Source organism: Cupressus sempervirens, chromosome 7 (assembly GCF_028749045.1).
Source record: "Cupressus sempervirens isolate cs-2001-9-10 chromosome 7, ASM2874904v1, whole genome shotgun sequence".
In the NCBI taxonomy this organism is placed as follows: Eukaryota; Viridiplantae; Streptophyta; class Pinopsida; order Cupressales; family Cupressaceae; genus Cupressus; species Cupressus sempervirens.
In genome coordinates, this window is record NC_143124.1 from 316,281,458 (window position 1) to 316,353,546 (window position 72,089).

The 72,089-nt window shown below is 32.6% G+C and overlaps 1 protein-coding gene and 1 pseudogene across 1 annotated transcript; one reads left to right on the forward strand and one right to left on the reverse strand.

Moving 5' to 3' along the window:
- Positions 1–930: 930 nt before the first annotated feature.
- On the reverse strand, positions 931–3,624 carry LOC149546690 (flavonoid 3',5'-hydroxylase 2-like; annotated as a pseudogene).
- Positions 3,625–28,029: 24,405 nt separating this feature from the next.
- Positions 28,030–49,077, forward strand: LOC149546691 (protein DETOXIFICATION 27-like). The gene is made up of 9 exons (XM_089794034.1): positions 28,030–28,060; positions 30,291–30,730; positions 30,817–30,896; positions 31,078–31,137; positions 31,242–31,480; positions 31,886–32,008; positions 32,147–32,232; positions 48,630–48,697; positions 48,849–49,077. Exons 1-9 carry the CDS (start codon positions 28,030–28,032, stop codon positions 49,075–49,077), a joined length of 1,356 nt encoding a protein of 451 aa, XP_089650160.1.
- The last annotated feature ends 23,012 nt before the right edge of the window (positions 49,078–72,089 follow it).

The window sequence follows — 72,089 nt, forward strand, 5'->3', positions numbered from 1 at the left end:
AAAAATCTACTTCAGTTTCCTTTAAATGTTAAAATGAAATATATTTGATCACATTGTTGTAATTTAATAGCTCAATATGTATGCATTAATAAAGGTTTTTGTTTAAGGATGAATATCCCCAATCCATTGAATACGTTTTGTATTATAGCTACTTGTATATGATTTGTATTTTTAATTCTAATTTTTTTATTTTAAATGGAAACTATTTTGTTGATCTTCAATTTTGTTTTTCTCTAAAAATTCTACTAGCCTAATATATTAATAATTTTTTTTTCAATAATTAAATCAATGTTCAAATGGTGGAATTTCTAGATAGTTTTCATTGGATTGTGTAATTTAATGGACATTTAACTTTTGTTTCCATCTACATAATACTAGACAAATGTAACCTTAAATGACTAAGAATGTAAACATTTTGGTCATAGTTTTCTTAAAATATACTAAAGCTATACATTAAACAAATTACATAACTTTAAGTTTGGTGGTTTTAGTTAGATTTTTACTAAACTGATATTTAACTAGAAAATCATATTGAAAAATTCAATAATACATACATATGATTTAAATTAACATAATTATTCAATGGATATTAATCAATCTAAAAGTAACAACAATGTAAGTACTAAAGGTAACTACTTAATTTACTTACTCTAAATATTTTTTGAGTTTTGTTTGATATGTTAAACTAGTTACCCACAAAATCAAGTTTAATATAATATATACACAACATAAACACATATTATTTTATTCATATGAAAAATAGAACATAGATGCTTTAAATAGGTCCAATCATAATTCAAGGACTTCCTCCTTAATAATTTATATTTATCAAAAGTTGAGTTCTTATTGGCATATAGCATTAAAAACTTAGGACAACACATTAAACAAAATTAATCTAAGAACATTCAAATAGAAGACTCTCATTTTTATCTAATATAAGTGGAGGGGAAGATGGGGGATAGCCTTGGCCAAAAGGGAAACATTCTTTTGTAGTGTCAATCCAAAAGCCTCCTCCATGTTTAGAATCTCGATTTCAGGTGGCATTTCCCAATTAAAGGCATGTATTAGTGATCCTAAAGTATACTTGACCATGGTTATACCCATCCTAGTACTAGCACAGATGCACTTCCCTGAACGAAAAGGTACGAGCTGGAAATGATTACCACGTGGATCAATCTTAGATCCTATGAACCTATCTGGATTGAATTCAAGGGGGTTGTCCCATATTTCAGGGTGTCTTGCAATGCCCCAAATGTTGATCATGAGATGAGTGCCGTTATGTATGTAGTAGCCATTAGCTTGACATGGTTTTAAGGAGACCTGTGGTAGGCTAAGTGGAGTGGAAGGGTGCTTGCGAAATCCTTCCTTGCAAATAACCACCAAATAGGGGAGATTTGGAATGTCTGATTCTTTGAGATGCCAATCTTGACCAACCACTTTATCCATTTTTGCATGTGCACAGTGGAGAATCTTAGGATTTGAAATGAGCTCTACAAGAGTTCATTCAATCAAGCTACTAGAAATATCAGTTCCTGCTATAAATAAATTCTACAATAAATATATAAAAAAATAAATTTATTAACAAAATTTTCTCAATGTCAAAAATGAGAGAAAACTGACATGATCTCTTATTTTAAAAGTAAAATACAAATAAATTAAAAGAATATATAATTTTTTTATCACAGCAATATAATAATAATTGGAAAATTGATAATATTAAATGAAACATACAATAACTTATAGTAAAAAATTAAATATATAATTTATCAAGATGTTAAGTAATAAGAATATTACTAAAAGAAGACTCTTGACGTGAACATCAGATAATTGTCCTCCCTCGCCATCACAATTGTCTCGTTCAGACGAGATAATGTCCAAAAGGTCTAGATTCTTTCTATTCTTAGCTGTGGCTTGGTGTTCTACAATCATCCTAGTTAGCATCTCATCAAATCTTTTGTGTAACTTTTTCATTCCTCTTTGTATCCCTTGCAAGTCCATCCATGCAATAGAAGGTATAAAATCACTAATGTTGAAATACCCTGCAGTTGTCATGAGCTCAACTACCATGTCCTTGAACTCATTTGCTTCATTCCCTTCCCTTTCAAACACTCTCTTGCTCAAAATAACCTGACCAAAAATATTAGCTGCATAAAGGTTAAGCTGTTCTGGTATGTTCACTGTAAAACTTCTTTTGGAACGAGCTAAGATGCATCTAAGCATATGGCCCATTTCAGAGACTCTCACTGGCTGCCAATCTTCTAGAGGCTTACCACCTAGCATATGGAGATTGCAAACCTGAACATAAATATGAAAAATAGATTAAAATTAATATCTCAACTGTATTATAGTAAAGTAAAAGCCAATCAGTTGCTATGTCATTATCGTGATGAACCATGAAATATAAAAACCTCACGTAGCCTATTCTTAGAAAATATTACAAATACTCATAATAAATATCTAAAGTTTTTAGCAGTCGATGTAGATTATTTCTTGATTGTTTATATATTTCACATTTCTATCACCTTCAACGATCTATAATCTTCTTTCTATCACGAATAATTGAGTATCATAAAAAAATGACAAATGATTCGTTAGAGGATAGTAGATCGTCTGAGTGGTTGAATCAGGCTCAGTAATCTATCACGAGAAAGAAAATCATTTGATTATTTAAATTATACTTTGTATAATCACAAAACATTCTGGTGACGACGTTATCAAAAACGTTGAAGAAATCCAAAAGCAGTTTTAAAATTAGAAGACTGAAATGACATATTTTATTAAAACAAAATTTTCACGCTTAGTTATGAAATCATACTTCACGATCTAATAGTACGAAAAGTAAAATTGCAAATAAGCTTTATATTCCAAGCGTCCAGACAAGAATAGTTCGAAACCTGCCTGACATATAATACAGTCTGCATATAACTCCTACATTCGGTTTCTGTAACCATTATTGCTTGCGTGCCTAGATTTTAGAGATGAAAGAAGACTATTAAAATAGCTTGATCTAAATTGATTATGTCTGCTGCATACTACACAAATGTGCTGAACTTTCTCTTACTTAAAATCTAACTATTTAAATAAACTTAAAAGCGGAAGAACAGATAAAAAAGAAAAACTGAGATTTGCTTGAGAGGTGCGCTGAACTTTTTGACATCAAACAATCTAAAGAGTTAGCAAAACTTATATCCCAGAAGCGAGAATGCATGATTAAGGAAAAATAAAGGCTGATTTACAAACCTTTCTGAGCATCTTCCATCTGGCACCATAAGGTGCCCACACCATATCTTGAGATTTGTAGGCCAGTTAAGTTGCTCCTGCATTGCCAGGCCTATTGGAGAAATTGATATCCAGAGTCTTCAAAAAGGCCTTTGCGGCAGCAGGCGTGTTAGCCACCACCATTTTACTGGTGCCCAATTTCAAATAGAGAATAGGGCCATATTTCTTTGACAGTTTCGTTAGAGTGACATGAGGCATTGGGCCAAGCAGATGTAAGCACCCGAAAAGAGGCCATCCAGAAGGTCCAGGAGGAAGATTTCTCTTCTTCTTCGTAAGATATCCGAACCCAATGAACAGACACAGCCATGAAAGTCCCTACAAAAGAACTTCTCTTAGAATCTCCATGCTTCTCTTTCGTGCAGGACAATGGCTGGCGTATTTTGTACAGACTCCTGGCGATGATATTTATAGGTAGTTTTTGTCTGCTAGCATAGAAACTGCTTAGACTGTTTGCGTTGGTAGGTGCAAACATGTGGGTAACCAATGGTTCAATTTATAAATGCCTTTGACTGAAAGGTGTTTTAATTTGACTGAAATCTGTCCCTCATCTTGATATTCTGAACCCATGATACCTTATCTATACTTTAGTGGTGTCTGGTTTTATGGAGGGAGTATACTGCTTTATGTGTGCGGTGGACATATGTAATCTTATCAGATAAAAATATAATTGGTTATGTCATTTTGTAGTTTTAAATGTCTGCTATTTTGTATAAAGATTCACTAATTTTGGGCAGTGGGTGTATAGAATAAGAAAACATGTCATATCAGATGGACAGTATTGAAGTCTAATTTTGTATATCAAATAAATTTTCTATATCGTGTAATTGAAATAATATCAAATAAATTTTCTATATGGTGCAATTAAAATAATATCAAATATACCAATATATATTTATTTTTTAGACATTTCAGTTTAATGTAGATAATTATTAATTTTATCAAATAAATTGAAATCTTATTAGATAGGGTCAGACTAATTATTTTTCTTCAAATATTTACAAAAATAATTTATAAGTACAATTAATTAGTTTTTTGTATCTAAATTTGACTAGTATGATTAGCAGTCATTATAATGGAGTCATACAAGGATGGATGTTAATTTTTTTTCTAGTTGAGGCTTGTTCGGTACAGTGAACAAGTTCAATGAATCTTTAGATTGAGATAGATCTTACCTCTCTCATACTAGATTCTTTTCCTTCCATTGAGGACATCTTGTCGAAGTTCAATCAATAGAGATCTTTATTGCAGGGTTGTGTGAAAACCAAGGTTGACACTGAGTGCATCTATCTCATTCTTTTTAAGCTTCATGGAAACTTTCAAACTTTTTCTTCTACCTTCAATTCCACCAAAGATGCTTTGGGTAATAGATTGGGCATACCATCCTTTGAGGTTTTTTGTGACCATTTGACTTGAGAGAAGCCTAAGCTCTCTCTGTTGAATTTTCTCATAGGCTCACAGACTTATGCATTGGTAGCATGGCCATCTTTAGGGATGAAGGAGAAGACAAAAAAATCTCATTCTATAAATAAAGTCTTAGACTAATTCTAGGACTCATAGGTCATTAGGGCCACCTCCTCCTAAGGGGGGTAAATAAAAGCCAAAAAGATCAAAGTGTTCTTATTGTAATAAGCCTAGTGATGATAAGTCACGTTGCTATGAGAAGAAGTTAGATGGTTATGCCAAATAGGTTTTAGATTTAACTGCTCTCCATCATAAAAGAAACATTGATATTCCTTCTACTTCTTAGAGATCATCTTGATCATCATCATTTCAGTTAGATGGTAAAGTTATACAAAAGGTTCATGACCTACGTGCAACTACTACTCCACCCTCTTCTAGATGGTTATTGGATTCAAGTGCTTCACACTATATGGAATCTTCTTAGGATTTGTTTTCTTTTTTTCAAGCTTCTCCTATTCCACACATGTTGATGGTGACCAACACTACTATGATTGTATGTGGTAAAGGTTCTATTGACATTGATGATGGTACATTTCATGATGTAATCTATGTTCCGTCTTTGTCATCTAGCATTCTCTCTATCTATCATATTACACATAGTGAGACAGCTAAGTTTTCACAAGATTCAGTGCACAATAGAGATAGTGAGATAGGCAATATTGTTGCTAAATGGATTATTGATCACTCTTCCTACCTATATTCTTTCTTATATTTTGGTCCACCATCAACACTATCGAACACTCACTCTCCTCCTTCATGAGAGACTACTGAGATGAAGTCAAGTTAGAACTTATGTGTTGTTCTTGAGACCAATGTTGTGACTTCTACCTCCATGTCCTATGTAGATCCCATCTCTCGCATAGGATTACTCTTCAAAATTGCCTACTATTGCAGCTCAATTCATTGAGCCACCTACTATAGTTGTTAAGGATATATCAAAGGATGCACATCTCCTCTTAGATTATAGGTTTAGGACACCTATTATCCCATCTTCATTTGAGATACCATTTTAGGATTCTCATGATTTCTCCTTGGAGCATCAACTAGGACTTCTAGCTCCACCTTATATACATGGGTTTTATCATTTGTGTCCATTGCCTTTGTTTCCTCCAGATTGGAGCCACATTGGTATGTTCATTGACACATAAGTCTTGCCATTTTGGGGGGGGGGGCTATGGAGTCTCATACTTTTATCATGGCAAATTTCATTATACTTATGGTCTTTAGATATTCTCTTAAGATGTTTCATTTGTGAATCCTTTTTTGTCTCTTTTTGGAGTAGGGTTTTTCCCACTGGGTTTTCTCTATTTATTTGTTTCATACAAATTTGATTGTGATTGGGTACCTTATCAATCCTTGTTGATGGGACCCAAGTTTTCTTTCAACATTGTAGTTTCCAAGCATTGTTTTTAGCTACATTGTTGCTCATCTTATCAGGGGGTGCTAGAGTAAAAGGTTAATTTAATTTAATTTATTAATTTACCTTTATTCCCTTTTTCAGATTTTACTTTATACACCTTGCATTTCTACTTAATAATTAATTAGTAATTATTAAATGTCATTTACTTCTTAGGGTTTCCTTTTTAGGCTTTTGATCTCCTTCATAATGATTTCTTGGTTTTAAATTCCTTCATTCCATTTTGTACAAGTAAATTCAATCTTTTAGCTTATCAAACAAACCCTTCTCTCTCTCTCTCTCTCTCTCTCTCTCTCTCTCTCTCTCTCTCTCTCTCTCTCTCTCTCTCTCTCTACCTTTATTTCTTCCTTGTAAAAAGTTATTTGCATGAAGGATATCTAGGGATCTATGAATTAGTTCATCATCAAATTCTACATGACTCAGAAGGGATTTTCAGAGGAAGTGGTCATTTGTGGACGATGTGAGTGATAGTGACTTCACATGCCTGCATGTGATTAGAGACATTTTCATCTCAAAGAGATTCCCCATGGGGGAGCTTCAAGACTTTTAGATTGAAGGATTCAAACTGTCACTATATTCGGTGTTCCTTGTTCCCTTTTACATGTTTCCTATTGCATGAAACCCTATTCCTTGACACCTTGTTTAGTGGGCAAAAAATAAATTAAGAAATATTCTTTTTCAAAAAAATGAAGAGAAGTTACTTCGGATGTGGCCTTGCCCTTGCATGTAAATTATGAAATAATAAAATTAGGTTAATTTAGTTAGTTGTTTTGAATATGTATGCTATGAATATGTACAATTTCAAATCTAATCAACAAGAAAATTATTTTTGGGGTTCTCAATTCATTGTTTGTGTAAATGTGTGAATAGTAATTCAATTTTATATTTACAAATTAAATTATTTGGTTGCAACTATGATTATTAGAGAGTGATACTTACAAATCATGATTTTATGAAATACACTATTAAAATGTTAGTCTATTAAAAAATCTGAACTCTTAGCCATTTAGAATCAAGAAAAGGGTTTCAACAATCTCTTTATGTTTTCATATTTGATTCATGAATTATAGTAAAATATTATTCAGTTGAAAATTATCTAATTAAAAATTATAATATGTGCATGTATGGCTTGAAAATGTCAAATATGGTAAATTTCAATAATAATTATTAATTACTCTAATTTATAGTTAATAGTTATAATGGTTTAAATTAGTAGTAATTTATTTTAAAATATTAAATAAATAAATAAATAAGTTTGTTAAAGATAAACTTATTGTACATGTAAACTAATACATCATGAAATTTAACTTGTACAAATTATATTGAATTTTGATTTAAAAATTTAAATTATAACTTATATTTAAATGTTCCTACAATATATTGAATATTAAATTATTAACTCGTTACTTCCTATTTCTAAATCTAAGTTTATTTAAATATTGTCATAAAATTTTAATAATATTTTCAACTAACTAAAAAATGCTACTGCTAATAAAATTTTAATTAAGTTATCATTATCAAGCAATTATTGAGTATAATATATATTTCTATAAATATCATCATAAAAAAATTAATCATATTTTGAATAAATTTCTTAATTAAGTAAAAATACTACAAGTATTAAATTAGGTTATCATTATCAAGAAATTATTGATCATTGATTATAATTATATAAATATTATAATTATCAAGCAATTATAATTTTATATTGATTTATGATTATAATTTTCTATGTATTATAATTATAAAAAAATTATAATTTTATATTTTATATTTTTCATTTTAAATTTTATTCTAATCCAAATGGGGGACTTTTGAAATTGTTTAAACTTTAAATTCTATTATATCTTGAAATAAATAAATAAAGTTTAGATGATATGTTTCAAGTTGGTAGTAAAATTTAGTATATTAATATAACTATTTTAATATTTATTTGGGCAATAACATCATCATTTGTCAAGAAATTCAAATAAATTATATGTTTTAACTATATATGTGCACTGTGTGATTTAAGAAGTAGTTATTATAGTAAATTTGTGAAATAATATATTACTTTATGCATTATGAAAATTTAGTTTGCAACAATAAGATGATTTAATATTTTTTATGTGAAAGGTTTAAGGAATTAAGCTAGATAGTTGGACAAAATACAGGTCAACAATGATGACTCTATTTTGGGCCTCATTTTAAAAATCCTAAGATAGATTCTATTTCTACTAGAAATCAAGACATATTTCCCAAAATCACTCAAGAGTTAGTGTGACATTTGTAGTCATTATCGTGTTTGCTCATTTATTAAAAGAAAGATCAATGCCCAAAGATGAATTTAGGATCGATATGGGGAATATTTTTGCTTGTGCCTAGATTACCTAGAATCATGACACATGTGCACTCATTGCTTGATTAAGTATCAAATAAACTTCATAAATTTCATGTTAAGAAGTGATGATATCGATAGTTGTACTCTCTTAACATGACTCTCTTTGGTCTTTTTAAATCCTAACCATTAATTGAAAGAAAGATTGACAACCCCATATGATTTTTGGGTCAAGTTTGGGAATGCTATCATTGTTGGAAAGAGTAATCCACAATTGTCACACGTTCCATGCAAATGTGTGTGTGACACTTCTTTTGATTATGGATGACTCCACCCAATAGGGATAACACTATACAAATCAACCCCAAAAATCATATGAGGCCATCAATTTTTAGGTTTTTAATTATTATTTAATTCATTTAAAGTATAGAAATCTAATAAATAAATAATTATTATCATTATGTACATTATTGTTACTATTAATATTAGTAACTTTAGTAACTCAATAGTTTTATCTTAGATGTAGATTGTAAAAACTACAATAATTTAAACCATTAATTACTTACCTTTAAGCTTTAAGAATTTTTCTTTTATGTTGTTAGACTATGAAGTTTTTGATAGTCCAAGAGTGTAGGGTCTTAAACTTTTCAAAGATTGTGATTGAATTCTAATTTCTATTTGGAAGACTAAAACCTAGGGATCAAAAGAAACCACCAATTATTTAACTATCTGCTAGCACTAATATTATCAAATTTGGATTTCGAGTATTTAAAGTTTTTAATTTTTTTATAGTACACTTACAACAATATAAGTCTTATGTTTACACCTTTACAAATTTTTTAATTAGAGCTTGAAGTTGGATTTTGTTTAATACCACCAGCATACATGGGAAAAATAATATCAAAAACCTCCAATATGAGTACAAGCCAAAAGAAAGACATTATAGAAGGTAGGCAAGTGCTGAAGACCCCAAATTTCACCAATGAATATCATGATAGCTTCCTATTATACATGGAGATTGGAGTATTTTGGAAATTGTACATTCATTGTTTAATAAGTGGACAAATCAACATTTAAGGGGAGAAAATATTTGAAATTTAAAAAAAGTATTAGCACACATACAAATAAACTAACTAGTTTTGTTAGCGGATTAGAAAACATGGTTGTACCTGAAGTATTGCCTTGCTAAGAAATTGTAATACTATATGCTCATAATTATGGTGAAAACAGAAAGAAAATTAAATAAACTAAAATACTTAGGACAAAATTCTATCCATAAGTGAGAGTGAATTTCACACTATATTATAGCTAGGGTTGGGGTTTAAAGAAGGAAGCTTTAATGAGCACACTGAGTTGGATAAAGAAGCATAGGCATATGAAGAACTAGAAAGAGTTTTTCAAGATTCATAGATTAACAATTTAATAAGCTTAGAGTCATCTACTAATCATACTAGTGATGATGAGTAGGAGATATTTTCCAAAGAAAGTCATTGTGATAATGCTATCAAGATTTAGCTATTCAATTTTTGAGTCAGACTCACTGACCCATTTATCATGAGTAGTGATTCACACATGAATCCATCTCTCATGATAATAAATGTAACACTTAGCACTCATTGAATCTAGGTGATTCTCATAGATGTGAAGCATCGTAACTTCCCAAGTGATCATCGATCCTAGTACTACTCTAGGTCAAGCACGAGTACCAATACTAGTCTTACTGTTACACTAGACAAATATCATAAGCCTCCTTATCATTATGTTAATATTGTTCCATGAGTTCTAACTACTATTTCTTTATTATAATTTTTTCTAGGACTGGATAGTAACAAGGAAGTGGGGGCCATGGCTATTGAAATGATTTATTATATCCATTATCAAGGTGACTCAGTTTACAAGGTAGAAGTAAAATATAATTTTTCATATCATGTTGTTGAATTTATGCAAGAAGAATTACTAATAATTAAACAAAGTACAACTATAGGAAGGATGAAGATATTTAGGCTCACAAGTTACTTGTGATACCTTATTTTAGTGAAGAATCACCCAATAATTGAGTTCTAGAACAACATGCCTGATATTGTGTTCTATAAGTTTGATGAGAAAACTAAAAAGAAATCAATGACTCCAAGTCTAGTACATGAGATGATAAAAAAGATCAGGATGACTAGTATCAACAATAACTACAACAATTTTGTAAACTCCTTTTTGGCATCTATTTACAAATAAATTATGGGCACTCTGATGGCTAGATTCTCTATATCCTATAAATATCTCATTCAACTAGGAAGTTAATTTCAAAAGGTTGACTAGTTCTTCATGGAAGACTACACTGTGTTCAAGTTTTATGATTCAGTGGTTGAACCATGCAAAATTCTAATGGATGTGACAAACAAGGATTTTGCACTAGAACATGTACACTAGATGGAGAGTGTAAATGAACTTTTGAGTGAGTATGAAAATTTAATGAAATCTCCTTCCTTGCCTTTTGCAATTAGAGGACTCACATTTGAGAAAAAAGCTTTCAAAGTGACAAATGAATTGGTGATTTTTTTAGCTTTGATCTTGTTAGTCTATGGAATTATGATCCCCTAAACATAATAAAAGGAAGACTTATTACAATGGGAAATCTAAAAGAAAATATCAACATCAGGAGATGCCATTGATAGAAAAGTATAAAGGCATGGATTTGTGGGATGAGGTTAAGAAAGAGATGGCGAAACATGCAATAGAGAATAATGTTCCAATGCAATAAATTTCATCCCAAATTATGGCATCACACATATCGTAGTCACAAAAATCAAATTCTATGACATACTTCAATTTCTACAAGAAAGCCACAAAACTTTCTAAGAGATCTATGCCATAAGCAATTAAAGATGCATGTAGATTTGAATAGTGGTCTCAAACCAAAATGAATGAGTTTTGTGAAATTAATAAAAATACAGGTAAGCCAAAGACCTTAGCACCTTTTGGGGAAAATGAGGAGGAAAAATATTTTAGTGATTATTAGAATAAAGAGCATCCATCTATAGTATATTGATTCAATATTGTTAGTGATATTGATAGTGAAAGATGGAATAACTCTAACTTTGATGAAGACATTCAAGGTACTCAAGATCTTGGGTCAACCAAGCCTTGAAGAAATATTGGTAAACTTTGAATGAGTTAATCTATTAAAAAAATGTATACTAAAGTGGTAACTATTATAAAAAAAGATGGGTTATGCAAGTATAGGGCCCACTGGTGCAAGTGGTGAAGGTATTTGGAATACAATTGCAATAACAAACCCACTAAAAATTAAAAGTCAACTAGTCACTAGACTTTCCAATGAGATTGGAGATGATTCATTTGGAAAGCGTAAAAAAATGTTATACTTTTGAAGGTCATTCCAATATAATATTTGTCAAATCTTGAAATCCAGTTGAAATTGATCCTACCGACAGTGTCATTGGCACTAGTAGTGGCATGGGTGAACATAGTGCAAAAAGGAAAAGAAAAATATGATTATTACGATAAAAGGAATGTCTATGATTACTTCAAGAATATATGCACTAGTAGCTTTTGGACAAAACCCTAAAAATAGACCTGAAATGCTAGGATTTGGAACAGGTGATCTTCAAGTTGTTGGCAATCCTAGAAATATAATTGTAGGTGGAGTAAGTGTAACTAGATTTGGAGGACCATACAAAAATACAAGTGATAATTCACCTTTCAAACACTTGATTGAGTTAGAAAAGCAATATTTTATTTTAAATGAATTTTTAACAAAATTTGAGTAGACAAATAGAAGAAATATGAAAATTATGAAGACATTGAAAAGTGATGCAATTTCTAAACATCTAGCATCTAATTCTAATAGTTTATTTCCAACATATGGCCCAAACACCAAAATGATGAATTGCATGACTATTATCCCCCTAGTTAGAGATAACAATTGACCAAAATTTTCTAATAAATCATAATGTTGTACAAGTTACAAGTCTTCAAATGGATTTCTCAAAAGTGAAAAATATTAATAAAATCAATATATCAAATCAGACCGACAAAATGGTATATTCTACAATTTTGAAAATGAAGATAGTAAATATAAGGCTTGAAAAGAAAATATAAATGTTACATACGAACCTTGATAATTAGAAGGCTAGAAAGAAAGCAACAAATAGTAGGTCCAAAGAATTACAAAATAAGATAAATAATTATTCTTCTATAGAGGCAGTTGTGCAACAAGGAAAGATGAATGAATAACTAAAAAATTTTCCTAAAGAATTGGATGAGTGCAAAAAAAAAAAAGTGTAACTAAAAAATCCTCTACTACACACTTGTTCAAGTCTATAGATAATAGTACATAGGTATACAATAAATTGAAAAATGAATTGGACTCTACTCTCAAGGAAAATAATAATTGGAAGATTGAATTAGAGAATGAAAAAAAAGGTACTCTACTCATAATTCAATTATTAATTTGTAGAAGTCATTGGAGAATGAAAAGAAAATTAATTAGTCTAATGCAAGGACAATTCATAATTTGAAGAAGGAATTAGAGAATGAGAAATAAAAAGAGGAATATATTAAAAAAATAATCCATAATTTGAAGAAGCAATTGGAGAATATGAAGAAAAAAGAGGAGTCCACTTCAAAGAGAAACTTTGATCTTAAGAAAGAATTGGAGAATAAAAAGACAAAAGAGTCTAGTGGAAACACAATCGATGATTTGAAGAAGGAATTGGAGAATGTGAAGAAAAAAATGGAGATGACTACAAACAAAATCCTAGATTTATAAAAGGAATTAGAAAATGCAAAGAAAGAGGAGTCTATTGCAAACATATCCCATGATCTAAAGAAAGAATTGAAGAATGTGAAGAAAAAGGTGGAGTCTACTATAAAAACAATCCATGATTTGAAAAGGGAATCAGAGGATAAGAAGAAGAAATAGGTAACTACTACAAAGACAATTGAAGATTTGAAGTAGGAATTGGAGGAAAAGGGGAAAAGAGCAACTAATTGGGAAGGGAAGGAAGAAGAAATATGGAAAAAAGACTGAAGTGTAAATATCTTAAAAGAAAAAAAAACCATGGAGAATATAGATACACAAAGTATAACTACATCATGTCAAGGATAGTATAGGAAATGTGGTTAAGCTTATCAAATAAATAAAATTTGGAGAAACTAATGTAGAACACTAATAGCTTGTTTGAATGGCTTGATTTAAATAGCAATATTAGAGGCATCTTTGAAAATGCTAAAAAAAAATATTGAGGATAAAAAAATTATCTTCCCTAGTTCCTTAGAAAATATTATAGTTTTTTTGATAAATTACAGAGGTCTAGTGATAAGGAATTGGCAAGATACAAAATAAACAATTGTTGTGATGCCTTTGTAATTGCCCTATTTCTTTATCAATATTATGCAAAAGTAATGGAAATGGATGAAGCTATGAAATCTAGTTCAAGGCACTTCATGAAGATGAATCAGAACATACTCTACTTGCTAAATATTGGATTACCAAATCTAGTTGACTCAAAAGCAAAATTCCTTGGAAGATAAGATTACATGAAATAGTGACAGAACTTCATGAAATCTGATTTAGGCAACTTGTCTATACAAAATACTCCAAAAAGAATTGTAATTTGCAGCAAATGACTATCAATATTGAATGTAGTTATAGATGAATTTCTCAATTTATATTAAAATATCTCTTTGAAGTATTCATTGTTAATGAGCTTATATCTATTTATGTACAACCTAAATAAAATAGCACTTCCAAATGATATAGAGTGGATTTCCCTAAAACATATCCTTGGGTCACCCACTCAATTTTCTAGCCATAAAACTAACAAGTAACAACTTAGTAAGTGATAGAAATATAAAATATTTGTCACTTGTTGATCTTTAATTTTAAATTTTTAATTTTATTTCAAATTTGTATAATGTTCATTGTTACAAGAATTAGGAACCCACCTATCAAGATAGCTAGATAGCCTACTACATAGAGAAGATGAAATATTTCCCCTAGTCCTACTTGTAAATATTATACAATTGGCAATGTGATTGTACATACATAATGTAGTAGTAATCATATTATATATAATTACAAATTGACACATAGTTATTGATGCTCTCTTGTATCTATAAAAGGGAATTCAAGGTCATTTGCAAAGGGTTTTAATATTCTAGTTCTCTATGCTCTAAATTCCTATAATTCTATTATTTAATATTTCTACACATAGACAATAATGTCAAATGTACATTGTATTATATTTATAATAGTTAAATGTATTGTGTATTATATTACACATTGATTTATAATACAAGGTTTTGAAAGAATGTTTGTTATGTAAAATGCATTATGTCACAATTTCTTTTAAGAAACTAGAATCAATTAAAATATAAACAAATATAAAAACTAGAATCATTGAAACTCTCAAAATTTATAAAAAAATAGAATCAATGAAAAACTCATCACGTCTAGACTCTAAAAACTAGTATCAATGAAAATCTTAGTATGTAATTTGTTTAAAAAACTAATAAATATCTACATGATCACAACTATGGGTATAAATTTGGATTCTACAAACATAGTTAATTAGTTGATATAGTCTTAGACATTGGTAAGACTAAACAACATAACTTAATCTGAATTTAAATTTGTAAGGGTAGAGCTACTAGCCTACTAATTGACTCACAAAGAAGCTTCTATTGTTGCCACTCTGACAGGACCGACTCAACATCACTATCATCAAAATATTCACCAACTATTTCATATAACATTTCATTTTTTGCCAACTTTTCTTCATATTCCTTGTTGTTATGTATGCTAAAGTCAACATCATAATCATTTCTTCAAGTATCAGGACAAGAACCACAACTAATGTCATTATTTGTGATACTACCAATACAAACAATTGAGTTTGAAATGTTCATCATCCCTCTTATTTGACTTTTCTTTCTCCAAATTCTTAGAGTGCTTTCATAAGGAAAATTATCTAAGTCATTACTAGAGTTATAGAGCCTCAAATAATTATCCAAATTTCTATCTAGTTTGCTTCTAATGTTTAACTTTAGGAAGTCCAAAGTACTAAAATTTCTCTCATCCTCCACTGAACCCAATATCATTATCAGAGACAAACTCTCATGCTTGAACTATTAAGGTATTGACTCTCTCAACTAATTTCTCTAACCAAGGTTTTTTCAAAGCTTTGTTACTGCTCCATTTTTATTTGGATTCTCCATAATGTCATATTGTTCCCTCAATATGTTTGCAAAATAATATGATTGATTTATCAATCAAGATTCATCTAAAATTCTATTTATAGTTACTCCATTGATTACTTTACTTATGCAAAAATGCTTAATCAAATTCATCATGCTAGTTTAAAAATAATTTACACTATTTAGAGACATATATTGAGAAAAAAATACACATTGCCTCAAGTAGTTCCTTTGGGGGGAATCTGTATCTAATTTATGAAAGAAATTTGTAGCAAATTCCCTTGATAGACTTGGATCTTCCTGAAGTCTTCAATTTTAACATGTGAAAGCACCTGCTCTCCTCTAACTTTACTTGTTGATTCATTGGGGTTGGACTTAAAGTCAACACATGCATAATACTGCATTGGTATGTCAACTCCATGTATCCTAGCACGCACCTTATTTTTTGCACCAATATGTAAAAATCTCCTAGTATTGTTCAAATCTATAATTTCTATTCAGTTTGCAAATGTTTATTCATGTAATGGTTGTAATCGATACACACTATCTAGGCTATTATATGTCATTTTACTTAGCTTGTTTTATAATGCAATGTACATAGCCCTTTGTTGAACCTTTTTTATAACATTTCTCATGTCCTATAGCATAGGGAGAATAGCTATTAAAGTTAAGAGAACCTTAACATTAGTTAAACTTGAATAGAATTGAGGAAATTTCTCTCATATAGAGTGGATTAGTCCATGAAATGACAATTATTCAAAGAATAGTCAATGTTCTAGTCCATCCAAAGAGATCCATTTGGTATCATTATCTTTAAGTATCCTCCTCTCATTAGTAAGTTCATGAGAAAAGTGTTGAAATTTTTGGACTAATTTTAGACTTCGACAAAAGTATTGGTAAATCTATTTGATTAAATATTCTACTTTACTAACATAACCAAAATTGTCAAAAATGTTGAAAGCTAGATCCATCTGCTCTGACACACACCAAAATTTTGGAAATCTTCATGTTATCCATACCTTCATTACTAATTAGAGAAATATTTAATAAATCATATAAATTTTCTACTGTCACACTACAATTCAATTCAACAATATATAGTGTTGATATCAGATTAAAAAGATCATTTGAAAAGAGATTGTTAAGAAGGAGATTCTTCAAGAAGACTATGTGTTTCAATCATTGATGTCAAACTTGCTATTTTCTAGTAAGACAATTACTTACAAGATTTAAGTACTATCACTTAGTTGATTGATGACGAGGATTTTATCAATAATATGTAACAAAAGCAACTAGAGGAAAGGTTGTGTTATGACTATGTAATGAAGTACAAGGATCAGTTAAGAAAGAGATGACATGATGTATTGATAATCTACTCAAGGTTACAAAATGGTTGGCTACACTTGGAAAGTTTAGAGGAATAAGTCAAATATAGTTTATTTTCCAAGCTTGATTGAGTGGATCTAGTAGGTTACAAGAAAGTTAGTGCAAGCTAAGAAAAAAGTTAGTTGAAGCCAAGTGAAAGAAAATTCTAGTAGATGCTAACCTAGACAATTGATACCGAGTAAATTTTAGTTGATGCTGAGTGATTTTATAGTTGATGTCGAGTAATGTAGTATGTGTCAAGCATCAAAACATTGATAATGTTGAATTGCTTCATTATATAAAGATCAAAGATTTGTCGACAAGTTTGTTTTTTTGGAACTTGTGAACTAGGAGGAAGAAAAGATTGATGAGATGGTGGCATAGAATTTGATATAAACTATTTCTAGGTGAATTCAAATGGATTCTAGGAGAAGTTTCTCGAATAGACAAGATATGGGGTAGATACATTGTATCCTACCTAATCCATCCAAAACCCTAATTTAGATGATGGATAATGAGCAAGAAAGTATTCTAATTTCTTTTGTATAGGAATTTCTGGTCATGAAGAAAAAGAGTTAGAGAGGTTGGTGTCATGTGTGAGAACTTAAGGAGGAGAAAGAATTAAGGGTTTTGCTTCATCAACTGACTCAAGAGAAGAGTTTGCAATGGCATACTAAGCAAGAAGGCTTAGGGAGATGAATGCTTGAAGGGTCAAGAAGCTATCAAAGCTACAAAGTATGAAAGCCAACTAGAATTGAGGATTGAATAGAGATCTATAATCTACAAGTGAAGTTTTAAGTTGTATTTGATAAAAGCTCCACTATTACTCTTTAACAATTGTATTAGTCTAGGGTAAATCCTTTGGATTAAGGTTAACCTAACAATCATTGGAAAATCCTTTAACAGGATGCCATTCCAAGTGAATGGCCTAAAGTCCTCTAACAAGGCTCACTTTTAATAAGGTGATTGAAATCCCTTAACTGGGTCACATTAATAGTGTGTATTGTAACCTTTAACAAGGTTGCCCTTTCATAGGGCATCACTTTAGAAGAGTGAAAAGGAGTAGCATGTTACTAGTGGTTTTTCCCAAATTGGGTTTATAAATAAATAATTTTTTCAAGTGTGCTAATGAATGTGTTGTGTTTCATTCTTTACATGTCTGCAAGTTGATTTGATAGTAACATATAATTTTTAGTAAATGCACAATGAATGAATGCATGGGTATGAATGTTTTATGGGTTCATTAAATTTTGAAAAGTTTTATTTTGTACATCTAGACCTTGAATAACTAATTTACCCACCCCCTGCCCCCCCCCCCCACCCAAGTTATTCTAAAAGAATTCTAACAAGTGGTATTAGAGCCATCTACTTAAGAGGACTAGTTTTATGGTACTAGAGGCACAACCATCAAGATGTCTACAAGAAAAGTACCCAAGATCAATAGATATAACTATCTTGCACGGAAAAATTTTGATGAAGCTACACCTTGGAGGACTTGGAGATCATGTGCAATCTACCATTATAGCGGAACATGTTGATCTAGTAGGAGCCCTAACTTCTTAAGATATGAAGAAGAAAAAAGAACACAACTAGACAATGTTGGACATTGCCTCTGCTCTAAGCTATGCTGAATTTGATGATATCAAAGGCTATGACATTGCAAAGAAGACGTGGCATAATCTAACCACCATTTATGGAGGAGACAAAAATGTTTAAAGAAAAAATTCTAAGAGCCTCAAAGGTATGTTTGATGACATGAGAATGGAAGAAGGTGAAAATATTTCTCAATATGTTACTAGGATAAAGGAAGTTGTTAGTGCAATAAGAGGAGCTATTGGTCATATAGATGATGAAACTATGTTAGGTAAAGTCTTGAGAACATTAATACCTTTCTATGTTATTAGAGTTTCTATAATCTAAGAGCTGAGATGTATTCCAGTAAATAAACTGACCATTGAAGGTCTGGTAGGCAGACTCACTACTTTTGAGCTATGTAACTTTGACAACTACAAACCAAAGAGTCTTGAATCTGCTTTCAAAGCTAAGTTGTTATTGAAGGATTCTGAGGAGGTAAAGCAGAAGAAGAAGATGAAAATAAAGATAAAATATGCATCTAGTGACATTAATACAGACGTGGAAGACATTGAAAAATTGGAAGTACTATTGGCAAAGAGATTTCATCGAGGTAAAGGCAAGTTCAAAGGCAAGTTACAATCATTTGTTTCAATTGCAATGAAGTTGGTCATGTTGCTACAAGATGGTACACAAAAGAAGAAATACAAAGAAGTAAACAAATAAAAAAATAGAAGAGAAGTTGATAGTAGATATTACAAAGACAAAGAGAAGAAGTCACACTGCATTGCTGATAAAAATGATTTTGATGAACATGATGATGAAGTTGTATATGTTGTAATGAAGGACAAATCTAATTAGGATGAGGCAACTGCACTTGTGACTTGTGTGAACAAGAATGATAGGTGGATTATTGATAGTGGATGCTCACATCACATGACTAGAGACAAAAGTAAGTTCATTAACTTAACTTGTTATGATGGAAATAGTGTAAGATTTGGTAATGATGCACCATGTTTAATAAAAGGCAAAGGGTCTATCAAACTCATAGACAAGATTTCATGTGAAAATGCTTACTATTTTGAAGGATTAAATTATAACTTGTTAAGTGTGTCACAGTTGAATAATCTAGTATGCAAGGTTGAATTTGAAAACAAAACTACCGAGAAACTGATTAGAGAAGGTGATCAAACTAGAAGTAATCTACTCTATCTAGATATAGAAGCTTCTACTTGTCTTATTGCAAAAGTTGATGATGTATGGCTTTGGCACAAGAGATTATGTCATGTTAATTTTGATAATTTGGTTAGTATCAATAACATGAAAAGAGTTAGAGGTTTACCTAAGTTGAAAAAACTTGATAATATAGTGTGCAAACAATGTTAGATAGGAAAAATGTCAAAGTCAAGCTTTAAGAGTAAAGCTTATACCTCTAAAGAAATACTAGAGATTGTTCATACTAACTTGTGTGGACCAATTGAAGCTGCAGAGGATATAAGTAAATAATGTTATTTGTTGATGATTAATCTAGGATGATAAAAGCCATGTTTTTGAAACAAAAATCTAATGCTTTTCAAATGTTTAAGTGTTACTTGGCAAGAGTAGAGAAAGAAATAGATAAGAGTCTAAAATTCTTGAGATCATACAGAGGAGGAGAACTCACTTCAAATTGGTTTGAAATGTTCTATAATGATAGAGGAATCAAAAGATACACATCTACACCTAGGACCCATCCACAAAATGGAACTATTGAAAGAAGAAATAGGTCTATAATAGACTATGCCAAAAAACTTATGATCGAGAAGAATGTTTCTTTGAAATATTGGAGAGAAACTATAAGTACTTCTATATATACCTTGGACCATGTGCAAGTGATGAAAGCTACTCATTCAACACCTTTTGAACTATGGTAATGGATATCCACCTAATGTGATATACATTAAGGCATTTGGAAGTAAGTGTTATATTCTTAAAGATGTTAGGAATGAAAAGTTTGATTCAAAAATTGAAGAAGGTATATTCCTTGGATACTCTATAAGAAGCAAAGCCTATAAGTGTTTAAATACTAACACCAACAAAATTGTGGAAAGTGCAAATGTGAATTTTAATGAATTTATAGTAGTTCATTAGGATGAATATATGAAAGAACCAAAAGAATAAAAATTAGTTGTATACTTCTATGAAGGAATGTATGCTAAAGAAGATGTTGAGAATCAAGTTACAAACCAATAGCAAGTCTCAATAACTGCCAAGTCATATCCTGTGAATGGTGAGTTACATTCAGGAACTGAGTTGTAAAATAAAGAAAATAAACATTCTAATTCTAAGATCAATACACATGAAAGAGATGTTAAGATACCTAACAATTATGTACATAGTGACACTAAATCTGGAAAAAATAAATGCAAAAACAAAAGCTGAACCAAGATTGTCTAAATATGTCAAAAGACATCATCTTGTTGATCAAATCATTGGAAACAAAGTTGCAAGGCCAATGAAAAGAAATATATTGAGAAGTGAATCATGTTTTTTAAATATGAAGGAGCCCAAAATAGTCAAAGATTCATTAGAAGATGTTGAATGGTGCAAGGCCGCGAAAGAAGATATTCAACACATAGAGAAGAACAAAACATGGAGTCTAGTTCCTAGATCAGTAGACAAGAATGTGATTGGCACCAAGTGGGTATTCAAAAAAAAGCTAGATCAGAATGCTGAAGTGAAAAGAAACAAAGCAAGATTGGTTTGTAATGAATATGCACAAGAAAAGGGAATTGACTATGGTGAGACATTTGTCCCTATTGCAAGAATGGAAGGAGTAAGAATTATACTTGCTTATGTTGCATACAAAGGTTTCAAAGTTTATTAGATGGATGTCATATCTACATTTTTGAATGACATAATAGAAGAGGAATTCTACATAGAACAACTAGAGGGATTTTTTGATGATAATAATAAGAACATGGTATGTAGATTGTACAATGCCCTATATGGATTGAATCAAGCACCAACAGCATGGTATGAGAGACTTCATACATATCTTGTGAAGATTGGATTTGAAAGGACTGATGACAACATCAATCTATACATAAAGGAAGAAAAGGACAAACATATTTTGCTATCTGAAATATTTATTGATGACATCATATTTGGAGGACAAGATTCTTTATGTAAAGATTTTGCAAATTAGATGAAGCAAGAATTTGAAATGTCTATGTTTGGAGAATTTTTTTTTTTGTGGGATTACAAGTATATCAGGTAAAGTATGGTATAAACATCAAGTATGTCAAAGAGATATTGAAGACATTTGGATTAGAGGATTTCAAACCAGTAAGTACACCTATGGTGATAAGACATAAGCTATCAAAGAATGATGATTTAGCTGAGCTGAATCAGACACTGTACAGGTCTATGATTGGAAAATTGCAATATGTAGTATATAATTGACCTAATATTGCATTAGCTATGGGGATAGTTGCAAGAAAAATGAAAGGTTTGAACTAAGAGCATACACTAATTTTGACTAGGTTGGAATCATTGATGATAGAAAGAGAACTAGTGAAGGAGTATTTTTCTTAGGCAAGAGATTGGTTACATGGATAAGCAAGAAACAAAGTTGTACTTCCCAATCTACTGCTAAAATAGAATATGTTGTTGCTACTATAAAGTGCACAAACATTGTATGGATCAAACAACTAATCAAAGGAATGAAGGAAGAAATCATAGAACCAGTGATATTTTATTGTGATAATATAAGTGCTACCAATATATTGAAGAATCTAGTAATGTACACAAAGAATAAGCACATTGCAACCAAGTATCACTATGTAAGAGAGTTAGTAGAAGGTAAAGAGGTGAAGATGGAATATGTTAAAGGAGAAAGCTGCTGATATCTTCATAAAACCATTACCTAAGGATTCTCATGAGCATCTAGGAGGTAAACTAGGGGTGATACCCCTATCTAAGGCTATGTAAGAAACAAAACTAGTACACTACATCAAACAAGATGATGTTCATATAATATAAATTGTTGTAGTGGATCTTACTTAGGAAGTACCTAAAGTAACCATAGAGCTGAAAACTTCAAATTAGTCATAAGAAAGGTGTTAGAGGGAGAAAATGAGGAAACTACAATGCTTATATCTGCATATTTTAAGGATGAAAAATGTTTTTTAAGTCTTTGGCATTGTTGTCAAAGAGGGAGAAAGTACATTAAACTGATCATGATCAAAAGAAGAGTTTTACTAATCAAGTCCAAGAGAAAAGTTAGAGAAAGTACATCATTAGAAGATTAAGAGAAAAGTGGAGAAAGTGCATCATTAGAAGATCAAGAGAAAAGTGGAAGAAATTCCTAAACTAATTTGCTAATCAAATAGGGAGAAAAATATAAAGAATCAATTCAGAATAGAGATGGAGACATTGATTAGAGAGCTAGAAAGAAAGAGGAAGAAATCCTAATCTACCTAGTAAGAAGGAAATACGAGAAGAAACTCAGAAGGAGTTTTAAGGAAGAGATTTTGTAACCTAATCAGAATATTGAAATTGTTGAAAGAGGAATACAAGTTCTTTTTTTGGTATTGCCTTACTATCTTAACCTAGTTAGTCTGGTTGAGGAAGATGGTCATCATTTGATGATATAGATTGATCTGTTTGGTTTTCCATCAATGCCAGAGAGGGATATTCTTGATATCTGACTGAAAAGATCATTTGAAAAGAGATTGTTAAGAAGGAGATTCTTGGAGAAGACTATGTGTTTCAATCATAGTTTTATCACTGATGTCAAACCTACTATTTGCTAGTAAGATAATTGCTTTGCAAGATTCAAGTACTATCAATTAGTTGATTGATGAGGAGGATTTGATCAATAAGATGTAACAAAAGCACCTAGAGGAAAGGTTGAGTTGTGATTATGTAATGAAGTACAAGGATCAGTTAAGACAAAGATGACATGATCTATTGATAATCTACTTAAGGTTGCAAAATGGCTGGCTACACTTAGAAAGTTTTGAAGAATAAGTAAAATATAGTTTTTCTATGAAGCTTGACTAACTGGATAGTAGGTGCTAAGAAAAGTTAATGCAAGCCAAGCAAAAAGTTAGTTAAAGCTGAGTGAAAAAAATTTTTAGTAGATGCCGAGATAGATAGTTGATGCCAATCACTAGTAAAACCTAGTTGATGCCAAGTGATTTTATAGTTGATGTCGAGTAATGTAGTATGTGCCAAGCATTATATGATTTATAATGATGGGCTACTACATTATAATAAAGATCAAATATTTTCTAACAGTTTTGTTTTCTTGGAACTTGTGAACTAGGAGGAAGATAAGATTGATGAGATGGCTGCATAGAATTTGATATAAACTATTTTGGCGCATATTCAAATGGATTCTAGGAGAAGTTTCTAGAATAGATAGGATATGGGGTATATAAATTGTAACTTACCTAATCCATCCAAAACCTTAATTTAGACAATGGATAATGAGCAGAAAAGTATTCTAATTTCCTTTATATAGGAATGTCTAGTCATGAAGCAAAAGAGTTAAAGAGGTTGGTGTTATATGCGAGAACTTAAGTAGGAGAAGGAATTAAGGGTTTTTCTTCATGAAGTAACCTAAGAGAAGAGTTTGTAATGGAATACCAAGCACGAAGGCTTAGGGAGATGAATGTTTGAAGGGTGAACAAATTATTAGAACTACAAACTATTAAAGGAAAGTAGAATTGAGGACTGAACAAAGATCTATAATCTGGAAGTGAAGTTGTAAGTTGTATAATATCAAAGCTCTACTATTACTCTCTAAAAATTGTATTAGTCTAGGGTAAATCGTTTGGATTAAGGTTGACCTAATAGCCATTAGCACATCCTTTAATAGGGTGGCATTCCAAGTGAATGGCCTAAAGTCCTCTAACAAGGGTCACTTTTAACATGGTGATTGAAATCCCTTAACTAGTTTACATTTAATAGTGTGTATTGTAACCTTTAATAGGGTTGGCCTTTCATAGGGTATCACTTTAGAAGAGTGAAAATGACTAGCATGTTACAACTGGTTTTTCCCAAATTGTGTTTTCACATAAATCATTGTGTCAAGTGTGCTGATGAATATGTTGTGCTTCATGGTTTACATTTCTGCAAGTTGATTTCACACTAACATATAAGTTTTAGTAAATACAAATTAAATGCATGCATGGGTATGAATGTTTTATGGGTTCACTAAATTGTGAAACATTTTATTTTTTACATCTAGAACTTGAATAACTGACTCACCCTCCCCCCTCCCCCCCCCTCCGCCCTCCCTCTTAGTTATTCTAAAAGAATTCTAGCATATAGTAGAAAGTGTGATGGAAAAGATGATTTATAGTATGAACATGCATGCACATCCAACAAATATTATCAATTGTTGTAACTTAATCTATAGATAATGCAATGAAATGTGATTGTTTTATCTTATAATTGCTTGTGTAATTCATATAATTTGTCATTCTCAATATATAGATAGTTGTCCTTTATTTTCAAATTCATCATGGAATTTTCCCTTTGTCTATAGTTTCCTTTTTGTTAACATTACCAACATGACATTCTATAGTATCAAGTTCAAGATACAACTTCTTTTCCTTGTTTCATAGCTAGATATGCAAATCTTACATATGCATTCTATAGGAGGCTCACCATCAATTGAATTGGTCACTGTTTCAATGAACCATAACTTTTTTAGGGCCTCCATTCTAATTAAAAATTCCTTTTGGATAGATCCTAGTGAGATTGATCTTCCTTTTACTTCAATTTTTTTCCCCCTTTTATGCATGAACATCATTTATGACATTGCTTTTTATTTTCTTACCCAAGTGTATAATATCATTTTTGGCATCACTTTTTCTTTTTTCATCCAATTCTATAATATCATTTTGTGACTCCGTACTTAGGGGAAATACCTCAAAATTATCTCCAAGTTCATCCTTGAGTATGATATCATGTTCAACAACTTGAACTTCTTTAAAATGGTCTCCAACTTGTGATGAATCTCCTTCTTGAATATACATGAGGTGCAGGTTGCTACTATTTCTAGCACCAAAGTATGCTTATAAGATTCTACATTTTGGCAGCTTGTCTTATCTTTCAAGGATCCTACACCCTAACCCCTCTTCTTTGACATTGAAAACCAATAAAGGCTCCAAAAAAATCTCAACTTGTTGAACAAACTACTTAAACTACATATAATAACAATAATTTCAATCGTTTAGATAAAAAGGGTATATTTAATATGGTAATACACAGTAAAATTCATAATCCTATCTAAGTATATGAGATGTACAAAGCGTATGTACTGCCCAGTCCTAATGGACAGTAAAAAGTAACCACAAAAAAAAATTAAAAATCACTTACATTTCAAGAAAACCATGAGTTGCGACTACTAATGGCCAATGCACTTATCACTATGAAACTTTGGCAATAGTAAGAAATACCATATCAAAAAATAGAAAATTGTGTAAAATAAAAGTATTTTATGAATGTCTATAGATAAGAATATGTTAGATAATTTCTTGGGATTAATAAGCAGGAATTTAAAAGGTAGGAAGAATGAAGCTTCCTATGTAAGCCCAAAATATAAAATAGTTGGCCAAATAAGGCTAGTCGGTGGCACACAATGGTTAAATGGTAGGTGGTACCCAACCCAAGGGAAAATATTTTGTTATACCAAGGGTGAAATAAAATTGTCTAATAAGAAAATAATACGCAAATGATATTTAAAAAAAATAAAAAAATTCTAAAGGTATTTTACGTTAGCAATTGGACTAGTATTTTGAACCAATTACATCTAAACTAATGGGTGACTGAATTGGGTTTTAGACACACAATTTGTAAAGTATTGGCAACACAGTTGACAAACTATATATGTATTATTTTCCAAATGATGATCGGCCATGGAGACAAAATCATCAATTGGAAAATATTTGCCACTAAAATGGTCTCTTGTAAGAACTTTTTTTGCTTATGCAACATACAAGAAATTTAAAATATATGAGATGTATATCAAATCTGCATTTCTAAATGAAATACTTGAAGAGGAGGTATATATTTCACAACTTGAAGGATTAATTGAACTTGAAAAGAAGAAGATGGTTTGCGAGCTAAACAAGGCATCATATGGATTGAAATATCCACTAGAAGCAGGGTATGAAAGGTTAGACTCCTACTTGATAAAGATTGAATTTCCTAGAACAAGTTAAAATAGTAATCTATATTTGAAAAATTAATCTAGACAGACGGTGTTCATTGTGGACATATTTTTTGATGGTATAATATTTGATGGAAATGACATGTTGAGTAAGACATTTTCTATAAAAATGAGTTCATGATTTGAGATGTCTATGTTGGGTGAAATAAAATATTTTATTGGACTACAAGTCTATCAAATAAAGAAAGGCATATATATGTGGCTTATCCAAGTATATGAAAGAAATCTTAAAAACATTTGGATTGGAGTGAAATTATCAAAAGAAGATGCAATTGTTGAGGTGAATTAGACTAAATAGAAATCAATGATTGGTAAATTACAATATGTTGGAGATAGTACACCAGCTATTATAGTTGTTGTTTAAATTGTTGCAAGGTTCATCTAATCCAAAGGAGATAGATACATCATGTGTGAAAAGGATATTCATATATCTTAAAGGAACTAAAGATTATGGCCTATGGTATGAAGACAACAATGTATTTAATATTAAAGTCTCAAAAGATGCTAATACGACTGGTAATATTGATGAAATAAAAGGAACAAGTGGTAGAGATTTCATTCTAGGAGAAAGATCGATAACATGGACAAGAAAGAAACAAAGATGTATTTCCCAATCTATTTTTGAAGCTAGATATATTGCTGCTACAATCAATTGTTCAAATATTGTATGGATTGAAAATTTAATGGAAGACCTACAAGAAAAGCTATCTATTGCTGTTACTATTTGTTGTCATGATACTAGTGCAATAAATATTTGAAAAAAATATGATGATGTATGAAACAAAGAATATATCAATAAAGTATGATTATTTGATGGATGAGTACAAGAGAAACAAGTAAGGATTGAATATGTGAAGTCTAATGAACAAATTTATAATATATTTTAAAAAAACATTACCAAAGGATAGTTTTGAGTATCTAAGAAGTAGAGTAGAGCTCCCGACCGTATCCAAAATTCACTAGGTGAAAATGCATGTCGCATCAATTAATGGATGAATTGTAATATTTTGAGGAGGTGATAGAAAAGTTCACACTTTAGGAACATTTATGAAGTTGTGAAGATAATAGTGATGAAGTTGATTTATATTGTACATGCAAGGTACAAGGATAGCTACAAGGTTTTGTAAGTTTCGTATTGAAATTTATAATGTCCTTTGGCATTACTCTCAAAGGCGGATAATGTATACAAAAAAGGAGAGCATGTATAAAGGTAATAATGTACTAAAGAGAGAGAATATGAAGGGAGAAGAAATAATGAAGAAGAAGATGAAGAAGTCAAAAGAATGCTAAATAGAATGAGACCATATCCTATTGGGGAGCTATGCCAAAAAAGATTATTGTTGCTACTAAGATACAAACAGAGCTATAGAGATCTTTTATATCAAATCAAAGAGTTGAAAAGTCGTATTGTTGAAAATACATATATTTTATTATCCTACATAATTTTTTGTAATGTTAAATCTTATGTTATAAGTTTCCATCAATGCTAATGGGGGAGATTAGTAACCCTAACTAATAATGTAATAGGTAATGCTGCGAAAGTATGTAAAAGAGTTATATTAGTCATATTGTCATTGATGTCAAGTCTTTGTTGGCTAGACATTATGAAAAATCAATAGACTACTATATCATTTGATTGATGAAGACATTATTAATAAGTATCATATTCAATGGGTACTTGAATGAGTTGGACAATGATAATTATTATTGGTTTGATTGTTTTACAATCATAAAATATTGTAAAGTATTGAAGAAAAAAGATTAACTAATTGACAAGGTTAATGAAGGTAAATTGTATTCATCAAGTGACTATAGTGTTGACTGAGCAATTTGATAAAGTAGACAGAAATTCAATATTGCCTAAGCAAGTCTAGTATTGATCAAGGGATATATTATTTAGGTGAAACACTATGTTTATCAAATAAATTTCATGACTTATGTAGAAATATAAAAGAAATAAAATAAATTATATGAAAATATATAAATATATAATTTTATAATATTTTTATTTTATGTAAATAATAATGAATATTTTAAATAAATTCAAATATTATTAGATAAGGTCATACTTTTTTTTCTCTTTAATTATTATAAAATATATATTTTATACGTAAAATTATTTATCTATTTGTTTTATAAATTTGACTACTACGATTAGCATTCATTATAAGGGAGTCAAACAAGTGCAAGTGTTAGTTTTTTTAGAGGAAATAGAAGTAAAAGTTTATACAAGATTTCATTTTTGATAGACACTTTAAGAATCATTGAACTTTACATATAGAAAAAAGGTCCATTGATCTTTCTTGTTCATCTGATTATTTTTAATTAATAAAGGAAAGTATATATACTACTTTTAAAGATTATATATTATTGTAGATACTTTACTATAAGTTACTATTATTCCTCTACCTAGTGGTATCTTTGTTTACACTTAATATAAGAGCTCAAAGAAGATTTAATTTAATATGGGCATATCATTTTTTTTTTAAATGTAGCTAGATTAAGAACTTTTCCTTCATCTTTGTAATGTCTATACAAATAAAAAAGGTATTTTGGATTCTTTGTATTGTAATTGTATTTAGAGATTGGCCTTCTTGTTAGTCCCTATCATTAGGCAGGAGACTATAGTTTTTAAGTTGCTTTTTTCTATTAGTTCATGTCTCAAAAATTGTGTAAATTCTAATTAATTTCCTTTATCCTATGGTTTGAGAATGTTTACTATTAAATTGAAATTTTGGATTTTTATTTCTTTTTTCCTATTGGCTATCTCCTATTTTCCTAGTAGTAATTTCTATTTTTTGTTTGAAAAAATAGCGATAAACTTGATTAGTTGTTAGCTAGGTGGAAAATCTCTTAAATATCCTCATAATTGACATTTTGTAAATGCTTAACATGTCTTGTGTGTGTTTTACGCATTTTTCATACATGCATATGGGATAGTTGCATGTATTACACTTACCCTTGCTTAATCTGGGCAGCCATCATTATAGTTTTGGTGGTATAAAATGCTTTGTACTTATTTTCTTTCAATGCATTTGATGATTTACTTGGTGATTGCAAGAGTGATTGTAACATCCTTTTCAATTTTCACTTGTTATTGGGCACATTTTTGATAGAGTTCATACTTTATGAGTTGTTTGGGATATTGTGGTTTTAATGTGTATTTATCTATTTGGCAAGTCATTTCTTCACTTTGGAGTACTAAATATGATACATAAGAAATGTACAATGAATTTATCTTCATATACTTCATTTGTTGTGCTATATTATATAGATGTATGCAATTTCCATGGGTGTAGGCTGAAAAATATTGTGTTAGTTGTGGTGTCTCTATGTGAAACATGCAAATTATTTGATGATGATGTATTGGCTTAGTATTTTTAAGTTTTTGCAAAATTTATTTCTTCCTCTGTCTATATATTTTCCTCTCTATTTTGAAGCTTCCTCTCCTATTCTCAAGTTGCTCGGGAAAATAGATGATATAGCTGAACTAATAGGCAAAGTGGCCATCTTGTGCATCCCCATGCATTTTGCATTGGTTCTTTGGTGGATGATTTCTTGGTTTCTCCAAGCCCAATTAAAAAACATGATCATTGCCTACACCAGAACTGTGGCTCTCATTCTCCATGTTTTGGTGAGTTCAGTGTTTACTATAAAGCTTGAATGGGGCCTTGCATGTGCAGTTGCATCAATGAATTTAACATGGTGTTTCCCTTCACTTGCCCTATTTCTCCATGTTATATGTGTTGGGTGTCCCTTTACATGGAAAGGATTCTCCTTGGATGCATTCTCTCATCTTTGGTCGTACCTCAAGTTGTTAGTGAGCTCAAGAATCATGCTATGGTATTTGGGCTCTTATGGATTAATCTTTCAAGTTTATGTTATTGAGATTTTTTTGAGCTTTCTTCTAATTCCTTATGTTGTCCAATTTTAACTTGTGTCTTATGTTTCTTGAACAACGATAAGGTATGGTATATGAGATTGATATTACTACTCACATTCAAGCTCCAAAACTTTGAAGTAGCAGATGACTCTATTTCCATTTGGTATGGAATCAACAAATAGTTTCATTAATGGTTTCGGGTTTATAATAATTTACTTTGTTTCATAACTACTCATTACCCTAAACCCTAAATTCCCACAATACTTGATATAATCATCTCTGATTGGTCCAAAAGAACCTTTCAATTTCAAATACTACTAATAATTTATAATTTATGTTTTCATTAAGACTATTAATAAGTGGGAGTTTATGAATCCCATAGAAAAGTTCTTATTGGCTCCAAGTGAGTGTACACTAGTCTAAGCAACAATCTTAGTGGGCACTGAATATAAAATTTGTCTTTCAATTAACTATTGTTTTTTCATTTTTATGAATACATATAATGCAATGTGAGGGTGTCCAATGAGCTTGGAGCTAGAAACGGGAAAGCAACCAGATTTTTTGCAATTCTATCAGCAATGACTTCTCTTGTGATAGGAATTGTGATTTTTTTTATCCTTATTATATTTTGCAACAGTTTTGCTTCTTTATTTGCAAATAGTGCCACCATTCAACAAGTTGTTTCAGAACTGGCACTCTTATTAGCTTTCACCATTCTTCTCAACAGTGTGCAATTAGTCGTCTTAGGTGAACAAGCATAACATGTATGTTTAAGCTTTAGTATTTATTTATTTATTTAGGTAGGTGGTTATTTTTACATTTTTTAAAATTTGGTTTTAAAATTAGTTTTTAGTGTTTTTTTTGGGTTAAGAGTTCATCTCATTTTAGTTTTAAGAAGTTATAATGAAACAATTTGGGATCATCGGGACTTATTTTTAAAATTACTAGGAAGCATTATTTTTCCAATCCAAAAAACTGCTATAAATGATAATTTTTCAATTGTAGTCAAAATGAACATTCCCCTCTAAATAGTTTGGAAAATAATAAAGAAGATTTAAAATTAAAAGAATCTATATGTTTTTGTTTTCTTATGTTTTCTACTTATTCTTAATACATCGTCTTATTCAACCAGTGAATTCTTTGTGTATTAAGGTGTGGCAATTGGAATAGGAAAACAACATATTATTCCTTATGTGAATGTCATATCGCAGTTTGTAATTGGAGTGCCATTGGGAGCTATTCTTGACTATCTATTTCATTTGGGTGTTAAGGTGGGCATCATTAAAATTTTGAAATTTCTTTGTGAAGATAATAATTTTGTAAATTAGTATTGATAAAACATAGATCAATACACTATAAAATTAAATCCTAACAGAAATATCACAAGTCTTGTATGGTGTAATACATGGCAAGGAATATGGGTGGGAATGTTGTATGGAATAGCAGTTCAAACAGCTGTAGTTTTATTCATTCTATTCCGAAGTGATTGGAATCTAGAGGTGATTCATCTCTTTAATCAAAAAATAATAATTAGTGAGACAATATTACAAATTAAATTTTTTTTTTTATCAACTTTTGTGTGATTGTGAAGAGGCAACACTTGGCACAACTCATGTTAAAATGTGGTCATCTTCATGTTTTATGTATTTTATTGTGCCAGTTGAAAGTTTTAAATATTAATTAATGCATTCATTACCAAGTAAATTTGCAAGTTATTGTGAAGTATTATCATTTTTTATTTTTTAATAAATTCTTCTTAAAGTTATTTTTTTTTAAGAAATCAAATTTCTTTAAAAAAAAATTAAAGTTTAATTTTTTTTAAAGATATTTCAAATAGTTATTTAAGATATAGTAATTTCAATATTGTTATATATTTTTAAAAATTAATTATAGTAATGAATTAATAATAATAAAATTAATCCATTATTTTAAATTAATCTAAATAATGTACGATATGTCACCCAATCATAAATTCTATTTAGAGTACATAGTTTCTCTATCATGTGTTTTGCATGTGTAGCTAGTAGGAAACTCTTCTACAAGATAGATTTCCCAAAAATATCTTCTTCATATTGCTCTACTCATTGTGCAAAGTCTCCATTTTCTTTTTTCATTATTTCTGTTTGATGCACTTTTCATGTGATTTTAGTACTTTAGGTAACCTTAAAGGATAAAACATGAACCCTAAGAATTTGCATGTTTTTATTATTATTTTTGGATGTATTCATGGATAGGGTTGTCAATTTAATTCATTCAACTCTAGATCCTCCTCATCACACCAATTTCCATTTCAATCATGTCTGAAAGAATACAATTTGTGGAACTATGAGGGTTTTCTTGTTAGAATGTTTTTAGTCATACAGTCATGTGAGTTGTCATGCCCCAACCTCAACTGCCTAAATCGTTGCCATTAATGACATCATTGTTCTATATGAGCTCAATAGCTCAACTCAAATATAATAGGGTATATTATTCAAAAAAATACTTTAATGATAGTTATTTCCTTGACATTTGATTGGCATGAGGAAAACGGGTAATTTTTTTACTAGCAAAGAAAAAAGATCTATATTTAGATTCACTCCAATTCTAATAATTAGTTTTAAAGAGTTTGTCTTTGCACTCATATAATTTAAATATTATTCCTCAAAACATCTCTTTTATATCCATGCTAAGGTAGGTTTTTAAAAAAAATTCGAACTCCACTGTCATATTAGAGAGATATTTTCTTCATTCGGCAAGGTTTAGATGCATCCCAATATAGTTGAAGATTAAATGTTTGTATTATCATATACGACACTGCTATTTGTGAATTTCAAAGTCAATTTATTTGTTGAGGGAGTAGGAGTGAAAGAGTTAGTCAAGTTGAAGGTGGGCAGAGACAAAGAAAACTAAAATACAATAAGAAATCTTAATATTATTGCTTCTCTGCCTTATGATTACATCCATTACAATGACCTTTGTTTATAGAGGTCTAAGAAATATATAAAACCACACACATTCATGGTAGGAAGGATCTGGAATTCATCAGTCAAAAAACACATGTAAAAAATGGAAAGAAAACAATGTACATGGAAGGGCCATGGGAACGTTCCATATTAAGTGTGGTAGTTGAGATATTATGTTGGAAAATCTAGATTGTCAATAGCGGTGAAAATTACCAGATGCCAACACTCCCCTCCAATTTCTACCATTAATTACATCAAAGTTTACAATATTCATTTGGTCTCTTAAATATTCAAATTGTTCTTGTTCTAATGCATTTGTAAATATATCTGCTAATTGATCTTTGGATATACAATACTCCAAGCTAATTTCTCCATTATTGACCAATTCTCAAATAAAATGATATCTAGTATCAATGTCCTTTGTCCTCTTGTGAAAAGCATGATTCTTTGACAATGCCATGGTGGATTTGTTATCACAATAGATTGTAGTAGACTCATCTTGCTCATTCATTAGATTTTTCAAGACTCTTTGCATCCATAATGCTTGACATGTTGTTGATGTATCAGCTACATCTTCTACTTCAACTAAAGAAATAGTCATGATAGGCTACTTCTTTGATGCCCTTGCCACAATACCTATTCCAAGATGAAATGCATATCTAGATGTACTCTTTCTATCATCAATACTTCCTACAAAGTCATTGTCAGTATATCCAACTAGCTAAAAATCATCTGAAGAAGAATACATAATGCCATAATTTAGAGTCCCTACAATATATCTCAATATTCTCTTTGCTTCTTTCCAATGTGAGTTCTTAGGTGAATCCATAAATCTAGAAATTACACTCACTACATAAATAATATCAGGCCTAGTTGTTGTAAGATACATCAAACTACTAATGAACTTTCTGAATTGAGTAGAATCAAGTTTAGTCTCATCATCTTCTCTTCTTAATTTTGTGCCCATTGTCATAGGTGTAGAGACTGGACTATAATTTACCATTCTAAACCGTATGATAACATCTTGTGCATATTTATTTTGACAAATAAAAATACCCTTATCATTTTGTGTTACTTGAATACCAAGAAAATATTTCATCAAACCCATATCTATCATCTCAAATTCTTTCTTCATTTTTGATTTAAACATATCAATGGAAAGATTACTAGTAAATATCAAATCATCAACATACAAGCAAACAATCAATATTTGACCTTTCTTATTAACTTTGGTGTATAGTGTTGGCTCACTAGTGCTTCTATTAAATGCTTTCTTAATCATATATGAATCAATTCTACTATACCATGCCCTTGGTGCTTGTTTCAACCCATAGAGTGTCTTCTTCAACCTATAAACCTTGTGTTCGTGTACTTTGATTTCATAACCTAGTGGTTGTTGCACATAAACTTCTTCTTCCAAATACATATTTAAGAAAGTTGATTTTATATCCATTTGATAAACTATCCATTTGTTTTGAGCTACAATAGCTAGTACCATTCTAATAGTATCTAATCTACCTACGAGTGCAGAAGTTTCATTATAATCAACTCCATATTCTTGCGCAAACCCTTTAGCTACTAATCTTTCCTTATATTTATCAACTTCTCCGTTTTCCTTATACTTAGTTTTATAAACCCATTTTACACCTATGCATTCTTTATTCTTAGGAAAATCAACTAGTTCCCATGTATCATTTTTATCAATAGATTCTATTTCTTCATGCATTGCATTAATCCATTGTTTTTCCTTTATTGCATCTTGAAAATATATAGGATCTTGAGAAAATAAAGCAAAATATGATAGTAAATGTATTTTTTCCCCTTGTTCATAAATCTCTTGCAAAATTTTAGTTTTATTATTCTTAATCTTTGATCTCAATGATGCAAGTGTAGGATTAGAGTCATTACTTACTTGTGGACTAGAAGATTCTCCTTACCCATCTTCTATTTGTGTGTTATCTCCATGTGTACTTCTTGAAGGAGTTCCCCCTTGCTCATTTGTTTGATCTACATCATTCTCTTGGTCTTTTTCTTCTTGGTCATGAAATAGTATTGGAGTTGTGCTTGTAACTGTCTTGTCTATATTGCCATCCAAAGATTCTTCTTCTTTGAACATAACATCTCTACTTATAATGAATTTTCTAGTTATAGGATCAAACAATTTATATGCCTTAGATTGTTAATCATAACCAATAAAAATACATTTGTCACTCTTATCATCCAATTTACTTCTTGTTTCTTTAGGAACATGTGCATATGCAATAGAACCAAACACTCTAAAATGAGAAATACAATCATGCTTATCACGCCATGCTTCTTGTGGAATCTTGTCTCTTACAATCTTTTTTGGACTCCTTTTCAAGATATAAATGACACAAGGTACTACTTCTGCCCAATATTCATTTGGTAAATTCTTACCTTTCAACATGCTTTTCTCCATCTCCATTATTGTTTGATTCTTTCTTTCGGAAACACCATCCTACTGAGGTGTGTAACTTGCAGTGAACTATTTCTTTATTCCATGATGCCTGCAATAATCCAAAAACTCATTTGAAATGTGTTCTCTAATGAAGTATTATCATGTTTGTTCAACCTGTATTCATGGTTATGTAATGTCCCAAACAACCCATCAATAGATAATTTTGACAAATCCTTAGATTCCTCAATTGCCACAACAATATTATCAAATTTAATAGGCAAGCTTCTTAAGATCTTTTCTACAATTTTTTCATCCATTAGCTCATCACCATTCAACATTTTTTGATTAACAACATTCATAACTCAAATTAAAAATTGCTCTACTGACTCAAAATCTTTCATTTGGAGGTTTTCAAAATATCTTATTAATGACTGCAATTTAGATACTTTTACCTTGTTTATGCCTTGATATGTTGTGTCAGGGATCACCCATGCTTGCTTGGCTATTATAGGTCCATTAATCCTTGCAAGAACAATGTCATCCAAACCTTGTTGAATAATATGAAAATCATATTTTTTACTATTTTATATTGAGTTCATCATTTTGATCTACAATTAATAAGGATTTATCCAATGGCTCTACAAATCCATTTACTACAATCTCCAATGACTCTTGGGAATGAAATATTGTTTTCATTCTAAATGCCCAATGATGATAATTCTTGCCAAAAAATATTAGAATCATAAATTGATTCATGCTTGATGCCATACTTTAAAACAAATACCTTTTTTCTTCAAAAAAACTTGAATTTCTAAGTAGGTCAGAAAAATCAATTATCTCAATTAAAAATTATGATCTCCAACTTCTTAGAAAACTAATCACTTGAAATAAAATGCAGCTCATAAGCACACACTCACAAAAATGCCTCAACTTCAAAAATAAAATGCAATACCTTACTGTTGGATTGATCTCATATGTCTTCCAAAAATCATTGAGAATTATCCCATTAAGAATTAACACCACTTTAAACTCACAACATACCTTTCTTGCATCAGCAATCTCTTTTTTAGCTCCACAATCTGCCTAGACTGTAACTCCAAAATCTAACTGGGCTTTGATACAACTGTGAAGGTGGGAAGAGATAGAGAAAACTAAAACACAATAAGAAATCTTTATATTATTTCTTCTTTACCTTATGATTACATCCATTACAATGACCTCTATTTATACAGCTCTAAGAAAGATCCAGAACCATGCACATTCATAGTAGGAAGGATCTAGAATTCATCAATCAAAAAACACATGTAAAAAGTGGAAAGAAAACAATGTACATGGAAGGGTGGTGGGAAGGTTCCATATTAAATGTGGTATTTGAGATATTATGCTAGAAAGTCTAGATTTTCGATGGTGGTGGAAGTTACCACATGCCAACACAAGTAGCTCGATATGCTAAAACTAAACATTATAGCCAAACTATTAATCTAGCATGTGTTGTTGAATTGGAAAATTGTGGTTTGTAGGAAAAGATCACTAAGTTTACCTTGGTAGTACCCCTACGTGGACCCATTTCCAGGTAACTTTGTAAAACTAAAGGTTTTAAATGAAACTTTTACATATAAATGATTTGTGATTTGTGAGATATTATTTTAGATAAATTAGATGCTACTTCACTCTTCCTCTCTGCAAGATAAATTAGATATTTAGTGGAATTTTTTTGGAACACTTGTTATCTAGTATGTATACACTTTAGAATTATGGGAAAATATCCTTTTAACTAAGCCCAATTTTCTATTTAAAAGTTTGATTTATTGTTGATAGATGTTTCATGACCGATTTTACAAACTTAAAAGCATGGTGTTGTTTTTTGGCTACAGAAGCAACATAATATGAAGTTGAGATGAAATATTATTGGAATTAAATGAGGTTTTTTGCATAATATAGTTAATGAATAGAAGGAGATGTTTCTTTTATACTTTGTATTGAAGTGACATGTTAAGTTGAATGATATGGAGACAATTTAGCTATTTTTTTGTCTTTAAGTTGAACAAGCTCAACTTTGTTCCTTTTGCCAAATGTCAAATGCTATCGTTTTATCTTTCTTATTCATATATTTTATTTACTTCAAATAAAATAAAATCCACCATATGTATGTGTAAAATTATGGTTATAAATAATTTTTTCTTGCATCAAATAAAATAGTCCAGTATTGTTCCTATTTATTCATTTAAATTGTTCAAATACATTAAAAAATTTGCACATCCTTAAAATTTAAACTATTTACTGAAAATAATATTTACTAAAAATTTAAACTATTTACAAAATTTATTTTATAATCTAAACATTTTCATCTATTTTAAATTAGAAAATTGAATTTTTAGATTAGAAAATTAAATAAAAATTTAAAACTTTAACTAGTACTAAATATTTTTTCATTGATATCAAAGGCTTCTGCATTTATGAAACAACTTTTCATAGATATCAAATGTTGCTACTTTTTTTAAACAATGTTTCTTGTTCTGAACGTCTCTATTCTTGTAAATGAAATCAAAAGTGGTTTAGCAATTATTCTAGCAGATATGAGAATTAATATCCAAGAAGAGGTTCACACATATTATTGAGTACTCAAATGTTTATAGACCATTATTGTTGAATCCCTATATTTTCTTAATAAATTTGTAAACCATGCATAGTCAAAATGATTTTGTTAGTAAACCAAAACTATCTTGGCATTTATTTGGTTTCATGTTTATGTTACACTAATCTTAGTCTATGTCAGAGTTTTTCTCCAAGGCTAAGTATGTCTAATATTTGTTTTGTTAACATTGCATTAATCTCTAAATTTTCTATTTCTATACATTTGAGCATTGATTGGTAGAGTTTTTGAATGCATAGAGTGATCACATATTGCACACATCATCAGCTAAAATATTCCACTTCTAAGAATGATAGATAAACCTAGTTTTTGAGTTGCTTCCTTTTATTCTAGGGTAAAAGCACAAAGCTAAGTCATGTTTTAGGTTGAATTATTAGAATGACAAAATTTGAGTATTTCTATCTAAAATTATTATTATTTTAAACATATGGTCTAGATAAATTCATTCTAGCTAAGTTATATATGGCCTCACACTTTGTTGGAATTTCTTAATGGAAAGAATGCTTCTGAGAGACAGGGGGGGCGGGGGTGGTGAATTAGAAGTACTAGCTTTTAACCTATTTTTCACAAACCCTTAATAACATAATATTGAAATGAACATGTGCATGCATTTCAAGATTAAGCAATTATGAAAAACACATTTGCATCACCACATAACACTTGAAATTTTGGTAACCCAGAAACCCTCCAAAATACAAAGGTAAAACTAGGGTGGGTATGATACCCACAAAATTACTACAACAATAATGTTTAACCACTTTTGATGGTCTTCCCTGTTAAAGGCTTTACATTGTATCAATAGTGACTTGGTTAAAGGATTTAAAAATACTTTACATGAAGTGTTACCCTATTAAAGGATTTAATCACCTATTTAAAGGATCTATAAAATAGTTGTTAAGCTAACCTATCACCATAGGGTTTTCTTTTCTAATACAATTGCTAGAGAGTATTAGGTATAATAAACCTGATAGCTTACAATCCTTTGATTGCTAAATGCAGGCACTTGATCTGCTTTCTCTGATCTTGATCCTCTGAGATCTAATACTCTTTACTTTGAAAATAGTTTCCATTACACACCCTCATCCATTCACATATACAATGAGATTTAGTCTTCCTTATAAAGACATTTGAAGACTTAGGGTTAGATGTGGATCTATGATCCATATTGAATCTCTATTTCCCTCTCATTCCTTGCACTTTTATTATTGGTTGCATGCCTTCTCCATTTTTCTTATTGGCTACATGTAGATTGCATAGGAAATACAAAAGATTTGATCTTATTATTTTAATCTGTCAAGATTTGTGATATGTTGGCCATGAAAATGGTTTGCATCTGAGTTATTGAAGTTACAAACTCATATGTGTATTCTATGTTACTCAGCACTTACTGATTCCAGATGCTTGACACTTATAACAAACTGGCTTACTCAGCTCCTGTTGCATTTCTATATTTCTCGGCATCATCTGTGACTCAACACTCAAATATCACTCGGTACTTGTATCATGGTCGGCACCTAAAGTCATTCAACACTTGATCTTGACTCAGCACCTAATCTTCACTCGGCACTTGAAAGCTGCTCGGCACCTAAAGATCACTCGGCACCTATTGGATTTCCTAACTCGGCTCATGTTGTGGCTTGGCATACGTAGTGTGCTCGGCTCCAATGTAGAAAATGGTTAAGTGTATTGGCACTCAAATGTCAAAATCATTCTAAGACTAACAATCTCCCTCTTTGAAATGAGTGACAAAACTAATTAACTGACCTTATGAGTACATTCACTAATCTACTCAGTATACATACAAAGGTTTTAAAACCTTGATCAAAATTTTGTAACTTACAATATATACCTCAAAATTATTGTAACTCTCCTTGAGTTGATTGTGCCATAATCTGTGCTTTCTTGGTAACCAAAATTTTATGTTGTATATCATGCTCCCCTTTTATCTTGTCTCCCCTTATTAACTTGTCTCTTTGTCTCCCTCATTCATCTTGTCTTCCCCATTCATCTCGTCTCCCCCTTTTTGACACTTATATCAAAGGGTTTTAAGGGTTAAGACCATATTTTTCCAAAAATATGTTGTTTACCTCCATAATCATCCTGGGAATTGCATCCCAATTATGCAAAGCAATTTTCAATGACTTGTGTTGGATGGCAGTCTCTGTAGCAAGGTGAATAAGTCCTTCTGAAGTAGAAAGATTAGGATATTTCTTGAGAAAAATTTCAACATAGAACTATTCTTTATGGAGTACTTCTAAATGTGGGGTAATGGAGGATTGGAGATGTATCAACTTTACCTTGATGGTGGCCTCTTCTGCTATTAATACAGCTATTTCTTTCTGAGTGTGAAGCTTTTGAGAAAAATGCTTCTCACTTTGAGCTGGGTCTTTTGGTAGCTACATGCTTGAAATATTAAAATTCCTCTCCATGCTCATTATCTTTTGGCTTATCTCCTATGTGAAGTATGAAAAGTCACACAACTTTTTGTACAATGAGAATATGTTCTCAAGTACCTTTTTCACTTTGTCTATTACCTTTGCCAATTCAACCTATGAAAGTGCAATTTCACTAGATATTTTCTCATTAACTTTCCCTTGAAATTTTATTTCAAACCATTCCATAAGTTTTACATTTTTCTCTTGGTCTGCATTTGTCACCTAGTCAACAATATCTGTCAATTGTTCCGTGATATGCTTTGACTCATCTAGTGACTGCAAATTGAAGGCATCCATAAAGATGTCTTTAATCTCATGCAGTGCTTGCTTTTGTTTATACTCCTTCCTAAGTATCTCTTGCCTCTTTCTTCTATTTAATGCTTCCTGCACCTCATTGATTTGATCAATGCTTTTTTTTTTTGAGTCATAACTTGGTATGACTATTTCCTCATCTGATTCAGGATCTCCATAGTGAAGTACTCTTGCAACTTTTGTAGAACTTGATCTCGGTGCTAATATTTGCAGTGGCTATTGTGAAGGAGTCCCTGAGGTAGGAAAATTTATCAATGTTTGTATTGCCCCTTTCTCTTTAGGGGTTTCCTCTATTTTCTCCTCTTGTTGTCTACCTTGATCAATTATAGTAATTTTAGGAAGTGCACCTTGTGTTTGTGCTATAGGATCAGATGTAATAGTTTGTCCTGTTTGTTTTACTTCTTTGTCTCCTACTTCACTCAGCTTTTGTACTGTGGTGTCAACTATGCCTAGTGAAATAAATGTTGGCATTTGAAGTTGACCACTAGTAGCTGTAGAGATGAAGGAAGGTGGTTCTTGTGGATTCCCCTTATATCTAACTATTTTTTCTACTAGTTTTTGTAATTCATTCATACTGACCAATACTGGATCTATACCTAATCTTGCTTGTTGTGTGGATTGGTCAAGGATGCTTTTGAGATCCTCTATAGTTAATGGATTGATGTTTTGAGCAAAAGTGGCAGGAACATCCTGTACAGTTATAGTTGTTGCAGGTGTGATGGGTACATGAGGAGGGCTAGACAGTGGCAATTGTGTGTCTTGCACACTCTGGTCTTTTTGCTACTCTTGCTTAGGTATTGCCATTTCATCTTGCTTTTGTGTCTCCTCTATTTCTTTCTCCTCTCCATCTTTCTTTTCTTCTCCCTTCTTCTCTTCTTCTTCTTTCTTTTCTTCTTCCTTCTTTTCTTCTTCTCCTTTCTCTACTTTTGTCTTCTCTTCTCTCTTTTTTCTTCTCTCTTTTGGCTGAGTTGTAGTTTCTTCCTTATATTCTTCTTTAAGAAAATCTTCAATCTTTCTGTGCAAATTCTTCCATGATTTTTTTGTTCTTTGTAAAATTTCTTTCATTTTGTTTTGGAGAATGAAGAATTCCCTATCCTTAGGTGTAAACCTAGTATTATGCCTTTTGACTGCTTTCTCTATCTGTTCCTTAGTCAAATCAGGCAGTATGATTTCTAGGATTAATTCTCTCATCTCCTTCTCCATTTTCAAAGAAAAATGCCATATGTCTTCTACAATTTTAGATAGTTCATTTGGCAATTGTCTGTCTAGTTCAAGAGGAGTATACTTGAACTGTGCCATCATTCCATAAACTGATTCTTTTATTCTATTTTGTTCATCTTTAGTGAACTTATTGAAATCAACTTTATTTATGTTTCTTAAGTCTACATTTCCAATCTTTTTACATAATGTGTCAACTGAAAAATGGCTTACCTTTTCAGATTGATCTTCTTTATTAGTATCAGGTTGAGCCACATATTTTCTTCTTTTCTTTGGCTCTTCATATGTCTTCTTGATTGTTTTCTTCTTTGTAGCTTCCTCTTTAGCTTTTTGTGTGGAGGCACTTGTTGCAGATTTGGTTGTTGGCTTTTGTGGTGATGGCATGGTAGTTTTCTTTGGTTTTGGCTGAGCTGGACGCTATTTTGTTGCCTTTCTTTTCTTTGGTTCAGCTTTAGTTGGTGCTTCCTTGGCTTCTTCTTCCTCAACACCTTCCTCCTTATCTTTACCTAGGCCTTGAGTTAATTCCATTTGGCCTTGCTCTTGTTCATCCTCTTCATCATCATTGCCATCATCATCTTCTTCTTATGCTTCAGCCTCTATTCCTTCACCAAATTTCTTCTTAATTTTATTCATCAATTTATCTTTCTTTTTCAATGTGGACGCAGTCTTTAACTCCATATTTATCTTTGACCTTACTACATCATAAGTGCCAAGGTGTGGGGCACTCTTATCTATCTCTTCTACCAATAATGAAATTATTGGTCCAGATGCTTCATCTATGTTGATCTCATAACCAAATGGGCTTAGCCATCTTACACTTGGAATTATTGCTTGGATATAGGTAAAATCAATATCAACTAAAAAAAATATATCATTAGTATGTTTTTCCAATAAGGAAATTGGTATTCTTACCTTTTGCTTCATGGATTTCTTGAAATAATCAAAATAGCTTGTCATCAGGGTATCAAAATTGTCTCCCATTTGTTCTATATATTAATTAATTTGGGCTATGATAGTTCTATCATTTCTCCATGTAACTTTTCCAAAAGAGGGAAATTCATTCTGAACATAAAAGAATATACAAACCAAATTTGCACCAAATTTGCATTGGGCACCCTTTGTCCTTCTTATAGCTACTAGGTTTTCATTAATCTGTTGTAGTTGTAGTTCTGCAAGATCATGATCCTTTTTCACCAATTTGTAACCTACATCTACTACAATACGTGGCACACTATTGGGTCTACTGGATTGATAGAATTTGTGGGCAATAACTCTAATGACAAACTCAACTAGAGGATCCTTAATGGTGTGAATTGTCATTCCTCTTTTCTTCTACTGAGCACCAATGTTCTTTTCAATAACCTCCTTGGATTCACTTCTCAAGGTCTTGAACCAATCTAGGGTAGGATATCTAGTTAGCCTATCAATGATTCTTTTTGTGATCTTGATAGGGACATCTTCTAACTATAGACTACCATCATGAATTCTGCTCAACACAAGTCGGATCCATTCTATCTTAAATATAGTGGGAAAACTCAAAAGTCATGTTAAACCCTTCGTTTAAGCAATTTTGTATTCATCTTTCAAGACTCCATTGACACACAGCTTCGCAAAGGCTTCTCTTATTTCCATATCACCTATGGCTCCTATCTTACAATTGTAGCATCTCCTTACATCTTGAACCATAACAACATTCAGGGGTATGCAAGAAAGGGCTCTAGTGGGATCATTCTTCTATGAAACTTCAAGAATGGGATGAAAATCAGGCTGCCTAACCTCATTAGATACTAGTTGGACTTCAAACAATTCTTTGTCCTGGGTTTTCTTAGAACTTGAAGCCATTTATGCAAACTAGAGTTTCCTTTACATAGAAATATGAAACTGTGTAGCTCGACACAAATGAAAATACCTCAAGATCAATGAAAATGTGTTGTATGAGGTTGTAAACTACTTGGAATACTGGATTCTCTGCTATGAAGTCACTCCACTCTCTTTCTCTTCTTTGCTTCTTGATCATGATGAGGAAAAATAATTGGAATCGCGATAATATACCCTATTTCCTTCGCATTAAATGTTCAACTGCCAACTTGACTTCTGAATGATTTTAACATTACTTGGCTTACACTACATTTCTACTTTACTTGGCTTCCATAGGAGTTACTCAACTCGACATCAGTCATCAACTCGGTCGTTGTTAGGAACTTGGCATGTATTGGAGTTTTATTCAGCATCCAAAGACATCTTGGCATCATCATTTATAAATTTTTTTTTTCTTGGCATCTTGTCTCATGCTTATTTCTTCTTTTCAGTACTTCTTTGTCTTGGGACTAATGTATGATGTAACATTGTATATCAGTCTCATACACTTCTCCTATGCTTAGTTTGATAAAGTGTGATCAATTGACCCATTAGATGAAGTGATCCCTCCACTTGATGTGTTGTACTCATCTTTCTTCTTCCAAGTCTTATTCATTTGTCTTCTTATTTTCTCGACATCAATCTTTTCTTTTCCTTTGTTGGATTCAATTTTCGGTGCTTTGGACCTTGTAAGACAGTTTCTACTAATATGACCAGTTTTTAAGCAGCTGAAACAAGTGGTTTGACTTAGCCACCTACTATAATTTCCTCTGAAGTGTGTTCTTATACAATTTTTAGGGATATGTCTATATTCCTAGAAATAATGATAGCTATACCTGGTTTTACAGTCCCAATGGTAGTGACTTCCATTCCCTTTTGTTTTTGCCGATTGATTTGATGTCCACATAGGCTTTGGTCTGTATTCAAATTCTCTATGTCCATACTTCTTACAATTATGACAATGTCCATCAAATCTTTGTGTCCTTGTGACCTTGGATTTGCAATCTTGTGTCATATGTCCTTGCATGTTGCACTTGTGATAGTAACTCTTGCTTTTGGGTGTGTTTGGATGATTGATTCTTCTACTCCTGTAAACATTTGCAATATGCCCCTTTTTATTACAGTAATGACAAGTGGGTTTAGAATCCTTACCTTTGTCACCTTTTTTCTCAACATTCTTTCATGATTCCCCTACTTCAATGCTGTTGTATCCAAGTCCTGATGTATCATTGGTTGATCTTGGGAATTTCATCAATTGTTCAAAGTACTTGATGGCTTCACTTGACTTGATGAGATTCTCTACTATTACTATTTCTTCTTCTCTATTTAATTCATTCTACATTTTTTCATTTTGCATCCTTAAGGCAGAGATCTCAATATCTTTCATATTGAGTTCATGATAAAGGTTCATCATTTGGGCAAGTGTATCCATCTACATGTTTGAGATCCTTGTTAGTTCAGTACATTTTTCTTCAAGTCTATTTGCAAGATTTCTTTTGTCATCTTCCATCATGACTCTATCGTCAACTGCTCTTTTCTTTTGTTTAGTGATTTCACATAACATTATGGCCTATGATTCATGTTCCATCTTGAGAGATCTTATCTCTTCTACTTGAACTTTGTTTTTCTCCATCAGTTCTACTATTGTTGCATCAAACTCTTTAGTGTCTTCATTGACAAATAGTTTTGTGGTATCTATCCCCTTGTAGTTTATATCATTTTCAGCTATGGCTATATCCTTTCTTCTTTTCAAAGAATTTCTTAGTTCCTCCCTAGCTTCCTCAACTTTGTATAGAGCCGATTGCACATCAATCACTTGATTGTCAATAATCTTCCCAAGTTTGAAGACTTATGTTGGTGTTTGAAAATGTTACCCATTTCCAATTACCCTGATGAGAACAAAGAACATCTAGGGGTAGCTAACTCCCATTTCCAACATGCCCATTCAGACACCAGACCAACTATAGGGCTATACTCCTTCTGCACTTTAGGCTCTGCAAAACCTAGCCGGGTAGACCTATAGATTCTTTATATGGTACAAGTTGTCAAAGCATACACTGAATCTATTATGAAGTAGATAAAAACCCCTTATATCTCCTAGAGACTTAATGCAATAACATAGATCTACAATAGCTGAATGAAAATCTATGGAATGCACAAGCTGAGTGAGGGTTTCACCGTTTTAGCTCTTCAACATAAAATGTAAAGACGTTGATTATTGATGTTGATGTTCAACAAATCATCAACCTTGTGGCAAAACCTAATGATCCTATAACCGATCAGTGCCTAATCCATTGGGAAATTCCATGAATTCAAAACATACATCTGTGACATCAGGATGTATCTCATATACCCAGACATCAGATCTATCCAACCACCTTCTGATTTAGACATCAGTATTCATTCATGTCTCATTCTCACAAAATATCATTCTCAAACAACCAATAACCTTGTTTAAACATATCGAGCATTTACTTGGCCCTTTGGTCCAATAGCAAAATGCATCAAACATATAACCTGAAAGGGATGCAAATGGGTCTCAAATCTTTGTTCCAAACCACATAAGACTTACAGATTGCTGAGACAGGAGACAAGAACCAGAACAAAACTAGTGAAATTGTTGCTCACATGTATTCATTTCCTTGAAACTATACATTCAGATGCATAAAACTAAAACATGAAACAACCTAATATCTCAGAACTATCTATATTATCTCTACAATGTTGTTCACATGAGAGTTCTGCTGAAGAAAATGGTGTCACAGTCATGGAAACATGTCAAAATACTGGAACCAATGGTCTCACACTGCAAAAACTAGAATCGCTAATGGTATCACAGCAATGAACTTATTCTTCCTAGAAACTGGAACCCCCTAAATAGAAGAAAGAAAGAATAATATAGAAGAGAAAGAATTTTCAGATCTGATCTTTACTTGACAAGTGTCCACTTGAAATTCAATCTTCTGGCAACTGAAAAATTTGTCCTTCCTTCCCCATCTTGATCTGATTTGATTTCATCATTAATCTGTAACAAACTTGCAAAATATTCTTGCCTAATGATGAAATCCCTTTACTTGCAAAAATATCTGATTTGCATCAAAATGCTGATAAAACTTGCTTTAACTAACTCAGAGATGCCCCCAGCTGAATTCTCTTTCTCTTCTATGCATATTCAAGCTATTAACTTGCCAAAAATCACAACTAAACTTCTTGGTCTGAAAATGGTTGCAATTCAGGTACCTAAAAGAAAACCTCCTATAGCTTGAGCCATCTACTACCTGTTCAAAAACTGACTTCGGAATCAGATAGTTCATCTTCTCCTAATTCCGGCGATATATAACATCGCCTATCTGGCCTCTTGGAAACCTCCTGAAAATTACTTTGAAATGACTCCACTACTTGAAAAATCAGGTCTGCCATTTGATTTTTTTAAAAATTATAAAAAATTTAAAGATTTTCTAAAGTTCCAGCTTCACATTTAAACCATTTTAAAATTAAAATGAGTCTGACCTTATTTGATTTGAGAAAAATGAATGTGCATTCCTTTTGAGAAAATAATCAAAAATTATTATTTTTCATTACTTTCAATTTTCTCCATTGCTTTTTGAATCTGAGGTCAAACTTAATTTGACCAACTACCACGTGGCATTGTTTTATTGCCTCACCTCTGGATTAGATGCCACATCAGCACCATGGGACCCATGCCACATGTCGCTATCCCACTTTCCCACATTATTTATCCCCCTTGCATCTCCATAATGCGGGATTACGCCGACCGTCAGATCGTGACACATGTCACGATCTGATGCATCCTCACAAGTTTCTCTTGATCGTCACCTCGCCGCCCGCTAGGACCCACTTGCCACGCATCCAAATTTTGCTTTCCTACATTTTTTAAATCGGGTGCAACTTCATATCACGGGGAAGCAAGCACCCATCGATTTCCACCACATGGCGTCATCTCGAAGCATCACTGCCAACTCAGTGCGGCTGTTAATTCATTTAAAATATTGTCTATGTCACCCGACGCTATCTTCCACGTTTAGCTTTGATACAGGGGCCCCACACCTACTCGCCTTCTCAAAAGGCCGGTCCCTTAGGACAACTTAATGGGCAATTGAGATGGTATTTAAAGAATTTAAATTAATATTACCCGGTCAATGCAGGATTTTGTGTGTTTCCTCTGCTCCCTTTTTCTTAATCGTGTAAGATCTTATCTTGAAGCATAGACTGCTTCTTTTCTACAGCTTTGGCATCTTTAACTTTTGAACAACAGCCTCCTTTCCTGCGTGGGTCTTTTCATTTTGTGCATATTGGGAAAATGCTCTTCATACTGCGGGTTTAAGAGCTTGAATTTTTGGTTCTCGCTTTCGGATCCGATCAATGTGACCAGGGTGGCCCCATGCATGGATATAGTCGGGGTGGAAACCATAGTAGATCCAATTCCAGGCACATATCTAGGCACAGTTCTAGATTCATATTCAGTTGGTCTGCAAGCAGAGTGAAAGCACCTGTTGACTCAGTGGACCAAAAGAGCCCCTACCCTAACTATTTCTAAAGGGGCATGGGCACCAGCGGAGGCAGTTACGGGTAAGATGTTAGCAGAGCCAATTCGCCTGTTGGATATTGAATTGGGTGTCCTTTGTTGCAGAACGTGAAATCTTCTTGCTACGGCTATGCCCCGTTTCAAAACTTAGCTGCCCCCTACCCTTTAATGACATCTTCCACTGCAAAACAAGGATGCTTTTACAAAAACATGGGTGCCTCTCAACAAATCGATTCCGCTTCTTTTGCTTTCATGCATGGTGTGCAGGGTTGTCCAATCAAAATGTCAAGCTTCATTTGCAAAAGTTGCAGGCTGCGTTTGGATTTCTCCTCCCCTCTATGCAGCGACTCCTTCCCAAAACGTGAAGCACTCAACATTAAAACAAACAACGGGATACTTCATCATACAAAAAGTAGACAATCTGTTATTAGAGTTACTTGTAGATCAATGTGATTGCATTGGGTTCCAATTTTCAAGTCAATATCTTAAACACGAGCTGGCATCCTCGTCAAGTGTGAAGCGAGCTATTGCCTCTGTCCAGGTGGAAAGGAAACATAGAATCTACATGAAAAGAAAACATTGCTTCGACTCTCGATATTTTATTTTCCTCTATTTACTTTTCTTTCAAATTGCACACAATCCTCATTAGCCTGCTAGAATCAGTCGGACCCCAAAGCGGGTCCAGCTAAGTTTTATTTTAATTTTAAATAGCATACAATTCAAAATAATCCATCAACCTCCTTAACTGACTGGAATCCACTTTGACTACTGATTTATCATTAAAAACTCCTTTTATGATAATTTCGCACAACTGCAAAATTTGTGTCAGGAGGCCTATTGCCTGGCCTTAAAAACAACCATAATCACCTGACCGAGCTCCAAAACTCAGGATCTTTGTTCTTTCCAACATGCTTAACAGGCTTGTCAAATCTCATCGCATGAAAACATTGGAGTCAAAAGATATCGACCTCCGAAGTTGCCCACTTCAAACTGCCTGCAGAATAACATGTCAGAAAACCACAAAGTATGTTTGGTTTGATCTCTGAAAACTGGGCAAAAGGATGTTTAAGGATCTGGAAACAGGGGCACTGGTTCTCTGTCATGAGGAGAAAATGAGTATATGATTTAGGCTTATGAAAAATCATGGGGCACGTTTGGCGAAGGCGCAAAGTTGGCTACTTGGAATTGCAGGATAGGGGCCATTAGTAGAAAGATGTTTTTTAGCAAATGGAATGACCCTGGTAAAGTATGCAGACGGATTCGTCAGGGTTTATAAACTGGCACACTTGGAGAATTTTTGGAGTAGAATGCAGGGGAACAAACCATTTGGTCATACCAATCTTGGATCAAAAGATATAGCATCATGAATAGGGCACCTAAACAATCTACATCTCTGATTACTAGTGAAACGCTATAAATTGCAATCGGAATTGCATTTGAAAACTGATCAAACAGATTCGTCATGACTTCAAATCTGGAGTGTAGCTAGTCTCTGACCCCTGGAATATAATGCAATAAGAATTTTCTCATTTGGGTCAACTCGTCAAAATTTATGACACATCAAACAGGGTTTCCTAGAATTAGGTGCAAAGTGCAAAAGCATGAAAATAGTAACTGACCAACTTTGAGGGATTGAAAACCTATTCAAACGGACTCAAAATGACTTGAAATATGAAACATACGTTCTTAGGTATGGATATTAGATAATCCCAAAGCGGTGAATCACAAAACCTTTTCGAGTGTGAGATATTCAATGGCAAACACAGCCTCCTGTCGTTGTTTGACACTTGGGTGAAAATGCAAGATTGATACTAGCTCAAATAGAAATTTTCCAAATGACTAAAAAACTCAATTTAACTTCACGAAATGCTTAGGCATGCTGAATGAAAGATGTTAGAAGCATTAAACACCTTAGGGGTTTCAAATGGACAGCCGGGTACAACCAAGCACATATGCATTTTAAAAGCATTTAAGGGCTTCATTTTTTCAACGGTGCTCAAAATCGAGAAGGCAATTTTGAGCACCAACAATGGCTCTGTCTGGGGATGCATGTCCCTTGTGGGCATGGAAAGATTTTAGATCTCTGGAAGAAGCATACCATACATCTGAATAGCAAAACTTTCTCGAACAACTTTATTGAAAGCAGGGAAACTACACTATTATGTACACACGATGACCTGAGCCACCAGAAAGTTTCAGAACTTTTTACCTCTATCATACACTTGATTTTCATTTACATCCTTCTGAGGTAAACTAAAATTCTCATTATCATTTGTTTCACCCAACATATCAACATTTTCAATTAGCTCAATAGGCAAAACAAAACTATCATCATCTTCATAGTGCGTATAAAAATCAGACATACTTTCTTCATCTTGCCCACTATGAAAAAATGGATCAACATGACCATAACAACTAATATCAAACTAAAACTGATCACTACTGATTGAATCATGGATTCTTTCAGCTAGAAACACAAAGTGCTCATATTCAACTTTATTCAACTAGTTATATGGAGCAGATTGTAACTCACCTTGTGCCTCCGTAAATGAAGAGTGTGAAATCTGATCGTTGCCTACTTGCAACCATATTACTCATCGAATCAGATTTATCCTTTGCTAAAACCTCTTCACATTCAAATAACTGATTAGTCACAACAATTGAAAACTCATTCTAACAATACTGATCCAAACTATGTTGATCACTATCATCTTCTTCATCAAAATGAAAGTCAGAATACACCTTGAACTTATCTTCACAAGACTTATCAGTGCATGAAGAAAATCTATAACTGGATTGACAACACTCACTATTTTCCACTTCACCATATGAAGCATCAAAACATTGTTCAGCAAGATCAACATGAAAAGAACCTGAAACAGCATTAACCTTCCCTTCATTAACATTCCCTACATCTAGCAAATCGTCATGTGCAAAAACATTAGAGGTTCTGTTTTATACACCTCTAAAGTCTAACAAAGATTGTTCAGATTCTACCTCTTTTTCCACATCAAACTTTGGGGAATAAATTTGACTGAATGAGAAAGTATTATGAGAGAACATATGAAGATCCTTAGAGATACTTATGTGCCTTTCAAACTCACGAGCCAACAAAATAGAGATTTCATTAGAACTCAAGAAGACTGCCTCACAAATCTTCTCTCAGCTATGGTTATGATCTAGAAAACATGAAGAACTTATAATAGGAAGACCATTAGTGTAACAATTTGGAAAATCAAAATTATTACAACATTCTTTCTTATCATGGCAATCACTGGATCTACTGTTGTTACAACTTTCTTCAACTTCATATGTACTGTAACAAAATTTATCTTCTCTTTTATAGCCATCTTTTTCATGCTGATTGCTGTTACCTGATTCATTAACATTTGAATCCACCTCTTCACACTCAGAAGACAGATTATCTTGCTCTACAGATTCATTATATTCATTGCTACCTTGGCTTTCAGCACATTCATTATCATCAAGAGACATAACATGAAATCTATAATCACCACTTTCCATCTCCTCAATGAATTCTTTAGTTTGTAAAGACCTTTGTAATCTTATAGATGTTGGCCAATTGACTGAATCAGGTACTAGAACATCAAGGAAAGCATTTGGCAGGGAAGATTCCTCAGGTTTACAATGAAAAGGCATCTTACTAATTACTGACTTAAGCCATAAATAACATTGTTCGGCACTTAAACCTTGAGTACTTCCTACTTGAAATCTTATAAGATTGACAATCCATTTGTAGACCAGTCTATTCAACATAGCAATGTTATTATTCACAATTTTCAAACTCTCAGAATTTGGCAAACTAATCTTAGATCTGAGATCTGACTCCATTATAGAACAAAATTTCTACCTCTTCCTTCTAGTGCTAAAAAATCCACTGAATAGAGGTAGCTTTTTTAAACACTTGACTTCCATGAAAAGAAGAAAACATGAAAACCAAAATACCTCCAGTGTTGATACTGAACTTGGATCTACTAATTTGGCATAGGTGCAAGACTGAAAATCCTTCACACCACTGATCAAACTTTTTAGAGTCGCCACCTTCTTTCAAGAGGATAAAGAGATCACTGCTATGATCTACTTTTTACATTTCAATTTCTTTATAACAACAGATTTCAAACAGCACTTCAAAACTTATCAAGAATTTAGAATTCCTTTCCAAGAAACAACCAACAGTTTCAGATCTGCCCATGCGACTGAAAGTCCTTCAAGATTTTGCAATGAAATCAACTAGGAACAACTGGTATAGAGATTTGAGAGTTGCCACTCACACTTTGTGAGAAATAAAACACAATTAGTCACTTGACAAATCTGAACCAGACTTTCAATGTAGGAAAAACTTGCAAATCATTATTATCTTGGAAAGAAAATATACTTTATAAATGAATTCTTGACTCTAAAACTTTCTCAACAGTATTTACAAACTGGACTGTTGAAGATAGACTTATGATAGTCATAGAACACAATTTTCATCCAGTTTTACAATATAGTGCTGATAATGAATAAAGCTTAACTGGGGAACATGAACCTTCAACAAGGAAAAAGAACACATCTTGCTATTGATATGATATATCCAATCTGTTTCACATCAGAGGCTCCTGTTCTTACAACAAAATGGATTGCCATCTTATCTCCCCAGCAGAGTCACCATTTTGTTGGTGTTTGAAAATGTTACCCATTTCCAATTACCTTGATGAGAACAAAGCACATCTAGGGGCAGCTAACTCCCATTTTCAACATGCCCATTCAGACACCAGACCAACTATAAGGCTATACTCCTTCTGCACTTCAGGCTCTGTAAAACCTAGCCGGGTAGACCTATAGATTCTTTATATGGTACCAGTTGTCAAAGCATACATTGAATCTATTATGAAGCAGATAAAAACCCCTTATATCTCCTAGAGACTTAATGCAATAACAGAGATCTACAATAGCTGAATGAAAATCTATGGAATGCACAAGCTGAGTGAGGGTTTGACCATTTTAGCTCTTCAACATAAAATGTAAAGATGTTGATTATTGATGTTGATGTTCAAAAAATCATCAACCTTGCGGCAAAACCTAATGATCCTGTAACTGATCAGTGCCTAATCCATTGGGCAATTTCATGAATTCAAAACATACATCTGTGACATCAGGATGTATCTCATATACCCAGACATCAGATCTATCCAACCACCTCGTGATTTAGACATCAGTATTCATGCATGTCTCATTCTCGCAAAATATCCTTCTCAAACAACCAGTAACCTTGTTTAAACATATCGAGCATTTACTTGGCCCTTTGGTCCAATAGCAAAATACATCAAACATACAACCTGAAAGGGATGCAAATGGGTCTCAAATCTTTGTTCCAAACCACATAAGACTTATAGATTGCTGAGATAGGAGACAAGAACCAAAACAAAACTAGTGAAATTGTTGCTCACAGGTATTCATTTCCTTGAAACTATACATTCAGATGCATAAAATTAAAACATGAAACAACCTAATATCTCAGAACTATCTATATTATCTCTACAATGCTGTTCACATGAGAGTTCTGCTGAAGAAAATGGTGTCATAGTCATGGAAACATGTCAAAATACTAAAACCAATGGTCTCATAGTGAATAAACTGGAATCCCTAATGGTATCACAGCAATGAACTTCTTCTTCCTAGAAACTGGAAACCCCTAAATGGAAGAAAGAAAGAATAATATAGAAGAGAAAGAATTTTTGGATCTGATCTTTACTTGACAAGTGTCCACTTAAAATTCAATCTTCTAGCAACTGAAAACTTTTTCCTTCCTTCCCCATCTTGATCTGATTTGATTTCATCATTAATCTGTAACAAACTTGCAAAATATCCTTGCCTAATGATGAAATCCCTTTACTTGCCAAAATATCTGATTTGCATCAAAATGCTGATAAAAATTGCTTTAACTGACTCAGAGATGCCCCCAGCTAAATTCTCTTTGTCTTCGATGCATATTCAAGCTATTAACTTGCCAAAACTCATAGCTGAACTTCTTGGTCTGAAAACGGTTGCAATTCAGGTACCTAAAAGAAAACCTCTTGTAGCTTGAGCTAGATAGTACGTATGCCAAAACTAACTCTAGAATTAGATAGTTCGTCTTCTCCTGATTTCGGCGATATATAACATCGCCTATCTGGCCTCTTGGAAACCTCTTGAAAATCATTTTGAAAATGACTCCTCTGCTAGAAAAATCAGGTCTGCCATTTGATTTTTTTTTTAAATTTTCAAAAATTTAAAGTTTTTCTAAAGTTCCAGCTTCACATTTAAACCATTTTAAAATTAAAATGAGTCTGACCATATTTGATTTGAAAAAAATGAACGTGCATTCCTTTTGAGAAAATAATAAAAAATTATTAGTTTTCATCACTTTCAATTTTCTCCATTGCTTTTTGAATCCAAGGTCAAACTTAATTTGACCAACGACCACGTGGCATTGTTTGATTGGCTCACCTCTGGATTAGATGCCACATCAGCACCACGGGACTTGTGCCACATGTCACAATCCCACTTTCCCGCATTATTTATCCCCCTCCCATCTCCATAATGTGGGATTATGCCAACCATCAGATTGTGACATATGTCACAATCTGACACATCCTCACAAGTTGCACCTAATCATAACCTCGCCACTAGCTGGGACCCACTCGCCACGTGTCCAAATTTTGCTTTCCCACATTTTTTAAATCGGGCACAACTTCATATTGCGGGAAAGCGAGCACTCGTCGATTTCCACCACATGGCGTCATCTCGAAGCATCGCTGCCAAATTAGTGCGGTTGTTAATTCATTTAAAATATTATCTACGTCACCCGAGGCTATCTTCCACATTTAGGTTTGATACAGGGGCCCCACACCTACTTGCCTTCTCAAAAGGCCGGTCCCTTAAGACAACTTAATGGGCGCTTGAGATGGTATTTAAAGAATTTACGTTAATATTACCCGATCAATGTGGGATTTTGCGTGTTTCCTCTGCTCCCTTTTTTTCAAGTGTGTAAGATCTGATCTTCAAGCATAGACTACTTCTTTTCTACAGCTTTGGCATCTTCAACTTTTGACCAACGGCCTCCTTGCCTACATGGGTCTTTTCATTTTGTGCATATTGGGCGAATGCTCTTCATACTGCGGGTTTAAGAGCTTGAATTGTTGGTTCTCGCTTTCGGATCCGGTCGATGTGTTCAGGGTGGCCCCACGCATGGATACAGTCGGGGTGGAAACCATAGTAGATCCAATTCTAGGCACATATCTAGGTGCGGTTCTAGATTCATATTCAGTTGGTCTGCATGCAGAGTGAAAGCACCTGTTGACTCAGTGGACCAAAAGAGCCCCTACCCTGACTATTTCTAAAGGGGCATGGGCACCAGCAGAGGCAGTTACAGCTAAGATGTTAGCAGAGCCAGTTCACCTGTTTGATATTGAATTGGGCATCCTTTGTTGCAGAACATGAACTCTTCTTGCTACGGCAATGCCCCGTTTCAAAACTTAGCCGCCTCCTACACTTTAATGACATCTTCCACTGCAAAACATGGATGCCTTATCAAAAATGTGGGTGCCCCTCAACAAATCGCTTCCCCTTCTTTTGCTTTCATGCATGGTGTGCAGGGCTGTTCAATGAAAACGTGAAGTTTCATTTGCAAAAGTTGCAGGCTGCGTTTGGATTTCTCCTCCCCTGTATGCAGCAAATCCTTCCCAAAACGTGAAGCACTCAACATTAAAACAAACAATGGGATACTTCATCATATGGAAAGTAGACAATCTGTTATTAGATTTACTTGCAGATCGATGTGATTGCATTGGGTTCCAATTTGCAAGTCAATATCTTAAACACGAGCTGACATCCTCGTTAAGTGTGAAGCGAGCTATTGCCTCTGTCCAGGTGGACAGGAAACATAGAATCTACATGAAAAGGAAACATTTCTTTGACTCTCGATATTTTATTTTCCGCCATTTACTTTTCTTTCAAATTGCACACAATCCTGATCAGCCTGCTGGAATCAGTCGGACCCCAAAGCGGGTCCGGCTAAAAAAATAATTCATTTTAAATAGCTGACAATTCAAACTGATCCATCAACCTCCTTAACTGACTAGAATCCACTTTGACTACTGATTTATCATTAAAAACTCCTTTTAAGATAATTCCGCACCACTGTAATATCAGTGTCAGGAGGCCTATTACCTGGCTTTAAAAACCGCCATAATCACCTAACCGGGCTTCAAAACCCAAGATCTTTGTTCTTTCCGACATGCTTAACAGGCCTACCAGATCTCATCGCATGACAACATTGGAGTCAAAAGATATCGACCTCCGAAGTTGCCCACTTCAAACTGCCAGCAGAATAACATGTCAGACAACCACAAAGTGTGTTTGGTTTGATCTCTGAAAACTGGGCAAAAGGATGTTTAAGGATCTGGAAACAGGGGCACTGGTACTCTGTCATGAGGAGAAAATGAGTATATGATTTAGGCTCATGAAGAATCACGGGGCACATTTGGCGAAGGCACAAAGTTGGCTACTTGGAATTGCAGGACAGGGGACAATAGCAGAAAGATGTTTTTTGGCAAATGGAATGACCCTGGTAAAGTATGTAGAAGGATTCGTCAGGGTTTATAAACTAGCACACTTGGAGTATTTTTGGAGTAGATTGTAGGGGAACAAACCATTTGGTCCTACCAATCCTGGATCAAAAGATATAGCATCACGAACAGGGCACTTGAACAATCTACATCTCTGATTACCAGTGAAACGCTATAAATTGCAATCGAAATCACATTTGAAAACTGATCAAACAAATTCATCATGACTTCAAATATGGAGCGTAGCTGGTCTTTGACCCCTGGAATATGATGCAATAATAATTTTCTCATTTGGGTCAACTTGTCAAAAGTTATGTCACGTCAAATAGGGTTTCCCAGAATTAGGCGCAAAGTGCAAAAGCATGAAAATAGTAACTGACCAACTTTGAGGGATTCAAAACCTATTCAAATGGACTCAAAATGACTTGAAATCTGAAAAATAGGTTCTTAGGTATGGATATTGGATACTCCCAAAGCAGTGAATCACAAAACCTTTTTGGGTGCGAGATATTCAATGGCAAACACAACCTCTTGTCATTGTTTGACACTTAGGTGAAAATGCAAGATTGATACTAGCTCAAACAGAAATTTTCCAAATGAGTCAAAAACTCAATTTAACTTCACGAAATGCTTAGGCATGCTGAATTTAAGATGTTAGAAGCATTAAACACCTTTGGGGTTTCAAATGGAAAGACGGGTACAACCAAGCACATATGCATTTTAAAAGCGTTTAAGGGCTTGATTTTTTCAATGGTGCTCAAAATCGGGAAGGCAATTTTGAGCGCCAAAAACTTCCATATTTAGACATTTTTCTCCAAGCTCTTAGACTTCTACTTGTGAGAACCTTGATGCTTTGATATCAATCATTGGAATATCTTAATGGAAATAATGCTTCTAAGAGAGGGGGGGTGTGTGAATCATAAGTACTAGATTTTAACCTATTTTTCACAAACCCTTAATAACATAAAATTGAAATGAACATGCATGCATATCAACATTAAGCAATTATGAAAAACACATGTGCATCACCACATAATACTTAAAATTTTGGTAACCTGGAAACCCTCTAGAATAAGAAGGTAAAACTGGGGTGAGGATGATACCCACAAAATTACTGCAGCAATAATGTTTAACCACTTCTGATGGTCTGCACTCTTAAAGGCCTACCCTATTAAAGGCTTTACACTATATCAATAGTGACCTAGTTAAAGGATTTAAAAACACTTTACATGAAGTGTTACCCTATTAAAGGATTTAATCACCTATTTAAAGGATCTACAAAATAGTTGTTAAGCTAACCTATCACCATAGGGTTTTCTTTTCTGATACAATTGCTAGAGAGTATTAGGTATATGAAACCTGATAGCTTACAATCCTTTGATTGCTAAATGCAGACACTTGATTTGCTTTCTTTGATCTTGATCCTCTGAGATCTAATAGTCTTCACTTTGAAAATAGTTTCCCTTACACACCCTCGTCCATTCACATATACAATGAGATTTAGTCTTCCTTATAAAGACATTTGAAGACTTAGGGTTAGATGTGGATCTACAATCCATATTGAGTCTATGTTTCCCACTTATTCCTTGCACTTTTATTATTGGTTGCATGCCTTCTCCATTTTTCTTATTGCCTACATGTAGATTGCATAGGAAATACAAAAGATTCGATCTTATTATTTTATTCCTTCAAGATTCATCATATGTCGGCCATGAAAATAGTTTACAACTGAGTTAGTGAAGTTACAAACTCAAATGTGTATTCTGTGTTACTCAGCACTTATTGATTCCAAATGCTCGACACTTACAACAAACTGGCTTACTCGGCTCCTATTGCATTTCTGTATTGCTCGACATTGTCTATGACTCGGCACTCAAATATCACTCGGTACTTGTATTGTGCTTGGCACCTAAAGTCATTCAGCACTTGATCTTCACTCAACACTTGAAGGTTGCTTTTACCTAAAGATCACTCGGTGCCTAGTGGATTTGCTGACTTAGCTCATGTTGTGGCTCAGCATACGTAGTGTGCTCGACTCCAATGTAGAAAATGGTTAAGTATGTTGGCACTCAAATGTCAAAACCATTCTAAGACTAACAACACTTATCTAATTGGAAATGTCCATTAAATACATGTTTTATACTAGTTTTTATCCAATTACAAAAGAAATAAAATTATTTCAGAAAAGTGGTGTTGGTCTAATTTTTCACAATGTAGAAATTGTGGAAAAATTTAGTGGAAAATCATTTGAATCTTAAAATCTTGTAAAATAGGGTTTTGTTCCTTATATTTTGAAAATTTTAGGTTGCCCTAGGTCATGTCCTCATCTTTGTGTTATTTGAATTCTATCATTTTTGCCTAACCTTAGGATAGGGTGATATGCTCAAATATAATCTACGATCTCGGAATTATTTGAACTATAGAATTGCAAGAAATTAACATAGCATAAAGAAGTTTCAGAGCTAGGGCACATAAACTTTATCCAGTGATCTAGAGAGTTATAGTGGGAATTATACAGAGAAGAAGTGCAAATTTTAGTGGGTAAGTACTCTATAACTCCGAAAAACCAAGTATTTATTATTGCATAAATCTTAGGGTTTTCTCTAAATTCCCCTATGAAAGGAATTCTCTAGGCAAACTGGTTACTTGAAGAGGGTCGTGCATGATGATTTCTTGGAACTGTTCCCTTTGTTAGTAAATGAAATAACCAAGGGGAGGGAGCTCATTCCAAAACACTCTAGGGAAATTGTAGATGAGGGTTTCTATGACAAAGCAAATTGGGTGAGGGATGCATGGGTATTTATGAAAGGTTTAGAATTTTTTAGAAAATGGTTCTCAGAAAGGAAATTAGACACCCCCATGAGCAATGTTTGGGATTTTGACATTGGAAAGTTGACAGTCCCCACAGTTTTCTTTGATAGTGATTTTCTGAATGACTTAGCAAATAAGTATGATCCTCTCACTGGATGAGTCAAGAACCATGTTGGGTCAAATCATTTTAGAGTTTTCCCTGAATTAATTAGAGAGGTTTTCAATTTAAACCCTAACCATGCTTTGCACGAAAAAATTGACATGGATGATTTGCAAGCAAGGTATGATGCCCAAAGAATATACTTGAGAACAGGGCCATTGCAAGAGCATGCTACCAAGGTTGGTATAGTATCTGTAATTACTACAAGCACACCTGAGCCACTAATGAGAAGACATTTTAACCAAAGGGCTCAAGCATTATATTTTTCTCTTTACAAGATTTTTGGAATGGATGAAGTAGAGCATATCCCAAGTTCCATTGTTCTCATCATGGCTTAGACTCTTCAATTTCGGATGAGCACTATCCTTGATTTTGCTACTCTCCTTGCACAAGAAATTGACAATGGATTGGTGGGGATATCACAAAGGAAATTAAGCAAACCATTTTGTTGGTATTCATTGCTTATTTATGTTTTTTTACATAAGGGATTTACCTTCTTCTCCAAGGGTATCGAATTGGAAACAACCAGCGATGGAGAAAGGAATCTAGTTTAGCTATGGAGTGTGGATATGACATCAGAAGCTAGAGATGCTAGTTTTGTTAGGTTTGATAGATATTTTGCATCAAAGCTTAGGTTACTTTTGAGAGGAGACAACCCTAGGATTCCACAAGCACTACTAGAATTGGTCAGACCCAAGTACCATGCAAAAGGGCTACTTGTCTGTCATAACTGGGGGGATATAATCCTGTACAATGTTTCAATAGTAATATGAGTATATGGCTTCTTGGGAAAGCCTCATGTTCTACCTTTCCATGTGCCTTTGAAAATAGAGATAGCAAAATTGTTATGGCAGATAGGCACTATTGATGAAAGCGATCTACCAAAGAAGGGTACATTCTTTCCAATTTTTACTGTAGTGCATGATTTTGTTTTTGTGAAGAAGGGATAGAAACATATTAATTTATTCTTGGATAGATACAACATGGCAGAGTCTCATGCCAGATTTAATGATCCTGAAGGTTTCAATGATCTCTTAAGAGAGAGGACAAAGGCTACTGATATGGTACACCAAGTATATTATCCCGAGGATGTTATTAGGAATGTTTTTTGTTTACAAGAGCAAGAATTGAGAAAATAAAAATGGATAGTATTTAGTAAGACTTTAGAATTCATTAATGCTTTTGACTCTAGTTATAACCCATTGAAAGATAAGAAATATTAGGGAGCCAAAATGCAAGCATTAATGAATAATTTTGCTATAATAATCCAAACCACGAATGAGAAGAAAGCTAGATATGTTGAAGCATATCTAGAAAAGCTAGCAGAGGTGCAAAGAAGGATAAGCAGTAGAATGTGGTGGCTCTTGGCCAATATACCTTGCAAAAAAGGGCAAGTTATGTGATTATCCAAAGTGTGCTATAGGCTCCCCTTAATCAGAGGCCAAGACCAATAAGCCCATCAGTAGCTAGTGCTCCAAAAAGACAAAAAATGGAGTAGGGGTCTTCTTCTTCTCAAGTAGAACAATACTCCCCAAGCTAGTTCCCAATCTGGAAGGATGATGAAGCATCTTTAAGTGAACAACTAAAAAAAATTGGTGGAGAAAGGGATGTAATTGTTACTTCCATAGATTTGGAGATTGGGGAACTGCAAGAACCTCCTACACCTTCCTTGGATTTAATTGTTTCTGATTACCAAGGTAAGGAAATAGATCCTATAGTTGCTCAAGCCTTTGAGAGGTTTATTAATGATGAAAATTTTGTGAAGTCTAGAGCCTTTGCACAATTTTTGTGGAGGTTAAAAATAGGCAATTTTGAAAAGACATGTGAAAAGCTAAATGCAGAATAACATTATAAATCAAATTCTGCTATTAAGGAAGAGGTAAAATTTAAATTTTTTAATGATTATGCTCAATTTACCCCTGAGGCTAGAAGGTAGATAATTAGATACTTAGGAGTCCTTGTTTTTCCAGAATGGGATATAGTAAATGCTATGGTTTTTTATTCGATAAGAAAACAAAAGGATGTAGAATTTAAGACTGAGGAAGAGGTACTACAGGCTCATAGAGGAGTCAAGTTTAGTGATGACCACCAAGCTCTTTTAATTTGGTCTATTTAGAAAAGGGATAAGACCAGGATGCAGGAAATTTCTACTGCAAAGCATACTGGTGCATTAATAGTATTTAGAGCTAGTGAGGTTGGTAGTAAACAGATAATTGGAATGGCCTCAGAAATGTTGAAATTTGGTAGTGTTGTATCTAGTGAGAAAGAAGAAAAATTTTCCCAACTCAATGCTATGTTTGAAGAAGTTTTGAAAGCATATGAGGAGAGGGGTATGCAGATACAGTCATTGGAAAATGAAGTATCTCAAATGGAAAAGGTACTTGGGAAGAGAAAAGTACAAGAATGTAGTAGATCTAGAATTTCATATCCCCCAAGGCCACCTATTGAACCTTTTAAATCAACTCCAATTATTGAGATACCTGATACCCTAGAAAGGCCTTAGTTCTATACCACAGAGGATTTGAGGAAGAGAAGAATAAATTGTATAGACTACACATAGAATGAAATAATTAATTTGAAGAGAAATTGAGGTAGGGTATAATGTATCTAGTGGAAAGGATAGAATGACCCACATTTTTTGATCAATTAGCAAAGATTTCAGCTATCAAGGATGAATTGGAATGAAATGGAGCTATATTTAGAACCATTTTACAGAAATGGATAGAAAGAAATGAAGATATCATTGCTATGTGTATATCTATCATCCAGCTGCCCTGTCATCAAATAGAAAAAATCTTTGACTTGTTAAATAAATTGCAAGGGCTTAATGATAAGAAAAATTATTTTCAAAAAAGATTAATTATTTGTTTTTCCAAGTATATTGCAGAAAAGTTTGATTTATTCCCTTGTGCATTAAAGACTGTTGATAAAGCAAAGAAAAAAGAGGAATGGAAGAGGGAGTTGGATGAAGATTTTTGTGAAAGGATAAATAAAGTTATAAATGAAACTAGACATTTTTTATGGGCTATGAAAAATGAGGAGTTGGTTAAAGTGAAAATATTTTATAACTCCATCAGAAAAGAATTGGTTGATATAGAAGCAATCGAAAATTCTTTGATAACAGTACAAAGAGATGTCCTCAATTTTGATTGGCCTAATGATACTGCCTATAATGAGTGGAAAGATAAATTTATGTCAAAAAAGTAGATGCTACAAGATCATGAAACAAAAGATGATGAGGAGAAAGAAGGTGCCAAAGTAAAAGTCACCCTTACAATAAATGATGAAGACAAGGAAAACCCTTGGATTAAAGTAAGTATGCAGGTAATTAGAGATGACTCATCGCTTTCAAACTTGATGGGCACTTATTTTGAGGAATTAGAATAATCAAAGATTTAGATGGTAACACTTTTATGTATTCAGGTACAATAACATAAATAGGACCCACAAAGGAATATTCGATGTATTAGCCTTTCTGTTATTTGCATTTTGTCTTTTTGTTATAGGTGTATGTAAATATCTTTTTGAGGGACACCTGTCAATCACATTTTCCATTTGCTTGTTGCAACTTGTGTCTATATAAATGAGTTTTCAAGGAAAAGTGATGGTTAAAAACTGATAGAATCTTTGTTTTCTTTCAAGAAAAGTACATTCGGTTGGTCCAATAGTATGCAGTTGTTTTGAGTTTGCTTCCAATTGCACTCTCTGATGACACATTGAAATGATAGAAATAACAATCTGTTATGGGCTTTCAATTGATTTCTAATGGTCATCATTTTAGTCATCTGAAAGGATAATACAAAGGGGTATTTACACTATATTTTTTTCATGAATTTTTGTGTCCATTTTATGGGTTTGTCTACTTTGATGTCATTTTAAATAAGGTTTAACTTGGTTGAATGCAATTTGGATGGATTGTATGCTGATATCACTGTTGATTTTAATTCAAGGAATTATAGAAATGCTTCAATGAATCAGTAGGGTTTATGAGTTTATAGAAAGGATACTTCATAAGAATGGAAATGGGTGATTACAATTGATTAATTCATTTACAAGTTATTTGAATTAGATATCCCGCCAATAGTTAATTTTTTTCCCAATGGATAAGGCACTGGTCACATGAGTCAGAAGTGAGCAAGGGTGAATTTTTTTGTTGCATATCAAATCATTTTAAAAAGATCAAAACTATTTCATTCTATTTTGTTTAAAGTTACAAATGCTTGTTACCACTCGTTTGCATATAGTTTTTTGAGTCTTAGATAGCCACTAATTCCAAGAGCACTTGTGAACTATAGGAGATTTACAACCAGATCTACTTATAGGGGATGCATATAGATTTGAGAAGCTTTTAGAGAAAATTGATAAACTGTGTATTTGCCTGAGGGTAAAAGATGAGAATTAGAATGAAACTAACATAATTTCATACCATAGTTTGCATTAGAATCATCCCTAGGTATACCCACCTTGGTTTAGCAGAGCCTAAAGAGTAGAGAACCATTTTTGGTTTTGTTGAAGTTGGGTCAAAGTGATTTATTCATTTCATTGCTAGTAGGAATTGGCTAATCCTTAGATTGTGTGAGTAATTTCACTATGATATTGAGCATTTTGTTTCTTAGTAGTTTCAAACACCAACAAGTGGCATTTAAATAACTCTTCCTATTTTTAATAATATTTTTCTAATAACATATAAACACTATTTTATAGACCTCAGAGTCAAGAATATTCTCATTTAGAGTTTATAGTGTTTTAATTAGATATAGTATATTGAAATTAAAAAATTCCACGACCATGTATTTTAACACTTGAAAAGATATCAATTTTGAGAATTTTTTTTATTAAATCATATCCAAAAAAATAAAAAATTATATGATGTTCTAGAGGAGAGAGTCCTCTTATAGAATGTATTATTTTTCTTCTATTTAGAATAGATCTATTTTGAAAAATGTGGTGGGAGATGAAAATTATTGATTTCATCTGAGCTGAAATTTCAATCCTTATAAAAGAGAAAATATAGTTCTAAAGCTGATTTTTATTTTTGATTGTTCTAGATATATATGTTTTCTATAACATAGTCTAAGATCAAATGGAAATAAATTTATTTACATATAATTTTGTGGTGGGAATTATTCCCCTAAATTTTAAGCATTTTTTAACAACTAAAAATTTATCTATAAAAATTAGGAAAATATATCAATTCTTATTCCAAATAATAATTAAAAATTATAATCCTAAATTCATCCATTTCTACACATTTCATTAGTTTACTTTATTTCCAAATTCAAAGTATTAATACCAATTTTATGTCATTGAAGGTGAACACATATACTTTTGTTAGCCTTTTCCTTTACAAAAGGGTGACACAAGTTTGTGCTTTTTCCCTCTATTTGTAGTAATTTATGTTGGTCTATATCACTATCTATTCAGATGACTTAACATTCTCACATTAAGGGCTATGCTAAAATCAATACTATAGTAATGCAAAGACCATTAATATGCTATTTTTTTGTTTAGATTTAAATGATATTTTCATCTGAAATGGCTGGGGCTTTTTTTTGTTTACTTCAAAGTTCTACCAAATACCAAATCTTTCTTTGTGTCTACTCTTTCTACAACATCATTGAAGTGGAACAAACAAAGTCATCTATATAAATAAATTAAAAATCTATCTAGCCCCACTTCTACAGAGTCAAAGAAATTCACCTAGTGTAGGTTTATTTGTAGTTGAAGTAATAATTTTGAACTTCGGTTGATCTCTTTTAGTGCATTCTTCTAATTTTGTTTCTAATTGGTACACCCTTTTTCCAATTTCCCACATACCTGGTTGGTTTACAAAAATTCACTGAACTATTTATTACTAGGGTCCAGTAGGCATAGCTACAGCTAAAGTATGTTCCCTAAAACTAAGTTAGTTTAATCCTCTTTGGTTGTTGTATGTACAATTGTCTAAATTGTTTTTTAATCATCTATTTTGAAGGTCTCAGAAATTGAATCTATTTCATAAAAGTGTTTGTTTAGTCCTCTTTGGTTGTTGTATGTAAAATTCTCTAAATTGTTTTGTAATCATCTATTTTGAATCTCTCAGAATTTGAATCTATTTTATACCAAATCAAAGTTCCAAGCTCATTTCTCAAACAATTTTTAAAAATTTGTAAATTTTAATATATTTTTAAGCCATTTCTTTAAATCATTTCAAGAGAGTATCATAGCTTTAGACACTTTAGATCTTCACTCTTTTTCTCTAAACATCATCTAGATTCACCTCAGTTGAACTTTGTTGATTTAGTACATACCATGATGAAAATCAAACCCTTGTTGAAATGTAGAATAAAATAAAACCATCCCTTTATAGAAATAAATATTAAATTATATGTGTGGCAACAAAGGGCAATATGTAGTTTTAACATATCACTCTCATTTTTTACTAAAATGTTATAAAGTAGATCAAGTAATTTGATTTCTACTGTAATATTAATCTTAGCTAGTCAAGTCAAAAGCACATAAATTTGTGTAGAATTAATACTGTAGCACCAATTTTAAATGTTTCTTACAGTTAATTTATCTTTCAAAACTTTAGACTTTCAACTATTTACACAATTTGATATGGGAGATGAGCACTCATTGTATCAATGTTACATGTCAATTAAATATTTATTTGATCTATAGGATTCATACCCAATCATTTAATTTGTGTAAAGTTAGTTTCATCAAATTGACATTTTAAGAACATTAATTAATAATGGACATGAGATCTTTTTTTCTATATTATCTAGAGATTTTGTTGTAAAATGATTAATATAATATAATAATTATTTGGTCTATATGAATTATTACTTGAAATTTATATATATATATAAATTAATCATTCTTTATCTAATATTATTAGAAATTCAATTAGCTCTCATGTTATTTGTAAGAATGTATAATATATTTTTTTGTCATAAAAAGTTGGAATTTTATTAAAAAAAAGATGTTTTAAATGAATTACTTATAAATCACCAAAAAATTAATTATTATTAGGAATTTTTTAAAAGAATTTTTTGTATATTTTCGACTTGAAGTTTTCAAATGTAACTAAATAGTAGAATAAATATCTATGTTTTGTAAAATATACTTATGACTATTAGCATTACTAATTTTCTTTTAAAGTCAAAATGATTTTGAGAAATACTTTTGTAGTATTTTTTATATTAGAGTATAAATCTAAGGAGTTAGATTAGATAAGATCATTTTACAACTATCTCATTAAGTCCATTCAATGGTCTAATTCTAAAGTGCTTTCTCAATTGTCATAAAGTTAAAAGTAAAATTGTCGTAAAGTACCTTCTCAACTGTAATAAAGTTAAAAGAAATTTGAGCATGATACTTTTTTCTTTTACGGATAGTAGTATTTAAATGATAATTGGATCTATTAAACCATAATTTAATTCCACCCTCAAAATATTGGTTGCTTTATGTTTAGTATAACAAAAAATATTTGAAATAAAATTGATCAAAGAAACCTATTGCATTAGACATACCCAGGTAGATTACCAATGAGCCTAGGTACTGGATGCTTCTCCATGTGCTTAGACATATCTATTAAACAAGTAGGTTATTATCATAAAATACTTTTTTCCTAGAAGAGCTTTTGCCATATAAATTCATAATTTCCTAATCCAGAGCTCTTGTTTATAATTGATATTTATAGTTGTAAGGATTATAAATCTTGGAATAAAATAATTAGTTATCATATGGTGGTATTTGTATAGAATATCATAAACCTAAAATTGCAACAATTGTTTCAACTAATAATACCTACTGAAGTACAAAATATCTATTCATTTTCCCTTTTCCACACATCTTGTCTACTCCTATACTATAGGTAGGGACTTGAGCTGTTTGCACAACCCTTGTTTAGAATGCATATGTAAATGAGAACATTGTTTTATTATTGTGCATTGTTTTTTTCAATGTAGGGGAATATGTCTAATATTTAAATTTAAGTTTACATTTAATTAGTTAAAGAATTATTATAAAATTGTCTACAATTAGTGTGTCTAGTATTTTGAAAAAAATAGTAATTTGGTAAAAATCATTTTTATGATACAATGTCATTAATCACTATGTCTTATATTTGAAAAAAGGTAAGCAAATCCGCCTACTTTTTTATTATTTAGTAACAAGTATTTGTTGAATAATGACTTATAGTTAGAAAATTAATATATACAGAGATAATTTTCAACATATCTATAATATATAATTTTAAAATTTAAAATAGTATTTTAATAAATACTATTATTTACATTAATATAAGTTATTTTAAAATATTTATTTACTTATAAAATATTTATTAAATAAGTTTTAAATGCATATTTCTTATTTAATAGTGAATATTTTTCTATAATATTTTGTAAATTAATTATTAAAAATGAAAAAAAATTATAGACATAAAAATGTGAAAATAATAATTCAGATCTGCAATTTTGTATTATGCTTAACCATTCTCATGCCCACAGCCTCATATTTTGTTAAAGATATAGAGTATATTAGTGTAGTTTTATTTTTTTAAATATATATTTGAGAAACTGGAAATTTTAAATTTTTTAGTACAAAGTAAGTAGTGCCAGATTAAAATGGTGTAGAAAAGTAAATATAATAAATTCATAACATAACACTTTCACATGTTTAAATTGATTTTTCAAAAAATGACAATAAACATAGTAGAAAGAACTTCCAAACTATCTCATCAATTATTACAATTTTTTTAATTATCAAAATAAAATAACATAAAAAACAAAAACAAAAATAGATATGTATTTAATTTTGGAGAATTCATAAAGATGCATTTTAGTGGTTAAATAAAAACAATATTAGGGTGGTAAACGAGATTTAAGCCTTCTTTGGAATGTGACTGTTGTATTTCCACTTCCCGCCAAAATTCACATTTTATATTGCCCTTCCTACCTTCGATATGCCCATATTCAAATACCCGTGGAGATATTAGAATTACGAATGTTTTAAACCTTATAATATATTCTTATGACTCGCGAGTTTCTGGCTATCAGATCAACTGGGATCAGCGAAGGGCGCTATCTCTCTATGGCAAAATTGCGCGAGAATTATATCAGTGATATCGCACCCAATTGACACGTGTCTAGTGGACCCGGCGAGTGGGCTACAACCGAGGGTGGGTTGCGAAATTTTTTCGGTGCCGTAGGTGCTATCGCACGCCGATCGAAAAATCTCCATGGCGACATAGCACCCTCCGGAGATGCTCATGTCGGCGGGCAGGTCACGTTGCCGAAAAAATGTTGAGGCAGTCGGGTAAAGGTTGGCAGGCCAGAGAAGATAAACAACGAGAACTTCAGGAAAAACATTGGGCCCCATTATGTACCTCATCTGCCCAGTTGGCGGAGCCCGATGCCACGACAGCGATTCAGAAGGGACCACGCACAGATAGGGACATGTCATCGGTTGGGCGCTATGGCGCTATGGGAATTTAATCTCAATTTTCCCATAGCGACATGGCGCTTGGTCGACACGTGGTCACCCCTGTGAGGCCAAGTCGCAAGTTTGCTTGGTGGTGTTTCGCTTGGCCAGTCAGGAACCACCACATGTAACCAGGCCAAAATTTTTGATAGCACAGCCGGCTTTAGGATCTCCCAGACAGATCAGGGCCAATCAACAACAGGCGCCATCGGGTTATGGCGAAGCTGCAGGATTTTTACCATGGCGACATCGTGCCCAATTAACACGTGTCTGGTGGGGTCAGGTCTCGCCAGATGCATCACTGAGGTGGCGCTGATTCGGATGGGCCCAGTCGCAAGAAGGAGGGTCCACAGCAAATTAGAAACAACCACATGTGCCGAGTCAGAACATAGATATATCAAGGGGCCATATTTCTTGATACGACTAGCGCATTAAGGGGTGGGTTCTCCACCATCAGATCTGCAAAAATCTAGGGTCGACGCTATCTCGCCATAGAGGAACTGCGTAGATTTTACAATGGCGAGTTAGTGCTCGGAGGACACATGTCCCCGCGGGTCCGGTTAGCTAACGATTGGTGGTTAGCGGTTATTGTAACTGTCGCAGTCGTGACAATATTTAAAGGTGGCGTAGTCAGTCCGATGAAGGTGGTGAACCGTGAAAGGACTCTCCAGGTGGCAAAACAAAGAGATACGATTGGCCCGTGTGGCCTAGTCGACATATAAGAAGCCTGGTTGACTGATAGGCTAGGTTGATTCATGAACCAAGAAGCAGAGATGATCGACGTTATCTTGCGATCTAATCTTCGCGATCATTTCTGACTTGCTAGGAATAAATGCAAGATATAAGGACACTCCACCCATTCAGTCGGCTCATCTACCCTGTCAGGGAATGTTGTGGCATCGTTCTATCTCCTCCAGGCTCCTTCTCAGAAGGATATGAGATTTCTTGGTATGCAAGTCAGGATGCAATCAGATCTCTGAATGGATTTTCAGTATGGAGTTAATGCCAGTAGGTGAGAAGTGAATGTAATGCAGAAATCTTCAGTTATGCCTGAGCTATAAAGGCAATTTTGTGATCTATTCTTGGTGGACTCTTCCTGATTTTCTCTGCTACTGCTTGCAGACTTGCAGTGTAAAATCCCTTTGCCTCTGAGCCATGTAATACCCTTTATCATCTCTTTCAGCCATCAGTGTGCATGAGCATCATTTTACCTCCCATTGGTGTATTGTTGAGATCAGTGATCTACATATTATATCTATCTTTGGCCTATTGGATAATTTACAAGTGAAATCCCCTTTTCCTGGTGTCATTCAGTTGGTCCTCTGATCTGTATGTGATTATTGATCGATATAAGTCTGGATGTGTATGACTTTTGTATGTTACCCTGGTTTTGTAGTGTAGATATGGGCATGAATGAGTCTGAACACTCTATTTTGGTGCATCACCACCTTAGATTAGACTAGGTAGATTTTCTTTAACGCTCTCTTTCTCCCTTTCCCTTCTGAGAATAGATAGGTGTGCCTTGACAGTAAGAGGAAGCCGACCTTCTCCAGAGACTCAACCTCGTAGTTCAAGTCCCACAGCTTGGAGGTTGTTTCCATGTTTCACTAGGTTGTCCTCGCGCATAGGCCTTGGACAAGGGTGCAAACCTAAGTGACAACAGTTTTTGGCATGCCCGGTGGGACTCATACCAGAAGATTTCATGTCTACTGGTGTCTAAAGAAGAAAGATTTTTTGAGATTAATGCTGAAGAAGTAGTGCTGCCTTCAGTATTCAAGCCTTCAAGAGGCTGATTCATCAAGTACTTGGCGACTCTGAACATCAACAAATCTAGTTTCAAGCAAAAGTTGCAGAAATTCATGCCCAGGGCTGAAACAAGGGTGTCTTCTAGAGGTAATTTTCAATATCAAGAACTCTCACTTT

What these genes read in the sequence shown, in the direction of transcription:
- LOC149546691 (XM_089794034.1), top strand. Translation starts at nt 28,030, where the DNA reads ATGTATACAAAAAAGGAGAGCATGTATAAAG. An exon ending in GATGACTCTATTTCCATTTG is followed by an intron (nt 30,897 to 31,077) that starts GTATGGAATCAA and finishes TTATGTTTTCAT; the next exon opens with TAAGACTATTAATAAGTGGG. An exon ending in TGTGCAATTAGTCGTCTTAG is followed by an intron (nt 31,481 to 31,885) that starts GTGAACAAGCAT and finishes TTGTGTATTAAG; the next exon opens with GTGTGGCAATTGGAATAGGA.